Below are 70,789 nucleotides of genomic sequence, written 5' to 3' on the forward strand. Positions count from 1 at the left end.
TAACTCCGCCTCGGCCAATCAGAGCACGCGCCGCCTCTGGGCCAATCCCGAGCCGGGACGGAGAGGCGCGCGCCTGGGGGCGGGGCCTCGAGTCACGGCCGCCGCTGCTGCGCCTGCGCGCAGGGCGGACATGTTGGTCGGTTCGTCCGGGTTCGTGTGCGGCGTGTGCGGCGTTTCCTCGGTTGGTGGGGGCAAGGTGTGGCTCCTGCTACGTTCAGGCACCTGGCGGTGGGTCCGGAAAACGTGACTAAGGGTCATAAAAGCCGCCACTCATCGCGGGCTCGTGGGCGAGGCGGTTAGGCCGCAGCCCGCGCGGCGGGGCAGGTGGGAGTCCTCTCGCCCTTTTCAGCCGAGTCGGAGGCGCGGGAGGGCTCGGGGTGCGCAGTCGGCCCCGCTCCCTCCCCGGGTCTCCCGGCGCCGTGGAAGCCGCGGTAGCCAAAGTCCCCAGGGCCTGCGTGGCCCCGGGCTGTGTTGCCTTTCGCACGTTTTATCATGGACGTTTCCAAACAAGTTTACATTTTTTTAAAGATTTATTTATCTATTTATTTATTTTAGACACACAGAGAGAGAGGCAGGCTCCATGCAGGGAGCCCGATGCGGGACCCGATCCCGGGACTCCAGGATCGCGCCCTGGGCCAAAGGCAGGCGCCAAACCGCTGAGCCACCCAGGGATCCCCTGTTTTTGTTTTGTTTTGTTTTGTTGGTTTGTTTTTTTTTAATAGTTTCACGTTACACGCAGGGAAATTGAGGCTTACAGAGGTTAAGGAACTCCACCGCTATTGACTCGTATCTTCAATTACTCAATATTGTTTCTTTGAGTTGAAACCATCAATGTGCTTTTTGAGTCACCGTTAGCACCGGTAGTAGGGTCAGGAGGGGGATCAGAATCCTAGGAATTGTCCCCACATTGGGATCTGAAAAAAGCGCCTTGGGATATGTGTGTGTGTTGGGAGTGGGGAGGGCTAGTCCTGAGTAAGGGGCCTTGCTCTGATTTTCTTTTCCTTTCTTTTTTTTTTTTTTTGGTCTGGTTCTTAGCTTCAGAAAGTCCTAAACTGGAAGTATAGGAAAAATAATTTGCGTATTTTAGATTTGGTACCTCACCAAAGACTAATCGATGATGGCTCAAAGCAGAAGTGCATTTCACTTACAAATAAAGATGCAAGGTTCAAATGAAATACTAGCAATTTAGCAAGGTAAACCAAGCAGTGTTGACGAAGTAGGATTGAATTCTGGGATACAAGGATGTTTCAAAACAAAAAAAACAAAAACAAGGATGTTTCAGAGCAAAGAGGTCAGATTAAAGGGAGAGAAACACCCTGTCGGTTGAAATAAAGCCTGTGAAAATAAAACATTTAATGACAAGAAGTAGTCTTACTAAAATCAGTGATAAGTGGGGCACCTGGCTGGCTCAGTCAGTAAAGCCTGAGACTCTTGATCTCTGGGTAGTGAGTTCGAGCCCCACGTGTGGCCTAGAGTTTCTTTCCTTCTAAGTTTTTTAAGTTTTTTTTTTTAAGTTTTTTAATTGGTAAAAGAGCTAAGCTTTTCTTTTTTTTTTTTTATTTTTTTAAATTTATTTATGATAGTCACACAGAGAGACAGAGGCAGAGACACAAGCAGAGGGAGAAGCAGGCTCCATGCACCGGGAGCCCGACGTGGGATTCGATCCCGGGTCTCCAGGAGGACGCCCTGGGCCAAAGGCAGGCGCCAAACCACTGCGTCACCCAGGGATCCCGAGAGCTTGGCTTTTCAATGTCATTCCTAGGGAACAAAGGAATATCTGTAAATGAAATTAAGACATATTTGACCACCTTATGATTTTAAAGTTTTGGATGCAAACGTGTCTGCAAATATAAGGAAGGGGCACCTGGTGGCTCAGTTGTTTAAGCGTCTGCTTTCCACTCAGGTCATGATCCTGGGGTCCTGGGATCGATCCCCCCATTTGGGCTCTGTTCAGTGGTGGAGTCTGCTTCTCTCTCTTGCTCTCCCACTCTCCCTTCTTGTGCTCTCTGTCAAGTAAATATAAGGAATAAATTGGAAAGAAATATTTATAATATATGTAACAAAACCAGTGTCAGAATATGAAAGCTATAAATCAGTAAGAAAAAGACAAAGATGGGCAAAGAATATGAAAAGCCATTTTCTTTCTTTTTTTTTCTTTAAGATTTTAAAGACCCTGGGATCATGGCCTGAGCTGAAGGCAGACACCTAACTGACTGAGCCACCCGGGCACCCCTGAAAAGCAATTTTCAAAAGAAATTTAAGTAGCATATAAAGGTATAAAAAAATGCTCTACTATACAACCATTAGGGAAACATAACTTAAAATGGTAAGATACTGGGGTGCCTGGGTGGCTCAGTTGGTTAAGCATCTGACTCTTGATTTCAGCTCAGGTCATGATCTCAGGGTCAGGAGATAAGAGCCCCTGGGGCTTTGAGCCTGGTGGGGAGTCTGCTTGAGACTCTTTCCCTCTCCGTCTGCCCCTCCCCCCATCCTGCACATTCTCAATCTTTTTTTAAATATATAAAATAAGCCTCTCTCTCTGCCTCTTATGAATAAATAAAATCTTGTAAATAAATAAACAAATAAACTAATAAGATCCCATTTGTGTCCATCAGATTAACAGAAATTAAAACATCAAATAAGTGTTTTGGGGTTGTGGGAAGCTGCTACTGTAAGGGAGGAAATCTCTTTTTTTGCTCTACTCTTCTAAATTCTGGGCTGGGGCCCTGTAACAAAGAGATTAACAAGAGAAAAGCATATAAATTTTTTAAGATTTTATTTTATTTATTTGACAGCACAAGCAGGGGGAGTGGGAGAGAGAGACGGCTTCCTGCTGAGTAAGGACCCTGATGCAGGGCTCCATCCCAGGATCACAACTCAAGCCAAAGGCAGACATCCAATCCACTAAACCACCCAGGTGCCCTAAATTTCTTTACCATAAGTTTTATGGAACATGGAAGCCTTCAAAAGGAAATGCAGGGCAGCCCGGGTGCCGTGATCCAGGGCGTGATCCTGGAGACCCCGGATGGAGTCCCATGTCGGGCTCCCTGCATGGAGCCTGCTTCTCCCTCTGCCTGTGTCTCTGCCTCTCTCCCTCTCTCTCTCTGTGTCTCATGAATAAGTAAATAAAGTCTTAAAAAAAAAAAAAAAAGGGAAATGCAGACCTGAAGAAGCAGGTAAGCCTGAGTGGTGGTGGTGTTTAAAGATTATTCACAAGAGGCATAGAGAGGCAGAGACATAGAGGGAGAAGACTCCCCACAGGAAGCATGATGTGGGACTCGTTCTCCGGACTGGGATCACACCCTGAGCCAAAGACAGACGCCCAATCGCTGAGCCACCCAGGTGTCCCAGCCTGAGTTTTTATGCTATGGTTGGTGGAAGAGTAGAGACTTAATGGGAACGTGAAACAAGACAAAGGAATATGAGCTCAGTGTAGTAAACGGGGAAACAAGCAAGGCCTGTTGATCCAGATTCCTCCTAGTGTTTTGGAGAAAAAAATGCTCCTTTCCTCTGGGTATAGGGTGGGCACCTCTCACATGAGAAGCTGTGACCTGCCTCAGGGAAGATCAGAGTCCTTGCACCTGCTTTCTTTCAAATTCCATTACCTTAAAATAGTCAATATGCCACAGTGCCATATTTGGCGGTAGTTTAACCTGAATCCCCTTATTACAAACACCTGGAGAGAAATTTGGCAATTTCCAGTCAAGGTAAAAATTTTCATTCCAGGGACACCTGAGTGGCTAAGTGGTTGACCATCTGCCTTCGGCCCAGGGCGTAATCCTGGGGTCCTGGGATCGAGTCCTGTGTCAGGCTTCTCTCTCTGTGTCTCTGCCTCTCTGTGTCTTTCATGAATAAATAAAATATATTTTTTTTTAATTCTCATTCCAGGGATCCCTGGGTGGCGCAGCGGTTTGGCGCCTGCCTTTGGCCCAGGGCGCGATCCTGGAGACCCGGGATGGAATCCCACGTCGGGCTCCCGGTGCATGGAGCCTGCTTCTCCCTCTGCCTGTGTCTCTGCCTCTCTCTCTCTCTCTTTCTCTCTCTCTGACTATCATAAATAAATAAAAATTTAAAAAAAATCTCATTCCTTACATTTAGGAATTCCACTTACAAGTGTGTAACCTAGAGAAGCAGTCTCACATAGATGAATATGTAAATCTTTATTGCAGACTTAAAAATAATTTTGTTGTGGACATTTCCAAACATACATTAAGTAGAGAGAGTAAAAAAATGAGGGATCCCTGAGTGGCTCAGTATTTGAGTGTCTACCTTCAGCTCAGGACGTGATCCTGGGGTTCTGGGATCGTGTCCCGCATCAGGCTTCCCGCGGGCAGCCTGCTTCTCCCTCTGCCAATGCCTCTGCCTCTCTGTGTCTCTCATGAGTAAATAAAATCTTTTTTAAAAATCCACTTTTACCCATCACCCAGCTTCAAAACTTCAATATTTTTGCCAATATTTTAAAACTATTCCTTGCCTCAATTTCCCCCTCCTCTCCCTTTTTCTTTCTTGAGTATTTTAATGGGACTCCTATGCATCCTATCATTTCACCTATAAACACTTTATTATGTATAGTAACATGCTGTTGGCTTGATACCACCTAATAGCTAGTCTGTGTTCAATTTTCTGTCTCAAAATGTCTTACTGTTGATTTGCTTGAAGATTCAAAAATTTCCAAAAACATTTCAAAAATTTCCACACCTTACATTTGGTTGATATGTCTTTAAATCATTCTAAATCTATACTAGAGGGCAGCCAGGGTAGCTCAGCAGTTTAGCGCCACCTTGGGTCCAGGGCATGATCCTGGAGACCTGGGATCCCTGCATGGAGTCTGTTTCTCCCTCTGCCTGTGTCTCTGCCTCTTTCTCTCATGAGTAAGTAAATAAAATATCTAAATAAATAAGTCTATAATAGAGAATCTTGGGGCACCTGGCTGGCTCAGTCAGGAGAGCTTGCAACTCTTGATCTCAGGGCCATGAGTTCAAGCCCCATATTGGGTGTAGAGATTATAAATAAATTTAAATATATATATTTATTTTTAGGGGCACCTGGGTGGCTCAGTTGGTTTAGTGTCCAACTTTTGATTTAGGCTCAGGTCATGATCTCAGGGCTATGGGATGGAGCCCTGCATTGAGCCCCATGGCTGGCTCTACACAAGGCAGCGAGTCTGCTGCTCTCCTTCTCCCTCTCCCCCTCCCTCCATTCTCTCTCTCTCTCAAATAATATATATATTATATATATATATATAATAGAGACTATTTTACTTAATTTTTAAATTTAAATTCAATTAATTCACATACAGTGTATTATTAGTTTCAGAGGTAGAGTTCAGTGATTCATTAGTTGCATGTAACACCCAGTGGTCCTTATAGCATGTGCCCTCCTTAATGTCCATCCCCCAGTTACTATCTCCCCTCCCCCTCCTTTCCAGCAACCCTCAGTTTGTTTCCTGTGTTTAAGGTCTCTTACGGTTTGTCTCCCTCTCTGATTTTGTCTTGTTTTATTTTTCCCCTCCCTTTTCCTATATGGTCCTCTGTTTTGTTTCTTAAATTCCGCATATGAGTGAAATCATGGTATTTGTCTTTCTCTGATTGACTTATTTCACTTAGCATAATATCCTCTAGTTCCATTCACGTTGTTGCAAATATTAAGATTTCATTTCTTTTTTGATGACTAGCATTCCACTGCCTGTGTGTGTGTATGTGTGTGTATATACCCCACATCTTCCTTATCCATTCATCTGTTGATGGACTCTGGGCTCTTTCCATAGTTTGGCTATTGTAGACATGGCTGCTATGAACATTGGGGGTACAAGTGCCCCTTCAGATCACTATGTTTGTATCCTTTGGGTAAATACCTAGTAGGGCAACTGCTGGGTTGTAAGATAGCTCTCTACATTCAACTTTTTGAGGAACCTGCATACTGTTTTCCAGAGTAGCTGTACCAGCTTGCATTCCCACCGACAGTGTAAGAGAGTTCCTCTTTCTATACATGCTCATCAATATTTGTTGTTTTCTGACTTGTTAATTTTAGCCATTCTGACTTGTGTGAGGTGGTATCTCACTGTAGTTTTGATTTGTATTTCCCTGATGTCGAGTGATGTTGAGCATTTTTTCATGTGTCTGTTGGCCATCTTAGTTGGAGAAATATCTGTTCATGCCATCTGCCCATTTCTTGACTGGATTATTTGCTTTTTGAGTAGTTGAGTTTGATAAGTCCTTTTTAGATTTTGGATAGTGGCCCTCTATCTGATGTGTCATTGCAAATATCCTCTCCCATTCTGTGGGTTGTCTTTTGGTTTTGACTGTTTCCTTCGTTGTGCAAAAGCTTTTTACCTTGATGAAGTCCCAATAGTTCATTTTTGCTTTTGTTTCCCTTGCCTTTGGAGATTGTCTAGCAATAAGTTGCTGCAACTGAGGTCGAAGAAGAAAACCTCTTTTAAAAAAAAAATATTTTATTTATTTATTCATGAGAGACAGAGAGTCAGAGACACAGGCAGAGGGAGAAGCAGGCTCCATGCAAGGAGTCCGATGTGGGACTAGATCCCAGGACTCCAGGATCAGGCCCCGGGCCAAAGGCAGGCACTAAACTGCTGAGCCACCCAGGGATCCCCAAGAGAACCTCTTTTAAATGCTATCTATTTATTGAAGAAACCAAGTCATTTGTCCTATAGAATTTGTCCTTATTCTGCATTTGACTGAGACCTTTAAGGTATCTTGAACATATTCACCCAGTCTCTGTGTTCTTGTAAACTGGTAGTTAGATCTAGAGGCTTCATTATATTAAAGCCCAGGGGTTTTTGCAGGAAGACTTCATGGTTGGTGGCATGTACTTCTTTTGCCTCCCTCTAGGGGGCACCTAATGTCTGGTTGTCCCACTTGAGTGATGTTAAAATTGATGAGACAGTTTGGGTGTTCTCAACTTCATCATCCATTATAACCATTGATTTTTCTACCTGATGGTTCTGGGCAGTTTGTTTTGTAAAGCAAATGTTTAAAACAATCTATTATTCATTATGGGGGCAGGGGATAAGTGGGGGGAAATAATAGGAATCAAATTGCCAAAATCTTAACAGCGGTTAATTTAGGTCCTGAGAATAGATGTACTACTTTCAGGGCACCTGGCTGGCTCAGTTGGAAAGGCATGCAACTCTTGATGTCAGGTTTGTGAGTCTGAGTTGTCCTTCCCTACCCCGTGCACAAGCTTGAAAGAGGGTGAGGTTGGAATACTGCAATTAAGGAGGCCACACAAAGGGACATTTCCCTTAAAGAGTAACTACCTTTATCACACTAAACCATGTAGATTTAGGAACCTGGACACTTTGGAAGGACGCTGTTGTCAATGTTAGACTCTGAGGTCTCTGATTTGTGTGCAGGCGGATTACACATTCTTTGTTTAGAAATGTCAATACCTCTCAGTCCAGTCAGACTTTGGCCAAAGGCCATTCTGACTTTTAAGGGTAGTTAGTGGCTGAGCGCAGATTCCAACCCGAGCAGCCTAGTTCCAGAGTCCTTGCTCACCACCTCTACACCCTACTGCTTTGTCAGTAGAAGCACACTCAAGTTCTTTTCTTGTGCTGAAGAGGTTTATTAGAAAAATGTAAATGTAAATGTTTCTAGGATCAAATTCCTTAAACCTGTCTTCATCTTCCTTGTCTTAAAAAAAAAAAAAAAAAAAAAAAGATAGGAGTGCCTGCGTAGCTCAGTCAGTTAAGTGTCTGACTCTTGGTTTTGGATCAGGTCATGATTTCAGGGTCATGAGCTCAAGCCCCACATCCAGCTTGCGTTCAGTGAGGAATCGGCTTGAGATTCTCTCTCCCTCTCCTTCTGCCCCTCCCCGCTCATACTCTCTCTTAAATAAATAAATCTTTTTTTTTAAGATTTTATTTATTTATTCATGAGAGACACAGAGAGGGGCAGAGACCTAGGCAGAGGGAGAAGCAGGCTTCCTGCAGGGAGTCCAATGCGGGACTTGATCCAGGATCCTGGGATCACGCCCTGAGCCAAAGGCAGACACTCAAACGCTGAGCCACCCAGGCATCCCTCAAATAAATAAATCTTTAAAAATAAATAAATTTTGAAAAACCAAAGATAGTTTTAAAACAGTAAGATAGAATGACAATGATTATGAAGTATTACAGACTGTAGTTTGGGATTTTAACAAATCAATATATGCTTATCTTAGATAATATATGCTTATCTTAGAAATGTGTAAAGATAACCACTAGTAAAACAAACAATGCATAACCTTCAAACCAATAAACAGATGAATCTGTTAAGGTTCTTAGTTGCAAACAACAGCAAACAACTCTGGCCAACTCTAGCAGAAAAGGAGTTTATTGAAAAGCTCTTGGCAGCTCAGAACATCAACAGGAAGGCCGGAAAACCTGGCAGAGAAACTGGGCAGAAACCAGGGGAGGCTGGTGGCAGAAGGCCCAGGAACAGTCCTGATGGGACACTGCTGTGAGCACTGTGGTCCTGGACACGTCTGCCCCTGCTGTCATGGGTCTTAGTATCACTGCTCTGGACAGGAGTCTCATGTCGGATCATCCAGCTGCCTGAGTACAAGTCATGGGCCACACGGTGACGTAAGTGGTGGAAAGTGACTGGAAGCCTTTCAGCTTCTGTAGTGGGGGGCTGGGCTTGGTCTCCAATGAGAGTCACACACTGAGGGATTTCTCCCCGCCACACACACACACACACACACACACACACACCCTGCGAATGGAGTGCAAATGCCAGAGGGCCCCCCCGGAAAGGCAACTCCTCTCTACATGGAAAACCTGGGAAAGAAAACTTGGTAGATCCATTAGAAGGGAGCATGGGGAAGAGAGGAAGACTCTAAGCGTACAAGATGAGGTTGAAATAGGTGGCAAGTGCTGTGTCCTTTATGTTTTCTGAGTAGATACTTAACAGAAGGAAGGGTGGACAAATGCAGCTTTGTTGTCGAGACTAATCTTGGGACTCAAATTCGCAGAGAAAATAAACCTTTTTTCTGAGAAGGATGATTCCAGTATGTTCACCATGGCTCTCAGAAGAGATACTAGCCAAGAAGGTTGCGTGTGATGGACCGCGGGACGTAGGACCCATCAGGAAGGAGGCGAGGATGGCTTGGGGGAAAGCAGAGCAGTCAGGAATAAGGAAGGCTGGATGAAGTCGAAAAATGTATCATCGGGGTAGCAGAGCAGGAAGGAGGCAGTCATGGTCAAGAGTTCACACTTCCTGAAATGGAAAAATTCTTGGAACTCCTGGGAGTGAGGATGTAACCAAGGGGCCCAGCACTGGGGTGGAGGAGAGGTCTCCAGGACTGCAGGAAGGATCAGGAGCTGAAACCAGGGAGGCAGAGGCACATCCTTGTGGCCTTCGATGCCACCCTAGAGAATGCCAAGACTAGAACAGATGGGAAGCGCAGAGAGCCCCCCATTCTTGAACCCAGGAGAAAGAAGGATGCAGGTGACTGCAGCTGGGAGTAGAAGTGACTCGAGCCCCAGATGCACCAGACACTTAGGAAGAGTGGGGGACTCCTGGCTTGGGAGTAGCACTGGGCGCTCATGGGAATGCCGCCCCCACCCTGACCGGTGCTGCAGGGGACTCTGCTTCCCCATCCAAAAGAGGGGGATCCTGCTGGCTGGCCTTTCTGCCTCCATCCCTTTTTCTCCAGGGCTGAGCCCAGAGCTACCAGTTTCCATCTTCCATGGCAACTGGTGACCCATGACAAATGGGACCTACCCACCAACATGCTGCGGAGGCACTTGAGAGACAGGCATCCACTCCACACTGAGGGGAGCCACACCTTCTGACAGCTCCTGTCCCCACTTTCCCAGTCAGCCCGGTGCTCCTGGGCACCCAGCGGGCCTCTCCTAGATGCACACTGACCCGAGCTCCTCAGGCCCCTAAGTCATCTCTGACAGTCTCTGGGAACAACTGCAGCCTGGAGTCGGGGATCTAGGTGTCCCCCCCCCCCACCGCCTCACCACCCCTGGGCTCCGGGGACCCACTGCAGGGGCCTGCTTGCTGCACTGCTTCTTTTCACAAGTCCCCATCTGAATTATGGTAAAATACATAGCATGAGACATCCTTGTAACCACATAAGTGTATTATAGTTCAGCATGAAGTACATTCACACTCTTGTGCAACCAGTCTCCAGAATTTTTTCATCTGGCAAAACAAACTCTATACCCATTGAACAACTCCCCATGTCTCTCTCCCACCAGCCCCAGCAAGGGTGGATTTTAACTATTTTAAATTGTTTTCATTTTTGCTTATTTGCACTTTCCAAGTTTTCTTCAAAGAGCATTTGCTATTTTTACAATTGAATTTGAACACTCCAGAACATTATGTGCAACCTTGTACAATCTCTGCACTTCACGGGCAGGGGACCCGGGTCCTGAGCTAGGAAGGGTCTGCAGGCAAGGGGGACCCAGACGACAGACCCGCTGCCTCCTCCACCCGGGGCACCCTCAGCACCCCACCAAGGGGACCAGCGGTCCTTTCACAGGAGTCTCCTCTCGGAAGGGGGACAGGGTTCGCGGACTTGCAGCAGGTCAAGTTCCAGCCACTGAGTGGATCCTGACCACTGCCCCTCAGCCCCCCATTTGGGATGGGACTCTGTTTTCAGGACACAAGGGACTGGTCGCTGTCTCTTCTCACCTCACTGAGCCCCAAACAAAACTGTCCTCACAGGGTCACTCCTTGCCCTTGGTTGGCTCGTGTCTCTTGTCTCTGGAACCCTCTGGTCAGCCAGGCCCTGGGTTCTGCTCACCTCAGGGCCCCAAACCAGCTCACAGGGAGGCAAGGACAGAGCCGAGCAGGGGTCTCCGCTCACTCGCCAGACCTCAGTCGGTGTCAAGCAAAGAACATGCCCGGAGTGGCTTTCAGTGCAGGGGCTGGGGGAGACACAGAGGTCAGGGACAGAGCAGGAGTCACGGGGTGGTGAGGAAGTAGAGAGTAATTTCTGCCTTTGTTGATCTAAGGTTTTCTGACAGTTTTGCTACAAGCACTGACTGATGCATATGCTCAGAAGACCACAGGTAAGGTGCCAAAGTGTGACACCGTAGAATGTCAGGGCCTCTTATTTTTCAGACCAGGGACCAAGGCTTGCGAAGGTGATGCCACGCTGCAAGGTGGTAGCAGCAGGGCTGAGACTGGAACCAGGTCCCCCGGATCCCTGGCACCCCTGTGGCCCAGCCACTCCACCAGGTGGAGATCCAGAGCAGAATGTGCTGACTGCGTGAGGGCCACGGAGGGTCAGGTTGACAGGGGTCCCCAAGTACAGGCCAAGAGCTGGAGAGTGCCAGAATGGGCCAGAACCTGCAGGATCTCAACGAGAAATGGGAAGGAACGGTGGGGCCCCACAAAAACATTTCAGAAACTAGGGGTGGGGTGGGGGAGACCCCAGATGGAGGCTTGCTCTGCCACTTAACTAGCTGCCTTGGTTCTGGAGAAGAAGGACTTTACCTGCAGGCCCACGGCTCTGGGGGGCAGAGAGCAGGCTTGTATCCCTTCCAAAAACTTGGATGGGGGCAGGAGTCACTGAGGTGCTGGTCAGAGTTTATAGGCCGAAGTGGGGATGGGACACAAAGGGGGACAGTTTGAGAAGACATCCCAGCGGAGGAGGGTGAGTACCCCTTCCAGAACCGCATGTGGCACTCTGGTCTCTCTTGCTGAAGCTGCTTCCAGGCTCCACTCAGAAGGGGTCAGTCTCCTGCAGCCCCTCTCGGCCACCATTCTCCAACAGAGGCTGGGCCCTGGTGCCCGGGGAGCCCAGGTCACACAGGGTGCTGCCCATGGTCACCCTGCTGAGGCTTGAGCTGTGGCGGGGCCTGTGGTAGCGGCACTGAGTCCCCAAGCACAGGGTTTCCTGGAAAGTCTCCCTGAAGCGGCTTGACATGACGTTGTAGAGCACGGGGTTAATGGCCGAGCTGAGGTAGAAGAAGACTGCCGGAGATAACGTGCACGTACTGGAAGGCCAGGTGCAGGCCTTCGGTCCAGTGGGACACAAAGCTCCACATGAGGCGGTCAATGTGGAAGGGGGCCCAGCAGATTCCAAACACCACGACCAGCACAACTGTGGGGGCACAGAAGGGAGACTTGTGTGCCTGCCAGACTGCCTTCCCTGGGCTTCACGGTAGTCTGGTCATTCTCACCTTGCCACCCACGCCCACTGTCCATCTGGAAGGTTCTGGAAGTTTGCCCACCCTAGCCTCAGCACACCCTTCAGGAAGGCTGGTCTCACCACTGTCACTGCCTGGGCAGTGGGCCCCTGCCCTACTCCCAGCCACAGTCAACTGGACCAGGTGTGGGCACGTGAGCCAAGCTGGCCCAGTCTGGCTCTCCCATCACAAGAGTCTGGAACTAGGTGACTCTTAGCTAAGACGTCACCCAGCTTCCCAGAGCTTCCCTTCAGCTGTAGTGTCAACCAGTCATGCCTGTCATCGGGCTTGCCTTGATTTTTGTTTCTTATCTCTTGTGTTTGCTTCTCCAACTGCCTATCTTCCCCTGCCAGTGCCTTCCCCACCACACCCCAGCACGGTTTTCCCTCATCATCTGGGATTTCCATCAGGATGTTGCTTACAACATCCCTAGCCCACATCCCCAGCCCATGGCCCTCTGAAAGTGAAGCTGGGGGGAAGGAGGGAGGGAGGGAGAGAAGGCCAGAGCCCCAGGCCAGCAAGCCAGGCACCATCCCTGAAGGAACCACCCCAGCTTCCCAGGGTGAGGGCCATCCCAGCTGAGCAGACTTGGTACCTGCAGGGCAAAGGAGTAGGAGGCAGAGGCAGAGGGGGCAGGGGGTCTGTAGGGCAGGCTTCACAGGGCAGAGCTGAAAGGCAAGCTTGGAACTCTGGGGTCAGTCCACTTTAGGGAGCTGCACAAGTGGCCTTGGCTTTGGGACACTTACTGGGGCACAAGAAGAATGGGTCTCTTTCTGGGAATAGGGCAGTCCCCAGTGAGCTGGCTATAATCCCATGGCTTTGACCAAGGTCTCACTACCTCTGTCTTGCCCTGGCTCAGTCCATCTACCTGATTCAGGCCTTGCGAGGGTGGGTCAGGTTGAGGAGGAAATCGTGAATTGGCTTTGTGTCATTTAGTCTGGCTTCCTCAGAGCCTCTGATTTTGAAAAAGGGCCGGATCTAGAGAAGAGTAAGACCCAGAGCCTCCACCCAGCTGGCCTGCCCCCATCCACACCTCTGCCCTGACTCTCCTGTGCTCTGCACACTGACCCTCACAAACACACCTCCTGATGAGCCTCTTTTAGACAACAGTCATCCCCGCGGTCCTCGAGGACCCACAGGTACTACATGGAGGAAACCTATCATCTTGCCCTTCCAACACCTTGCTCGCCTTCTCTGGGGAACTCTGCTCCCCCCAGATCCCAGCATGTGATTCTACGTGTGGGGGCTACAGACCTCGGCATCCTGCCACTCTGGCCTGGGAGCAGGCCATGACCTAAGCCTGTCAATCAGAATTCTTACCTGGGACGTTTCAACAGCCATTAAGAGAAGAGGGCCATTCCTCAAGAAAGAGGAACTCTGTGCCCATGGCTATGCTTCCCAGGCTGCCCTTGGCCTCGGAGCAAAGAGATGTTTAGGAGCAAAGATGAGAGACCTGTAGGGTCCAGCTCCCACGAACAGCTCTGCCCTCCCAGAAGCCAGCCACATGCCCTTGCCCAGTCTGTGAGTTTGATTCCACGAGCCAATGCCAGCTGCATGGGTGAGCCACCCTCTGCCACCATCTGCACAGGCCTCCAAGCTTAGAAGGACCCTGGGCTTAGTTTAATGACTATTGCTCTCTGGACAGTCATAATGATCTTTGAACAGGGGACCCCAAATTTGCATTTTGCCTCAGCCCCCACAAATTATGTGGCCCATACTGCCATTTATCTTTGATACCAGTCTCTCAGAGAGTAATCACACACGTGCGTGCACACACACAGGGCAGGGGGGGGGGGGTAACTCCAGACCTCACACTCAGCCTCCATCGGAAACCCAGACCCTCAGCCCCCAGGTCCCGGAAGCTCTAGCCTCACCCCCCAGGGTCTGGCCCCGCCTCTCTTCCCGGTAGCAGCACTTACACAGCATCTTGGTCACCTGTGTCCGCCCCCGATCCTGCGAGCCCGGAAATCTGCAGCTGTCGCGCGACCCGGCCCTGCCCCTGGCCTCAGGCCTGAGCACCAGTAATCGCTCCCGCCGCAGCCGCAGCCCGATGAGCAGGTATAGCACGCTGATGGTGGCCATGGGCAGGCAGAAGAAGAACAGGGTGGTGATCTGCACGACCAGGTTGTAGAGGGCCCGGGGGTGGACCAGGGTGCACACAGCCGAGTGGGGCACCGGGCCCCGGCAGGGCACTTCCAGCTGCTGGAGGCCGTGCAGGCTGGTGTTAGGCAGAGAACAAAGCACAGCGAGGCCCCAGATGGCTCCGAGGACACGGCGCACGTGCACCCGAGTCATCATGGACCTGGCCTGCAGCGGGTGCACCACAGCCACATAGCGCTCCACGCTCAGGGCCGTGACGTTGAGCACCGAGGCCAGGCACACCGTCTCGAAGAGCAGCGTGCGGAAGTAGCAGCCCCCCGCGCCCAGCAGGAAGGGGTAGTTGCGCCACATCTCATAGAGCTCCAGGGGCAGGCCCACGAGCAGCACCAGCAGGTCCGACACCGCCAGGCTGAAGAGGTAGTAGTTGGTGGGGGTGCGCATGGCCTTGTGGCGCAGGATGACCGCGCAGGTCAGCCCGTTGCCCACGGCGCCCACCACGAAGATCAGCAGGTACGTGATGCAGATGGGCACGAACAGCTCTGTCTGCTGGGGCCCCAGGTACTTGATTCTCAGTTCCTCGTCGGTGAGGTTTAAGTCCTCGGGGTCAGAAAGCCCCAACGCCCGACTGCCATTGCAGGGCACCAGGCTCCCCGCGTCCCGTGGGGACGTGTCTCCGGGGAGGATGGAGCAATTGAAGCAGAGAGGAGCCTGTGGAACAGAACAGAGATGCCCAGAAAAGTCACTCGGAAATCCCTGGGGATCCAGGAGACCGAAGGGGCCAGCGACACTAACATGATTTTTTTTTTTAAGATTTTATTTATTCATGAAAGAGAGGGAGAGGCAGAGACACAGGCAGAGGGAGAGACAGGCTCCATGCAGGGAGCCCGACGTGGGACTGATCCCGGGGCCTCCAGGATCATGTCCTGGGCCAAAGGCAGGTGCTAAACCGCTGAGCCACCCAGGGATCCCGAGAAACATGATTTCATGTCCTGCTAAGAAATAAAAGAAACCACGACACCTGGGTGGCTCAGTGGTTGAGCATCTGCCTTCGGCTCAGGGAGTGATCCGGGGTCTAGGGATCGAGTCCCTCATCCGGCTCCCAGCAAGAAGCCTGCTTCTCCATGTCTCTGCCTCTGTATGTCTTTCATGAATAAATAAATAAAATCTTTAAAAAATGGGCAGCCCAGGTGGCTCAGCTGTTTAGCGCTGCTTTCGGTCTAGGATGTGATCCTAGGGACCCGGAATCGGGTCCCATGTCAGGGTCCCTGCATGGAGCCTGCTTCTCCCTCTGCCTGTGTCTCTACCTCTCTCTCTTTCTGTGTCTCTCATGAATAAATAAATAAAATCTTTAAAAAAAAATCTTTAAAAATTTAAAAACCTCTCATCTCTTATAAGGTAGATAATAATTTTGGAGATATGAAAATGTACATCTTAAAAATGATACAAAGCAGGGCTTCCACGATCCACTGAAGCCTTTGAATAAAGGATGGATCCTCTGGATCATGGGCTTTGCAGTCAGCAGTCTCCCCTTGGGTCTGTCCCCTTTCAAGCCCTGGACTTCAGGAGAGGGACTCAGTTTGGGCATCTGTAAAATGGGCACAACATGCAGTAACTCATCAGTATGGTTATTCAGACCAAGGGGTCTGGGGACACCTGGGTGGCTCAGTCGGTTAAGCATCTGCCTTCAGCTCAGGTCAGGATCCCAGGGTCCTAGGACAGAGTCCCACAACAGGCTCCCTGCTCAGCGGGGAGTCTTCTTTTCTCTTTTTATCTCTCCCCCTCCCCCTGCTTGTGTGTGTGCTCTCTCTCTCTCCCTCTCCTGTCTCAAATAAATAATAAAACCTTAAAAAAAAAAAAAAAAAGGGATGCCTGGGTGGCTCAGTAGTTGAGCATCTGCCTTTGGCTCAGATCATGATGCTGGGGTTCTAGGATCAAGTCCCACATCTGGCTCCCTGAGGGGAGCCTGCTTCTCCCTCTGCCTGTGTCTCTGCCTCTCTCTGTGCATCTCTCATGAGTAAATAAAATCTTAAAAAAAAAAAAAAAAAAAGAACAAGAACAAGAACAAGAACAAGAACAAGGGCTCTGGAAGCAACTGCCTGGATTCCAATCCAGCCTCCTCAGTTCTGGGCTGTGTGACCATTTGCATGGGAACCTCTCTGTTTCCTTATTGTAAGGATCCAGCAATTTAATCTACAAAAGGTACTAACGTGGGACCAGAGAAAGGCTGGTCATCAGTCACCTCACAGTGAGGACTGAGTCACTGTGGGGCTCAAGTGAAGGGGTAAAAGGGCTAAAAACCAGAATGCTAACCCAAAAGTCATTCTTGTTTCTGTTTCCTATCACCTGCACTGTTAAAGGTTGAAATATTTGACAACCTTGTCACTGCAACCTTGTTGCAGCTCTGCTACACTCTAGCTATCACATCTCTTCACTCTACCTCAGCCTACACATCTGTAAAATGGGGGAGTCCACAAAGCTTACCTCATGATTTCTGTGAAGATTAAATGAGAGAACACATATAAAGTTCTCAGGGTGTGCCTGCCACAATTCAGGTGTGCAATATCAATGCATAGTAACATTATCCTTACTTCCCACATGGCAGGGAAGAGCAGTCCAAGGGAAGGGTGCTTAGCTGGCTCAGTCAGTAGAGCACCCAACTAACTCTTGGTCTTGGGGTTATGAGTTCAAGACCCATATTGGGTGTGAAGATTACTTAAAAATAAAATCTCAGCGGTTTAGCACCTGCCTTCCGCCCAGGGCGTGATCCTGGAGTTCTGGGATTGAGTCCCATATCGGGCTCCCTGCATGGAGCCTGCTTCTCCCTCAGCCTGTGTCTTTGCCCCCCCCCCCCTTTCTCTCATGAATAAATAAATAAAATCTTTAAAAAAAATAAAAGTAAAATATTAAGGGAGCATGGGTGGCTCAGTCTTTAATCTACCTACTGTTGATTTTGGCTTTGGTCATAATCTCAGAGTCTTGAGATCAAGCCTTATTTCAGGCTCCTCTATCAGTGGGGAGTCTACTTAGTATTCTCTCTCTCCCTCTCAAATAAATAAATAAATTTTTTTAAAAAAATAAAATAACAGGGCACCTGGGTGGCTCAGTGGTGGAGCATCTGCCTTTGGCTTAGGTCCTGATCCCGGGGTCCTGGGATCGAGTCCTGCATCAGGCTCCCCAGAGGAAGCTTGCTTCTCCCTCTGCCTGTGTCTCTGCCTCTCTCTCTGTATCTCTCATGAATAAATAAATAAAATCTTTTTTAAAAAAATAAAAAGAAAATAACATAAAATCTTTAAAAACAAACAACAGTCCGAGGGAGATGGGGCAGGGACTGAAACAAGATTTGGCAGGGCAGGTGGTTTGGTGGGACAGGCCAGGATCTGGGGACCGTCCTCCTTAGCCCTCTGGCCAAGCCCCCCCACCCCACCCCACCCCCACCCCAACCCCTGTCCTCGGAGCAACTGTGGGTTTTCAGGCTCGGTTCCTGGACCCGCTCACTGTTCCTTCAGCTCCACTGCCTCTTCTCAGTAGGGGCTTGGCGCCCGTTGCCTGTGCAGCCACCCTTCAGCTTTCTTTCTGGGTCCTTTTCTCTCCCAGACCCCAAGAATTCTGAATCCTGAATATCTTTCTCCTCCCCAGCACCTCCACCCCGAGGTCTCCCCCAGCCTCCTTGCCGGTCCCACACCTGATCCCCGCATTCTGGGCCTGGAGGGGCATTTTCACCCCCGACTCCCAGGCTGCGGGGCCGCGGGGATGAGGCGGGGATGAGCCGGGGATGCTCCAGGGACTCCTGCGCCCCGGGAAGGGTGGCAGCGCCCGCGTCCCGCAAAAAGCCAGAAGTAACCCGGCGGCTGCGAGGCCCCCGAGAGGTGGGGCGCCTGGACGGGACCCCCGGCCCCCCCCGCCCCGCGCCCCCCGCCCGCGCCCCGCCGGCCGCGGCGCCCGTGGCCCTACCATGCGCTCCGCCGAGACCGACGACCAGACGCGGCGCCGGGAGCCGGCCGACTGGCGGACAGACGGTGCCGGCCCCCAAGTAGCCCGCGCCGACGCCCCGCCCGCCGGTGGCCCCGCTGCCCCGAAAGGGACCGCCACCAGGGGGCGGGGCTCGCGCCGCAGCCGGGCCCCAGACGCCGCCGCCGGCCGCACGCGCGCTCCGAGAGAGCGCCCCTCTCCAAGCCGCCCTCCGGGACGGGACGCTCCGGGAGCACCACTAGGGGATCCTCACCACAACCCATTTACACAGGAGAAGACTGAGCCCCCGAAAGATGGAGTGCGCGCGACAGGTGTGGCTCCCGCGCCCAGCTCCCACCCGGGGCTCGGGGGGCTGCCTTTCAGCCTACCTCCTTATTATGGAGCCTCTCCAGCCCCCGCCTCCTCCTGTCCCGTATTTCAGACGCACCTCAAAGTTCACGTGTCCCAAAGGGTCTCATCCCCCTCCTAGGCTTGGGAGGTCTCCTCTCCCTCCCTCGGCCCCAAGTCCCAGGCCAGCAGTTCCCGCCCCCTCCCATCGTCCTTCCCAGGACTGCCAGGGAAGCTCCACTCTCCCCCCAGTCTGTCCCCCAGGGCCCAGTCTTCCTCCTGAACCCCCAGAGACATCGTTCCTCTGCTGGAAAACCCTCCCAGGGACACCCACACACACACACTTCCTTCTGAAAAAGAACACACCAAAGTCTAGCCTGGCTGGACCCCCATGCACCACTTGCCTTCCTGGCTCCCCCTCACTATATTCTTCACCCCCAAATGCCCTCCCTCTCATCCATTCAAGTGTTCTTCCATCTGGTGCACCCCAGGGTAGGATGCTCTCCAGGGAAGGAGGGACTGTAGGGAAGAGTCTTGATTGCAGGGATCCCAGCCTCCTCCTGCTCCCTGAAACTCTACACAGTAAAGCCAAGCAGGAAGCCCCTTCCCTGCCCCGCCCCCTCCTCCAAACAGCTCCTTAGCTGGAAGTTACTTAACAGGAACTTTCTAGGGAGCCTAGACACATGGATCTTACAGGCCAAAATGTTGGCTCCTGGGCCTCTTCCCAAAGTCCAATTCGATAAGTCTGGGCCAGGCCCAGCAACCCCCATTTTTGACAAATACCCTCCAGGGAGCCCCAAGCCCCAGAAGCATACTTTGACGAGCACTGGGAGGGGTTAGGTACAAAGCCTTAGCACCCAGGAAGGTGGCTGGTCAGCAGTGTGGATAGGAGGAGATCAGCCCCACCGTGCCTCAGTTCTGCTTCCTGTAGCATGTGTAACCATGAGTGCCTTGAGGTTGCCCAGCGAAGATTTAGCACCGGGTTGGCGTGCAGCCAGCACTCAATAAAGGCTACGTAATGACAACTGGAAGTGTGACTTTGTTCCCCCCAAATTTCCCTACAGCCTCCACCCCCACCCATGAGTCACTGTCTGGCCTTGGGGACTGGGAGTCGTACCCTCTCAGAGCCTCCACCGGGCCTGCCTTCCCAGGAACTCCACATGTAAACACAAGCCCAGGCACAGGGAGAGGTTGTGAGCAGTGCAGGGGCAGATGGTCCACATGTCCTTGGGGAAAAGGATTCTGGGACTTCCCTGAGAATTAAGTCCTCAACTCCAGATGACTGAACCTTCAAGGTCTGGGCTGCTATCATAGCATACAGCAGAGGAACAATGAGGGGTAGGTGGCCCCCCTGAGAAAGAGTTCACCATGGGGTCACAGGCAGCATTTAGCAGAAGCATTGCTGACACCTGCCCCCATCCGTGGGTCACACTCACATATACACGCACCACTATGCACACACTCGGAGCATCCTGAGACCCACTGGGGAACCCTTGGAGGTGCTCGGGGGCCCAAGAAAGAAGGGGGAAGAGGAGACCCATTTCTTTTTTTTTTTTTAATTTTTATTTTTATTTATGATAGTCACACAGAGAGAGAGAGAGAGAGGCAAAGACATAGGCAGAGGGAGAAGCAGGCTCCATGCACCGGGAGCCCGATGTGGGATTCGATCCCAGGTCTTCAGGATCGCGCCCTGGGCCAAAGGCAGGCGCTAAACCGCTGCGCCACCCAGGGATCCCAGAAGACCCATTTCTGCCTTAAAGAGGCAGAATGGCTCCACCAATCAGGAACTCTTACAGCTGGGTGCACCATTCACAGCATTAACAACAATCAGAGACCGTGGCAAGCTAAATAAAGGATAGTCCCCCAAAAAGAGAGGTGCTGTGGCTATCAAGGCTGGGCTGTCCCTGCACTATTCAGAGGGCCCTGGGTGCCCCAGGTTGAGCTCAAGACCACCATGGTGGCATGTCCCATCAGAACCCGAGGACATCCTGCTGCCTCTCTGCTCTATCCCGAGCAAGTATCTCCAGGACATAGTTACTGGGGATGCCTGCAGGGTGAAGCCTGTAACAAACGCCTCCTAGGTTTCCTGGGTATATAATTCAGTCTCCTGAACCTGGCTGCTGCCCAGACCCGGGTGTTAAGGCCCCAACTCTCCACAACAGCACATCTGCCAAGGGAGGGCCTCTGGGGCCCACAGAGCCACTTGGGAGACCTCTCAGGTCCTGGGGTCTGTGCAGGGCTCATGAGCCTGAAGTATGTGATTGGCCCCATAGCCCTTCCTCACCTGCTGATTCCTGAGAGCCCCAGAAGGACAGCTGCCCTGAGCCAGGTCTTCACCAGCACCACCCGAGCAGCTCCTGGAACATTCACTGTTCACCTAGAAGCCCCCACCCCACCCTGTCACCCTGCTCAACTGCCTATAGAGACCAGACAAGGAGGATGAGATGAGTCTGGGGACACAGAGGCATTGGATGGGAGGGAGGAACTGCTCTGTAGCTTAGGCAATGGGGACAGCCCAAGACCCACCAGTAATCAGGCTCAGCAAACATGGAGAGCTGGGTACAGCAAACATCTGGAGGAGAGAGAGTTGCCATGCTGACCTAGGAACCTCCCCAAGTCAGCACTGCTCACCTGGCTCTGCTTGGCTGGACCCGGGCCAGGGCATGGCCAGGAGAGAGAAGAGAAAAGGCCTGAGCCCCTCCAGAGTACGGATTGCACTCCACCCAGTAAACTATGCAGCTTGTGTGTGCCCATCCACACTCCCCCAGCCCCCAAGCCTGGATCTGTTCATAGAGACTAGCACACTCCCAAGGAGAAGGCAAAGGAAGGCAAGGGAAAGTGAGGCCTGGACGAGAATTCTTGCTCATACTACCACAAGCTGGCTGTGTGGCCGTAGATGAGTCACTTTGCACTCCAAACCCCGGGTCTGTAAAACAGCAAGAACAGACCTGTCACTCAGGATGCTGTGAGGATTAAGTGAGATAATGTGGGTTTAAAACACCTAGGGGGATCGCTGTGGCGCAGCGGTTTGGTGCCTGCCTTTGGTCCAGGGCGCGATCCTGGATAGCCGGGATCGAATCCCACGTCGGGCTCCCGGTGCATGGAACCTGCTTCTCCCTCTGCCTGTGTCTCTGCCTCTCTCTCTCTCTCACTGTGTGCCTATCATAAATAAATAAAAGTTTAAAAAAATAAAATAAAATAAATAAAACACCTAGGTTGACACACTCAAGAAATGGTACCTGTAACTATGCTCGGAATTCTCTGGAAGATACTAGAAAGCTGGCAGGAGTCAAGGCTGGGGTGGAAGCTGAAGGACAGAAGAGCTTTCTCAGCAGGGCTTGGAAGGGCAAGGTCCCCCAACAACCTGGGGCAGGAGAGCTGCGCTCCAGTGAGAAGAAGGAACACACAAACTTGTGGGGAGACTGGCCACAGTGCAGGAGGCCCAGGCCTTATAGCTGGACCTTGGGGACCAGCGGCCAAGGAGTCCTCGGCCCCTCCAGCCCATGGAGAGGGCCACGTGGGACTAATAGTTGGCCCCTTGCTGAGGGCCATGCAGCCTGGTTCCAAACCACCCAGTCTCTCGGGCAGGGCTGGGTGCAGAGTCAGCCACCTCCTCCCCCACCCCCCCCCATGGCTTGCTGGTACCCCAGGCCCCAAACTCCACTTGTGGCCAAAGGGAGGACAGGCTGAGGTCACACATCGAGAGGGTCAGAAAATGCTTGCGTCTCTCTTGCCCTGAGTCTGTGTCCCTCGGGGTGGGGCTCGATGTTACTGGTGCTCCTGGTATCTGTGGGTCCACGCGGCCTTCCCAGTTAACAAACACAGTCAGAGGCATCAGAGAGGTCCCTCTTGGGATCTTGCCTTTTATGAATGCTCCCAGTTAGCTCAGAACCAAACCCCCCGTCCTCCTGCCAGTGACGGGTGTCAGAGGGCTTGGGGACTCGTTGGTCCACAGCACTTTGCTGTGTTTGCCTTAGCGTTTTTGTCTTTCCTCTGAGTTTTTAATATCAGCATAATTTGAGAATCAGTTGCAGACCTAATGCCCCTTTACCACTAAATACTTCAGTTGTGGCTTAGGTGCAGTATTTCATTAAATATCGTTAATTCCACTTGCCATCCGCAATGGTGTCAAGGGATGGGTGTAAAGGGAGCAGCCAACCTGGAAGGAGTAATGTCTTTTCACTTAACACATCTGATCACAGAAAGCAGACAACAACAACAACAACAACAAAGAAAGAAAGAAAGAAAGAAAGAAAGAAAGAAAGAAAGAAAGAAAGAAAAGAAAAGAAAAAAGAAAAGAAAAGAGAAAGAAAAGAAAGAAAAGAAAAGAAAAGAAAAGAAAAGAAAAGAAAAGAAAAGAAAAGAAAAGAAAAGAAAAGAAAGCAGACAATGTTTAGTTGGTCTGATTGCTGTTTTACATCTTGTTGAGGTTATTGCTGTTCCCAAGGCAGACTGTTTCCACAGCCAACACATGCAAAAGCAGTAAGCATTCGAAGTGCTAGTAAACAGAGGCTCAGAGTTCCAAAGGAAGTAACACCAAATGGCAGAAAATAAATGACGAAACGTGCAGGTAGTGCCCGAGCAGATGGAATGAATGTCTTTTCATCAGGAGGTAAGTGGAAAATATTGGGCCTATCAACCAGCGACCATTAGACGTGCAGAAAGGGACAGAACATGGGGACGCTGAGAGTGTGTGCTGGAGGGTGGGCATCGGTGTGGGCACAACTGGCCCAAAGTAAGGAGAAGGCAGGAGTTTGAGCGCTTGAAGGCAGAGAGGCGGGAGATGCCACTGCTGAAACTGGTTGTCAGCAGAGGATCTCGGTTTGCAAATGTCAAAACCGGCTCTGGCTAATATCGGCAGAATTTCCTGAAGACTGTCAGGTAGCTGGAGGGCCAGGGAGGCTGTGTGGCTGGCCCCACTACCCAGACATGTAGCCCAAAGGCCGGGTGGTGTGGGTCTGCACCTGCTGGATGCAGGGTCCCTGGCTGGGACCACATCCCAACTTCTGTAGCGCACTTGCCTGGACTCCCTGCCCTGGGTGAGCAAGACTCGACAGGCCATGCAGTTGGATCCTACCGTGGCGTTCTCACTGCTCGGGACAGGTGAGCCTTCAGGACTTCTGGAGAGGAGGAAGGCAGATTCCCACTCGCTGGCTCATCCACAGCCCCTGGCAGACAGCCCGAGTGCTAAGCCGCCAAAACAAAGCACACCTATCCCTGTCACTCAGGGTTCAAGGCCTCTTCAAATGCACCAGCATCAGAGAAAGGGCACACTGAGGCCTGGCTTGGGGGTGGGGGTGGGGGTCCCAACAGGCTCACTACACTGACAAAACATTTTTGGGAAAAGATGCCCAGGAGATAACATATCTGCAGGGAAGATGAGAGATTCCAGATTTTTAAATTTGGAGAGACCAGCTCGCACTTGTACTCAGAGGCACCACATCCAGGAACTGGAAGTTTAAAACTTCCCTGATCTATTTGGACTCAAAAAAGAGCAGACTTGGGCATCCCTGGGTGGCTCAGCGGTTGAGCGCCTGCCTTTGGCCCAGGGCAAGATCCTGGAGACCCAGGATCAAGTCCCACGTCGGGGTCCCTGCATGAAGCCTGCTTCTCTCTCTGCCTGTGTCTCTGCCTCTCTCTCTCTCTCTCATGAATAAATAAATAAAACCTTTACAAAAAAACAAAAAACAAAAAAAACAGCAACTTGTGTAAACAGCCTGTTCTTAGGTAGAAAATGTCGATTTACTCCTGCAAGCTGCCTCGAGATGGAGGTTATGACAAACTGGCCTTACGCACAGGGAGGCAGCAAGTCCAAGACATTAAGTGACTTGTCCAAGATCTCACAGCTAATGAGGGCTGGAGCTGGGATTTGAAACGAAGGCTATCTGAATAAAACACTTCATACCTTTGACCCTACAGTTCTGACCCCAGAGGTCCCCCATTTCCCAAGACAATCACATTTTGTTTATTTTTTAAAAAGATTTTATTTATTCATGAGAGAGGCAGAGACACAGGCAGAGGGAGAAGCAGGCTCCTCCATGGGGAGCCTGATGCGGAACTCGATCCCAGGACCCCGGGATCACAACCTGAGCCAAAGGCAGATGCTCAACCGCTGAGCCACCCAGGCGCCCCAACAATCAAATTTTAAGAGTACTAGACTTAAAAAAAAAATGTTTATTTCTCCTTCAAAGACTGCATTTTTGTAAACACGCCTAGGCTGGATCCCGTTCTCAAGCCCACACTGCCTTTCCATCATTGGATTATGAGGTTTTCTTCAAGAACTGCCCTACCTGGCTGCTGTTCTTAATGACCTTGACTTGCTTGTGGGCGGCACCTTCCATGGGCTCTTCAGCTCCCTCCCCGCTCCCAGCCCTTGGGCAGCTCCTGAGTGCCTTTTCCTGGAAGCTGTGTTGGTACCCAGTTGGCTCTGGAACTTCTGGAAAAAAAAATTCAAGAGTTTCCTATTTAGGGCTTGGTGCATTCCAAGGGGTCAGAATCTGTGGTTGCAGCTCAGAGGCTGTGAGTTTCCAAAAATGGAATTTTATTATCTCTTTTTAAGCTCTTGGAGGGGAAGAGGCATATCGCTTAGACTTTCCATGCCTCAGTTTCCTCATCTGCAAAATGGAGGTGACAACAGACCTATTTATAAAGTCATGAGAGAATTAAAAGAAATAAAGGATACAGAATGCCCAGAAAGCACTTAGCTGGCACTTGATAACTATTTTTCTTTTCCTTTTTTTTAAGTAAAGAGTATCTTTTTCTTTACTCTTTAATATTTTATTTGTGGGGATCCCTGGGTGGCTCAGCAGTTTAGTGCTTGCCTTCGGCCTGGGGCGTGATCCTGGAGTCCCTGGATGAGTCCTACATCAGGCTCCCAGCATGGAGCCTGCTTCTCCCTCCTCCTGTGTCTCTGCCTCTCTCTCTCTCTCTCTCTCTCTCTCTCATAAATAAATAAATAAATAAATAAATAAATAAATAAATAAATAAATTTAAAATTTATTTTGTTTGTTTGTTTATTCATGAGAGACACAGAAAGAGAGGCAGAGACATAGGCAGAGGGAGAAGCAAGCACCCTGTGGGAGGCCTGATGCGGGACTCGATCACAGGACCCCGGGATCATGACCTGAGCCAAAGGCAGACGCTCAACCACTGAGCCGCCCAGGTACCCCTGATAACTATTTTTCAAATAAAAGAAAGTAGGTAGCGTGTCTCAGAAGCTTGGTACATTTTCTGGACAAAAATGAAATGATTTTTTTAAAGATTATTTATTTGAGAGAGAGAGAAAGTTCACACATGTGAGCAAGGGAGAGGCAGAGGGAGAGGGGGAATCTCAAGCAGACTCCCCACTGAGCGTGGAGCCCAGTGCGGGGCTCGATCCCATGACCCTGAGAGCATGACTGGAGCCGAAACTAAGAGGCAGATTCTCAACCGACTGAGCTGCCCAGGCGCCCCCAAAATGAACTGATTTTTGCTATTTTTCTTCCAAGGCAGCAAGAGACAATAATAGGTTCCTCTTTGCCCCGTGAAAAGGGGTTTGGGGAAACTGAAGGCCAGAGGCGTAGGGAAGGGAGACAGGCCCCATCCCATGTAGGTGGAGGGGCAGGCCCTGTCCGCCCTCCAGCTAGCATCCTGCCTTCCGGCCCCTCATGTTCCCACGAAGTTCTCAAGTGTGTTTGTGTGGAGGCACTGTAAACAAAGACGGAATGAGCAGGCTGCGACAAGCAGACCTTTATTAGGGCAGAACCAGTTCAGTCAGGCAGCTCCCCTACCCCTGGAAAGGGCCCCAGGAGGACCCCAGCCCCCACCTGGCTCCAGACTGGCTCTTTCCCTGAGCAGAGGTCACTCTGCGGTGAAAGAAGGCGGCTGCAGCAGGAGCAAGGACTCGGATGTGTGACCTTGGACAAGTCCCTTCCTTCCTCTGACCTCAGCTTCCTAGTATGCAGGTTGGGGACACGTATCTCCCTGATGGAGTTGGTGGCAGGAGAACAGGCCGAGGCTATCCTGTGGGGTTGTCCACCTGCAGCCTGTGTGGGACCCACAGGCTGGGGAGCGAAGCAGGGTTGACGGGAGGGGCGGCTGTGTCTCTTCCTGCGTCTGATTCAGAACTTAACACTGGTTATCTCGGGGGAGTAGGTTAAGGCCGGAGCAGGAGAGGTAGTTCTGTTTATTTTCAGTTTAAAATGTTTTTCAACAATCGTTTGTTCCTCCTATTCTAATACACACGTCGATTTATTTTTTCGCGTTAAAACCCAGTTCCTTGTTTCTCCCTGGCGTCTTGTCTCTGGCCAAGCCCTCTCTTCAGACCATCGTTAGGACCAGGCCCAGTCTGGTCAGAGCCTCCTTCCAGTTAGACTCAGGAGAACCTGGACACACAAGCGTTCACTGTCACCTCCAGCCAGTCACACACCCCAGCCAGTACCTGAGGCCCCTTTCACCACTCACAAAACGACCGCCATTTTGTCCATCTGTCCCCTCTGCCAGGCCCGGTGTGAGGAGCGAGGGGCCACACGCGTTCTGCTCTCCTCCGGACTCCTCACTGCCAGGCCCTGGGCCTTCAGCCCCACAGTGCCTCCTGCGGGTGCTGGTGGTGGGCCTGGGCCCAGCCTGGGCACCTCCGGGCCACCCCGGGGCACACAGGGGCCTCTGGCCAGGAGCCTGGGCCCCATCACATCCCCTACGTGGGCCCTCTGTGAAAGTAGGACCGTCCTCCCTGACATTGTAGGTCAGTGGGCTCTTCCGGCTTCAGGATTGTTTACCTTCGGAGGAAGGAGTTCAGCTGGTACCCTGCTCCCCCTGCAAAGCCCTGCTCTTGAATGACCTCAAAGGAGGGCACAACCCTGGCTGAAGCCCCTCTGCCCCAGCTGCTTGGTTGAGCTGCGGCCATCATTTCTGTCGTCCCTCAAGTTCGGGGGGAGGGGAGGGGGGAACTTAAGCCATTTGCTCTGAGGATCAAATGAATGAGATCATTTTTATAGACTCCTGGGCACACGTGACATTTGTAACGACAAAACACATTCCAGAAAAAGTTTTGCAAGAAGACTACAAAGAACTTTTTGTCCTGAACCATTTGACAGTGACTTGCTGACCTGAGGCTCAGGTTTCCCTAAATCTGTCAGTGTGCATTTCCTAGGAAGGGGAGACCCCTCCTACATCACCACAGCTGAGCCAGCCCCATTGGGAACTGCACCTTGAGGCATTACTCCCTGCTAATCCTCAGTCCAGAACAGTTCTGCAATCTCCACTTGACTTTTATGAACGTGACTTTTTTTTTTTTTTTTTTTTTTTAAGATTATAAGCCAGAGACGCCTGGGTAGCTCAGCGGTTGAGCATCTGCCTTTGGCTCAGGGTGTGATCCCGGAGTCCCAGCATCAAGTCCCACATGGGGCTTCCTGCAGGGAGCCTGCTTCTCCCTCTGCCTGTGTCTCTGCCTCTCTCTCTCTCTCTTTCTCTCTTTCTGTGTGTGTGTCTCTCATGAATAAACAAATAAAATCTTTTAAAAAATTATAAGCCAGTTATTTTGTAGTATTCTTTCAATTAAGATTTATCTAATGTTTTTTTTCTTTTTTTTAAAGATTTTATTCATTTGAGAGAGAGAGCATGTGCATGCAGGGGAAGGGGTAGACAGGGAGGGAGAGGGACAAGCAGACCCACTGAGCACAGAGCTTGCCACATGGGGCTCATCTCATGACCCTGAGATCATGACCTGAGCCAAAATCAAGAGTCAGATACTTAACCCACTGCACCACCCAGACTCGTGTTACACATTTTTGCAGGAATACCATGGAGAGGGGCGGGTGTGTTCTCTTCATTGCTTCTTCAGGGGCAGCACACAGTTTCCATTTGCCCCATTCCTGAAGATGACAACTTTATTCCCTTGATTAGGGTGGTACCTGGCAGGTTCCTCCTCTGAAAAGTTACTATTTTTCCTTCCCCCTCTCCAAGTTTTTATTTAAATGTATAGTGTAATAGTTTCAGGAGTAGAATTTAGTGATTACTATTTTTCTTTTGGGGATCACTGTGTATTTTATGAGGAGGCATTTTGAGGTTATGTGAATATCCCATTTCTTATCAAACTCTTACTAATTTTAGCATCCATTTATGATTCTCCAATGAATTAATTATTGCTATAACGATTGCCAAACAGTGGTTTTAATTCTATCATTCTTCATTGATTAGCTGACATTATACTGTAAAGAAACATTTTCTTCTCTCATGATATATTTATATCTGTGTGGACTTGAGATTTCTTATCTTATTCCATGGACAATACTCCATTATCGTTATGTATGATGTCGAAATTTGTCTGACACTTGGCCAGTGGAAACTCCTTTAAGCTGCCTCCTATATCCTCCCCACATGTCCTCAGCCTAAATATTTCTGTCATTTTCTGGCACAATAAGATATTCCAGGCTTATCATGTGTTTCCCTGGGCCAGCCTGAAATCAGCCATTTGCCGAGGAGCTCTGGTTCCTTTCAGTGGAGGATGGATTTAGAAACCAAGATCTGGGTGCCAGCTGTGCTCATTACTGCCGCAGTGTTGCTGCCCCCAGGCTGTCTCAGTGAGCAGAACCAGGGAATATGCGTATAAACATAAATATATATGTATGTGAACGTATACCTAAACACACACATTGATATTCATTTTATATCTATCTAATTTATAAATATTTAAAAATGTAAACTGACATCAGTACCTCCAGTTCCAACCTAACTACCACAGCATTTATCCCTTTCCATTCATTACTCCCTGTGAGTAAGAAAGGTGCCTTTTGCTATTTGCATATTTATTTGCATATTTATTTGTAGGGTCAACCACCCCTGAGTGTGTAACCAGTCTTCTAAGTTGCTACCACCCTGCCTTGTAGACCCCTCTTCACCCTCTCTAAGCCTTACTGTAAGTGGGCTTCTCCCCACCTTTATCTGAGAGGCATGCAGGACACCGTCCTCACTGCACCCAACCTCTCAGATGGAGGGGAACAGCTCCCTCACCACGATGAGAATTACAGCATTATTGGAGACAAATTTGGCAATAGGTTCCAAAATATAGAAATTTATCCTTTTGGCCCTGCCACTCTGCCTCTAAAAATTTGTGGAAAAGAATAGTAGTCAGCGTCTGCCCACAGGCCTGGTGGCTTCCTGCCCAGCTTCTGCCTAGTCTCCCCTTCGCCCATCGCTGCCTTGGGCTCCCCACCCCACTACCAAGATAGTGATGGGCTCCCAAAAGGAGAAGACTCAGAAGCTGAAAGAGAAGCAGCAGCTCGTCCTGTCCCAGCTCCTGAGGGAGGAGGACAGATATGGCTCAAACTGTAAGGCCAAACATCGATAGTTGGCTTCCTGGAAAATTGGTGTGTTTATTTGCATGAGATGTGCTGGAACCCATAGAAATCTTGGGGTTCATACATGCAGGGTTAAGTCAGTCAACCTAAACCAGTGGACACCAGGACAGATGCAGCGCATGCAAAATATGGAAAATACGAAAGCAAGACCACTCAGAAGCCAATCTTCCAGAGAACTTTTTTGAAGACCACAGATAGGTCAAGCAGTGGAATTTTTTATCAAAGATAAATATCAGGGGCACCTATCTGGCTCAGTGGGTGGAGTGTGTGACTCTTGATCTTGGGGTTGTGAGTTTGAGCCCCACACTGGGTGTAGAGATTACTTAAAAATAAAGTCTGAAGCGCATGTGGGTGGCTCAGTTGGTTAAGCATCTGACTCTTAGTTTCAGCTCAGATCATGATCTCAGGGTCAGGAGATGGAGCCCCACAGCAGGCTCTGTGCTCAGAGTGAAGTCTGCTTGAGATTTCTCTCTCTCCTTCTACCCCTCCCCTGGTTGCTCTCTCTCTCTCTCTCTCTCTCTCTCTCAAATACTTTTTTTAAAGATTTTATTTATTTATTCATGAGAGACAGAGAGAGAGAGGCAGAGACACAGGCAGAGGGAGAAACAGGCTCCATGCAGGAAGCCTGACATGGGACTCAATCGTGGGACCCCAGGATTACACCCTGGACTGAAGGCGGCGCTAAACCACTGAGCCACCCGGGCTGCCCTCTCAAATAAGTTTTAAAAATCTTTAAAAATTAAAAAAATTTAAAAAATTTAAAAAATCTTTAAAAATAAAATATTTTACAAAAGAGATAAATATGAAAAGAAGAAATACTATGATAAAAATTCAATAGCTATTACAAATGAAGAAAAGGGGAAAGGGAGGAAGAGAAAAAGAAATGGAACCAGAAAAGCCTGCAAAACCTCTTACAGTTGAAAAGGCTGTGGAAGGAAGACAATCAGCAGTTGGAATTTAGAAAAAGTATCAGCTGTAAAAATGCTGCAGAGCCCACTGTTGATCTTTTAGGATTCAACGGCCCTACTGAGGCACCAGTGACCAATGGGAACATAACCACGGTGTCAGCCCTAAATGATATCTGGACATCTTTGAACCAGTGATTTTTTTAAAGATTTATTTATTTATTTTAGTGGTGGGGAGGGGCAGAGGGAGAGGGAGAGAATCTCAAGTAGACTCCCTGTTGAGGACAGAGTCTGACTCGAGGCTCTATCTCACAACGCTGAGATCACAATCTAGGCCAAAATCACTAGTCAGACACTTAACTGACTAAGCCACTCAGGTGCCCCTGGACCAAGGATTTCTAATCCCTTACCTGCAACTCTCTTGCCCCCAGTTCCAGGGATGTTCTCTATACCTGGAGCTGCCAATTTGTCCACAGTAATATCCGGGGATCTGCATCTGTTCACTGAGCAAGCTACAAAATCAGAAGAGGTGGCAAGAAACAAACTCTCCAAAGACTCCATCTTATCTCTGTATAGTACAGGAACCATTCAGAGGCAGAGGACTCCTGGTGTGTTTAAGGGACCCACAAATAAAGAAAAAAAATAAGGGACCCACAAATAGACCATTTACCTCAGAAGCACCAAATGGATCTCAAGATTATCCATCAATGGATGTGCCTGTGGCTAAACCTGTAGCTCCTGGCCTTCTGGGGAACATAATGGGACAGAGTGGGAAGCGTGACGGTGGGCAGGCCCATGCCCAGTGGGTTTATGTATGATACCACTTCTTCCAAATGTGGCTGGCCTCAAGGAAGAATGGTGGGACAGATGGGGGTACCCCAGAGTAAGCCTGGCCTGCCTCGAGCTCAGCAGCCCCAGTGGAACCTTTCACAGATGAATCAGCCAATGGCTGGCATGAGGATCAGTAGTACAAACCCTACAGTGGATTTTGACCAGCCCCCCAGTGCAGCAGCAGGATGGTCTGGAGGCTCATGCAGTCACACTCTCAGCACACAGCTGTGGAAATGAAAAACACAATACAAGTTTCATCCAGAACTACTGCCCAACATGCCTTGTTAAACAGCCTCTAGTTCCCCTGTTCATCCACATACATACACTTTTTCCCCCCATGTTCATATTAAGAGTTATCTGATTGACCCTGTTGACCAGTACTGATTAAATTTGATATGAAAAGAAAAAAAGATTTAAAAAGGATAGTAGCTCAATTACAGAGATGAGTGTAAGAAGATACTAGTTATAGCCCTTTTGTACTAATGAAAAATTAGAGGCAAGTTCAATTTTCTTTATCTTAGCTCCTGAAAGCAGCGTCTTGTATGCCTCCCAGACCCATGTGCCTGAAGGACCAGATAATTGGTTGCTAATTGTCTTCCTCCAGGGCTCTTAGCATCCCTGTGTATTCTGGCCCTGTTTGTACAAGGATTCAGAGGCTCTTGCATATCAGAGAAGGTCCTGAGGCAGAAAGCAGAGGGTGCAAGCCATGCACATGAGTTGGGACCCGTCCTCCGAGCCACAGCTGAGATCCGAGTTAGGCCAAAGGGAGGATTGTCTTCAGCATGGTGTGATAGTGTGTTCTGGTTTAGGCCAAAAGTTCCAGGGACTTAACACCCCAGGAGCAACCCTCCTACTGAGGGATGGGAGTGGGTGGATAAAATGCCTCATGTAGTAGGCCTCTCCCAAGATGGCCTCCGATGACCCATTTCTTGGTACTCACAACCTGTGTGGTTCCTTCCCCACTGAAAATGGCTGAAGGGGTGCCTGGGTGGCTCAGTCTGTTAAACTCTTGTTGAACTCTTCGTTCAATTCTTGATTTCGGCTCAGGTCATGATCTCAGGGTGGTGAAATCAAGCCCCACGTGGGGCTCTGCACTGGCATGGGGAGACTGCTTAGGATTCTCTCTCTTCCTCTCTCTCTGCTCCTCCCCCATTCTGCTCACAGTCTCACGCACGCTCTCTCAAAGAAGGAAAGAAAGAAACCGGCTGAACTATGCAATAGGATGTTTAAAGAAATGACAGCACATGATATCTTCGGCTAGATCATAAAAGAAGTGCAGCTCCTGCCTTATTCCCTTTTGGATCTCTTGTTCTTGGTGGAAGCCAGTTGCCAAGCTATGAGGATGCTCAAGCAGCTCAGGGGAAGGTACATGTGGCAAAAAACGAAGGACTCTTACCAACAACCAACACTCCCTTGTCAGGCAAGTAATCCAGCCATGTTGGAGGTCAACCCTTCAGCCCAGTCAAACCTTCAGATGATTCCAGCTTCATGGGAGACCCTGAGCAGAACCCTGAGCCACTACCACCCACTTGAGCTGCTCCTGGATTCCTGATCCTCAGAAACAGTGTAATATAACAAATGTTCATTGTTTTAAGCTGCTAAGTTTTGTAGTGATTGGTTATGCAACAATAGCTAATATTCTCATATATTTCTGATAGGAATGGAAAATTGTGTAGCCACTTTGGAAAACAGTTTGGGGTTCCTCAAATGATTAAATATAGTGTTATTGGTGACTCAGTCGGTTGAGCGTCTGACTCTAGATTTCTGCTCAGGCCATGATCTCAGGGTCCTGGGTTGGAGTCCTATGTCGGGCTCCATGCTTGGCATGGAGTCTCCTTGAAATTCTCTGCCCCTCCCCACATACATACGTTCATTCTCTCTCTCCCTCTCTCAAATAAATTAATAAAATCTGGGACACCTGGGTGGCTCATCAGTTTAGCGTCTGCCTTTGGCTCAGGGCCTTATCCCAGAGTCCCGGGATCTAGTCGCACATCGGGCTCCTTGCATGGAGACTGCTTCTCCTCCCTCTGCGTGTGTCTCTACTTCTCTCTCTCTGTCTGTCATGAATAAACAAATAAAATCTTTTTAAAAATAAATTAATAAAATCTCCAAATAAATAAATAAATATGGAATTACTGTATAACCCAGAAATTCCACCCCTAGGTATATTCCCAAGAAAAATGAAAACATATGTCCACAGAAAACTTGTATGTGAATGTTTACAGCAGCAATATTCACAAGAGTCAAAAGGCAGAAACAACCCACTTGTCCATCAATGGACAAATGGAAAAACAAAATGTGATATATTCATACAATGGAATATCATTTGGCCATAAAAGAGAATGAAGTAGAGGTACATGCTGTAGCTTGAACGGGCCTTGGAAAGTGAAAGAAGACAGTCACAAAAATCCACATATTCTGATTCCATTCATATGAAATGTCCAGAATATGCCTATGCCAGTCTATAGGGACAGGAAGTAGGTTAGTGGTTGCCTAGGCTGAGGTGGGGGTAGGGGTGGTAGCTAAAGGGTATGGGATTTCTTTTTAAGATTATGAAAATTTTCTAAAATTGACTATGATGACAGCTACAGATATTTGTGACTAAGCCCCAGAATGCTGATTGTCTACTTTTAACAGGCATACCATATGTATGTGAATTACGTTTTCATAAAACTGTTTAAAAAGGGATCCCTGGGTGGCGCAGCGGTTTGGCGCCTGCCTTTGGTCCAGGGCGTGATCCGGGAGACCCTGGATCGAATCCCACGTCGGGCTCCCGGTGCATGGAGCCTGTTTCTCCCTCTGCCTGTGTCTCTGCCTCTCTCTCTCTCTCTGTGACTATCATAAAATAAATTTAAAAAAATTAAAAAAAAAACTGTTTAAAAAGCTGATGATGAATGGGTGCCTGGTTGACTCAGTCAGTAGAGTGTACAACTCTTGATCTCAGGGTCATGAGTTCAAAACCCATGTTGGGCGGGAAGCCTTCTTTTGAAAAAAAAATCTGATAACAAATACACCACAGCTTCCTTCCCGTGGGTGGGACAACTGAAGCATGTTCCCACATAGTCTCTCAGAACATCCCCTGTAGGGCTGTGGTCTCATTTCTCTACCCTATGCTTTCTGGGATCACATGTCAAATAAACTACTTCACCCAGGTCTTGTCTCAAGGTTTGCTTTTGAAGGAACCCAAACTAAAGCAATCGTGTTCTTTGGGTTGCAGGTCTGGGTGTCCTGGCTCCTGGCCTGGGGCCAATTCTGCACCCGTCCATGGAGAACCCAGATGGGAGGACTATGCCTACTGGCAGACTGCCCAGGGTGAAGGCTTGAGCCAAAGTCCAGAACAGTCATGGAGCTGGCCTCCATCCCCCTAGCATGCCCAGTATTAGCCTGGTATGATTTGCACATACGCTAACACACACACACACACACACACACACACACACACATTCTTTTAGGCCTGGGACTGTTAACCCAGCCTGTCACTGCCCTTTACCCCAGAGTCAGGCTCTGTGGGACATGTTCATTTCCCCTTTGGCTTATTTTGCCTGTCTCTGTGCCTGGGCGTCATCTGACCACACAAACCACCAAAACAGAAGCAGGAGGCTATGAAGGGCTGTGTGGGACCTTTCTGTAGGAAGGATCAGACCCTTCAATGGTGAACCAGAGCGATGGGGGTGTAGGGAGAAAAAAGATTACACAGCTAAGACTTGAAATTAAAGGACCAAGAACACTCCTGGAGGCCTCCCAGGCAAAGGCACCAGCGAGAGAAGGTACCTTCTGCACGATGAGGCTCAGGTCACTCTGGCTGTGAACCTCCTCAACTATCACTGATCACAAGCTGACTGTCAAGCAAAAGAGGGAAGATTCTGGGGCTTGACCCAGCTTCTCACACCAGCCTCTAGGCCAAAGTTGGGAAACGGGGGCCTGGAATTTGCTTTCCCCAATTTCGGCCAGCTCAGCCTCAGTCCAATGCCATCATCTTTAAGCAAAAGATAGTTGCAGATGTGAATGTTTCTGGCACTCACACAAAGCATTGCCCAAAGCAACAGAACAAAAGAGCTCCAATTGGCTTAAAAATTTCATGAGTTGGTCTTAGAATAAAAACTTTGATTTCATTTTTTGTATATTCTACGGTGATGTTTAGTTTAATGTGTCAAGTTGGCTAGGCTATAGTACCCAGTTATTTATTCAAACACTAATCTAAATGTTACTGTAAAGGTATTTTGTACATATGGTTAATATCTGCAAGGGGCTGACTTTATTATCCTCCTTAATGAGGGTGGGCCTCACCCAATAAGTTGAAGGCAGTAACAGCAAAACTTGAGGCTTCCCTGAGAAGTTTCACAGCATCAACTCCTACCTGAGTTTTCAGCCCATCAGCCTGCCCCATAGAGTTCAGACTTGTCAGCCCCCACAGTCACAGTCACATAAACCAATTTCTTTTAAAAAGAAAGAAAGAAGAAAAGAAAAAAGAAAAGAAAAGAAAAGAAAAGAAAAGAAAAGAAAAGAAAAGAAAAGAAAAGAAAAGAAAAGAAAAGAAAAGAAAAGATGGGGCGCCTGGGTGGTTCAGTCAGTTAAGGGTCTGACTCTTGGTTTTGGCTCAGGTCATGATGTCAGAGTCGTGAGATTGAGCCCCATGTCAGGCTCCATGCTCAGTGCAGAGTCTGCTTGAGATTCTCTGGCTCAAAAAAAAAAAAAAAAAAAAGAGATTCTCTGGCTCTCCTTCTCCCTCTGCCCCTCCCCCTGCTTTCTCTCTCAAATAAATAAAATCCTGAAAAAAGAAAAAAATGTGTATTACCTGTTGGTTTTGTTTTTCTGCAGAGCAATGACTGATACATTTACCCTAAAAGGAAGGTAGGCCTGAGAGGGGCTGACAAAGAGTCCACCTTTCAGGGAGGATGAGTGTCTCTCCTCGGGGAGACAATACCAAGGTCATAGGGAAACAGATGGGGGGTTTGCTGAAACTTGCCCTGCTGCTCTGCACCCATAAAATGCATCCTGCTGTTGGTTTAACCAGATTGGCTAGAGAGCCCAAAGTAACTCCCATAAAGCTATCCCAAGACAGTGCTGTGAATGGAAAATTATAGAAACCACCCAAAGTACTCACAAAATCCAGGTCCCACGGCCAGCTTCCACATAAATCAGAACAGGTCACACCACTGCCCTGATGAAAATTCTCCCAAGGAAATTACAATAAAGTAAACCCAAGCTTAGTTCAACCTGTAGCCCAGCCTGCCCTACTTCAGCTCACCTTCTCCCTCCTTTTCTCTGCCAGACCACTCTCTGCCACCTCAGGACCTTTGCACATGCTATTTGCTTTCCTGGAACTTGTTTTTCCCAGCTCTTTGCATGGCACCTTCTCATCCTTCAGGATTCTGAGATGGCTTCCCTGACCACACATTCTGACATGCCCCCTCCGTTCCCCAAATCATCTGCTACATTCCTTATTTATGCCCTTCGTAGAACTTAATCACAGTCTAGAATGATTTTATTTGTTTGTTTTCATGCTTATTGACTGTGTCCTCACTCTGGCCCGGAAGGTCAGGAGAACGTGCCCATCTCATTCTCTTGTGTCTTCCTGAGAGCAGGTCATAGGAGGCAGCGCCTCATACTTATTGAGTGAATGAGTGATTCCTCAGCTCCTAAGTTCATCCACATTCAGATCAGGGCCCTCCCTGCCATCCCACAGTGCCCTGGACTGACCCATCATGTCCCTGGGTGATCCACAATAGACCCTAGCATCTAGCTGTCCAGGAGTTCAGGCCCACGCCTGGAGGGTAGAGGGCTTGGATACTTGCACAGGGTCACAGCTTGAGCCTAAAGAGAAAGTCTTGTCGCTGAACAAGGTAGAACTGGATCGAGACCTGAAGAGTGTTCCAGGCCAAGAGAACAGCGAGGGAAAAGGCCTCAGGGTAGCATCTCCAAGGACTGACCCGAAGCCAGAGAACCAACCACCAGGAGACAGGAGGACAGTGACACTAACTGAGGGAGGGCAGGGCCTGGGAGCACACTGAGAGCCACGGAGAGGGGTGGGGAGGTGTTCAGTAGGGAAATGATACGGTCTAGTCCACATACTGAGAATCCAGGGCATTTCTGGGTTGGGGGAGTGGGGAGTAGGGGTGAGAAAGAGGCTTTTTTAACACTATGGTATTAGCTAGACTGCTAGATATTTTTTTCACTATGTACATAGATTGCCTTAAAATTTAAGCAGAAAATCACTCTGGCTGCTAGGTGGAGCCTGGAATATAAGAGGTAGAGGGGGTTTGGGTGGGGACCCATGATAAGAGACCACAAGCTGCCCCCCTCCCCCATACCCAATCTCTTCTCCCCCTCTTTCCTCACTGATGGATCCTACTGTGCTCTCCTAAGTGACCATTTACGTAAACAGCTTGCGTCTGGCTAAAAGACTGTTTCCCAAAGAGAGGATGTCATTGCGTAGAAGCTGTAGAGTGGGACTTTTGAGGAAATTCTTTATTTTTTTTTTAAGATTTTATTTATTTATTCGTGGGAGACACACAGAGAGAGAGAGAGAGGGACAACATAGGAAGAGGGAGAAGCAGGCTCCTTGCAGGGAGCCCGATGTAGGACTCGATCCCAGGACCTCAGGATCATGACCTGAGCCAAAGGCAGAGGTTCACCTGACTGAGCCACCCAGGCGCCCCTGAGGAAATTCTTTTTTTTTTTTTTTTTTGAGGAAATTCTTTAAAAGAGGACGGGTATCCCTGGGTGACTCCGCGGTTTAGTGCCTGCCTTTGGCCCAGGGCCTGATCCTGGAGTCTCGGGATGGAGTCCCAGGGTCAGGCTCCCTGCATGGAGCTTGCTTCTCCCTCTGCCTGTGTCTCTGCCTCTCTCTCTGTGTCTCTCATGAACAAATAAATAAAAATCTTAATAAAAAATTAAAAAAAAAAAGGAACAAGCAGGGCACCAGGGGTGGCTCAGTAGGTTAAACATCTGCCTTCAGCTTAGGTCATGATCCCAGGGTCCTGGGATGGAGCCCCATGTAGGGCTCTCTGTTCAGCAAGGAGCCTGCTTCTCCCTCTCCTCCCTCTCCTCTCTCTGTCTCTGTCTCTGTCAAATAAATAAATAAAATCTTTCTTAAAAAATAAAAGAGGTACAGGCATCCAACAAGGGCTGTTCTTTTTTTTAAGATTTTATTTATTTATTTTTTGATGGAGAGAATGAAAGAGAGCACAAGTAGGGGGAGCAGCAGGCAGAGGAAGAGGGAGAAGTAGGCTCCCCACAGAGCCTGATGGGGGAGGGGACTCAATCCCACGACCTTGAGATCATGACCTTCCCAGGACCCTGAGATTATGACCTGAGCTGAAGGCAGATGCTTAACCAACTGAGGCACCCAGGCGCTCCTGACAAGGGCCATTTTTACACTCCTCTGCTTTCCTTGGTTTTGACTCTTTGTGACCTCAACTCCAGTGGGGTTACTTTTGATGGGAGTCCCTCATTCCTAAATCAAGGAAGCAAACCAACGGCTCTGTGCGTTTGCCTCCCAAGGCCCTGAGCTGCATGGGTTATGATAATTTGCCCTGCCTGTGGCTTTGAAGGCCACCATCTGTCTCCAAAGCCCCATGAGCTGTTTCCACTTCTAACTTCACTCGTTCACTGCATTCCCAGCACCTGGGAGTTTCCCTTTCTTAGTTTAATCCTGGTTAAGCAGATGCCTGGGTGGCTCAGTGTTGAGCACCTGCCTTTGGCTCAGGTCCTGGGATCAAGTCCTGCATCAGGTGCCCTGCGGGGAACCTGCTTCTCCCTCCGCCTGTGTCTCTGCCTCTTGTGAATAAATAAATAAAATATTTTTTTAAAAGATTTTATTTATTCATGAGAGACACAGAGAGAGAGAGAGAGAGGCAGAGACACAGGTAGAGGGAGAAGCAGGCTCCGTGCTGGGAGCCTGACATGGGACTTGATCCCGGGACTCCAGGATCACACCCTGGCCTAAGGCAGGTGCCAAACTGCTGAGCCACCCAGGGGTCCCCAATAAAATATTTTTAAATAAATAAATAAACCTGGTTAAGTATCCACAAAGTTATTTTGTTCTATTTTATTCAGCGCCCCCGGGTAAAGTCAGTTCTTACATTCTGTCTCATTCTCTTGTTCATCTACGGCACACAAGTTAGCAATTAATTGTGCACCAGCTTGTCCACTTCTTCAGTGTACATATTTTGTCTCCCCAACTATATGTCGATGCTCCCACTTACGGGCTGAACTATCCCTTAAAAATTTTTAAGTTGAAGGCCTGACCCCCGGTTAGTGTGACTGTATTTGGAGATAGGGTCCTTAAAGAGATAATTAAGGTAAATGAGGTCACTGGGATAGGCCCTAATCTGATATGGCTGATGTCGTCATAGGAAGAGGAGATTAGGACAGAAGCTGAGAGGAAGACCCTGTGAAGCCACAGTGGGAAGGTGACCCTCTGCAAGCCAAAGAGAAAGTCCTCAGAAGACACCAGCCTTGATGACACTCAATCTGGTACTTCCAGCCTCCAGAACGGGGAGAGACTTCATTTCTGTTGCTTAGGCCCCCTCAGTCTGTGGACGTGGTTATGGCAGGAACCCGGTACACCCCCCCCTTCCATCTGAGCGCCTCTTGTATGCAGGGCTCGGTGGCTACACCCTGTTGTCGCCTTCCCAGGCCTACTTTCCTTTCCCAACGTGGAAGTGTGAGCCAGCTGGTCCCCGTCAGCTATTTATAAACCTTCCCAGCCCCCTTGCCTGCTCCCCTTCTGCCTCAGGCCCCTGTCTCCAAGCGGTGGCCTGACCCTCTGCCCTCCCTGTGCACAGTCACGCTCTCCCTCCCCGCGAGTGTCCTCAGCGAGGCTTCCCCGACGCCAGGCCCAGCTCTTCTCACCCATCGGGCCTTCTCCCCGGCCCTGCACTTCCGAACAGCCTTCTGGATGCGTCCACAGGCAGGTCCTCCCCTTGCTTTACCAACGGCTTCTTCACATCTGCTCCGGGGATCAGGCCTGTTCTCCAGGCTGAGCTTTGGCTTCTCCCTCTTTTCACCATCAGCCACCGGTCCTGTTGATTCAACCTTCAAAGAGTCTCTCACCTCGGCCCTCCCACTCCCCGCTGGGACCCCGCTTGGGGAGCATCTTCTTTTCCCCTGAAAGTCCTTTTTAGGGGAACTCAGAGGGTTTGGTGAGGAAGTAAAAGGAAAGCAGGCCACAATAATAGCTACAAAGGGTGCAAGGCTCCCCCACCTGTTAGAGGGTAGGAGGGAGAAGCAAGCAGAAGGAGGAGAGGAGGGGGAGGTCATGAGTCCAAGGGCAGGGGGTCCATCTCCTGTGTCCTGGCAGTGCCCCTGGGGAGCAGGGGGACCAAGAGAGGAATGCCATTAGCCTGGTGCCCCCAGGCCAATGAGCCTATGACAGCACTGCAAAGGAGTCTGAGCCCAGGAGCAGCCCCACTCGGGGAGGAGCCCACCCTCAAGGATTCAGCAGACAGACACCGGTCTCGCAGCCACAGGTGGCTTACTGCCTGAGGATGCTCTGCTCGCCCAGCCTGGCCCCGGCTCTGTGGAATGATGTGGCAGGTGGCATGGAGTGGAAGAGAGCTCTGAGGAAGGGCTGGGGAAACCCATCAGAGTGTGGTTTGGAGGCAGAAACGAAGCAAGTAGACTGAGCTCTATATGCTGCAAAGCTCAGCGATGAACGTGATTTGGAAATTTCTGACATGCCCAGGCTTGATACTTTTCCCATTTATTTCCTAGATGGAAAGTGGCAAAGACCCCATTAACCAGTTCCAGACCAGACACCAGACAATGCTGGATCCACCTTAGGGCTGGAGTGACCTCCCAGAGCAACCAGGCCTGTCCTCAAGCCACCCATGCACGCGCCCACCCCTGCAGAGGAGAGAGAGGAGCAGCCTCCTCACCTGGATCTGTGGCAATCAGGGCGGTCTGGCTGGAGGTAGCAGTGGGAGGAGTGCCAGGTGAGGAGCATCACAGAAGGCCAGGGGCTCATAAGTCTGGCTCCAAAGGAATGTTTTGTTTGTTTGTTTTAAGATTGTATTTACTCATATGAGACATCGAGAGAGAGAGAGAGAGAGAGAGAGACATAGGCAGAGGGAGAAGCAGACTCCCTGTAGGGAACACGATGCGGGACTCAATCCCAGTACCCCCCCGGATCACTACCTGAGCCGAAGGCAGATGCTCAACCTCTGAGCACCCAGGAGCCCTATTTGACTTCAAAAAAAATTTTTTTTTATCTCTGCACCCAACCCGGGACTCAAACTCATGACCCTGAGATCAAGAATCCATGCTCTACCAACCGAACCAGCCCCGCATCACTTGAATTAGTTGACTTTTTAAAACTTATGCCTGGGATCCCTGGGTGGCACAGCGGTTTAGCGCCTGCCTTTGGCTCAGGGCATGATCCTGGAGACCCGGGATTGAGTCCCACGTCAGGCTCCCGGTGCATGGAGCCTGCTTCTCCCTCTGCCTGTGTCTCTGCCCCTCTCTCTGTGTGTGACTATCATAAATAAATAAAAATTTAAAATAAATAAATAAAACTTGTGCCTGTGCAACTTTGGTTACAATTAAAATTTAGTTTAAGAAATAAGATTTAATATAATTTAAAAAGAGAAATCAGGGGCACCTGAGGGGCTCAGTGGTTGAGCATCTGCCTTCAGCTCAGGTCATGATCCCAGGGTCCCAGAATAGAGTCCCACATCGGGCTCCCTGCATGGAGCCTGCTTCTCCTTCTGCCTGTATCTCTGCCTCTCTCTTTCTCTGTGTCTCTCATGAATAAATAAATAAAATCTTTAAAAAAATCTTTATTTAAATAAAGATTTAAATTTTTTAATTTTATTATTATGATAGTCACAGAGAGAGAGAGAGAGAGAGAGAGGCAGAGACATAGGCAGAGGGAGAAGCAGGCTCCATGCACCGGGAGCCCGACATGGGACTCGATCCCGGGTCTCCAGGATCGCCCCCTGGGCCAAAGGCAGGCGCTAAACCACTGCGCCACCCAGGGATCCCTTAAATTTTTTATTAATAAAAATAAATCTAAATAAATAAATAAAACATGAAAACATCTGTAGCTGATTGTATTATTGTCCCCAGCTATCCACGCTCCCTTCTTGAAAGGGGATTATACAACCCTGCCCACTGCCAGGAGACCTAGGATGCCTCCCTGGGGGGGACTACTCACCCCGCCCCACTGACTTTGGCCTTGAATCCCTGATTGTTTTTGCCAGTGGTTGTGTGTGCCTGCAACATGGTCATGGTCAGGGCACGTGGGAGCAGAGACTTTAAGAGCCATCGCCTATTTCCATCTGATTGCTTGCTCTTGTCCTCTGACAAAAGACTGACTGACATGTCCCTGGTGGGGCCTGTTCCTTTAGCTTTATTCTAGAATGAGGAAGAATCAAGCCATAACCAACCCACAGTCAAAAGGAGCCACGTCACAACCAAACTGTGAAGGAAATGGACGGCAGGCATGGCTGTGAGCTTCAGAGGTGTTAGGACACTTGTTACTGCAGCAAAACCTATAATGAAAGCTGAGTGAGGGATCCCTGGGTGGCGCAGTGGTTTGGCGCCTGCCTTTGGCCCAGGGCGCGATCCTGGAGACCCAGGATCGAATCCCACGTCAGGCTCCCGGTGCATGGAGCCTGCTTCTCCCTCTGCCTGTGTCTCTGCCTCTCTCTCTCTCTCACTGTGTGCCTATCTTAAAAAAAAAAAAAAAAAAAAAAGAAAAGAAAGCTGAGTGAAACTGTCCTAGAGACACAACTGGCTGAATAGAAAACGGTGCATCCATACTCCCATGTGTTCATGGGAACACAGCTAGCAAATTTAAAGTTACATTTTAAATTATATTAATTAAAAAAATAATAAATTATATAAATTATAATTATATTAATTTTAAATTTATACTTAGATGTATAAAGCAACTGGGGTGTTTGGGTGGTTCAGTCAGTTAAGCATCTGACTTTGGCTCAGGCCATGATCTCCAAGTCCTGAGACTGAGACCCACATCAGGCTCCATGCTCAGCAGGGAGTCTGCTTCTCCCTCTCTGTCTTCCTCTGCCTCTTACTCTCCCCCTGCTCAAGTGCCTCTCTCTCAAATAAATAAGTAAACAAACAAATAAATAGAATCTTTTTAAAAATATAGGCAGCTATTGAAATCATATGTAAGGATATAAGTAATTGCTCAAAATATCATTTTTTAGTAAATAAAGACAAAATTTAAAACTAAAAGTACAGTGGGATCCCCATTTTGAAACTAAAAATTTTTTTAAAGATTTTACTTATGTATTCATGACAGACACAGAGAGAGAAAGGCATAGACACAGGCAGAGGGAGAAGCAGGCTCCATGCAGGGAGTCCGATGTGGGACTCGATCCCAAGTCTCCAGGATCAGGCCCTGGGCTAAAGGTGGCGCTAAACCGCTGAGCCACCCGGGCTGCCAAAAAAATATTTTTAGAAAGTATATAACTCGTATATATTGATTAAGGTAAGCTGGCTGATAACATCCCCTAAGAAACAAAAGAATTTGGGGGAGAAAAAGACACCTAAATATTTTCACAGTGTTTATCCCAAAGCGGTGAAGTTAGAGTGATTTTTCTCCTTACTTTTCTGAACTTTTCAACTTGTGTATAATAACCATGGCATTGTTTTATAATTTAGAAAAATAATTATACTGCACAAGTATGTTTAAAAGAATCAGGGATCCCTGGGTGGCTCAGCAGTTTAGCGCCTGCCTTCGGCCCAGGGCGTGATCCTGGGGTCCCGGGGCTCCCTACATGGAGTCTACTTCTCCCTCTGCCTGTGTCCCTGCCTCTCTCTCCTCTCTCTCTGTCTCTCATGAACAAATAAATAAATAATCTTTTAAAAATAATCAAAGAATCAATAGCTGAGGGGCACATGAATGGCTTTAGTCAGTAGAGCGCAGGACTCTTGATGTCAGGGCTGTAAATTCGACCCCATGTTGGGTACAGAAATTACTTAAAAATAAAATATTAAAAAAGAAAATAATTGGGACACCTGGGTGGCTCAGTGGCTGAGCATCTGCCGTTGGCTCAGATCATGACACCAGGATCCCCCGAGCAAGTCCCATTGGGCTCACTGTGGGGAGCCTGCCTCTCCCTCTGTCTATGTCCCTGCTCCTCTTTCTGTGTCTTTCATGAATAAATAGAATCTTTAAAAAAATCAATAGCCAATAGCAGTGCAGAGGGCAGGGAGCCCTGGGAGGGAGCAGGACCAGGGTCCTGGGGGTCTTGGTGGGGCGTGGAGGGAGAAATGGAGAAGCACCAGTCACACTGTCTGTACCCCCAGGCACACATCTAAACTAGCAGCTTCTGAGTCCTGTGAGACTTATGCATGACTTTAAAAAGAGATGAATCGACTACAATACGAAAATAGAAGTGTGTATTCTTGAATTAATAAATATTTAATAATAAAAGCCAAATGTTTAAGTGTTTACAAATTATAACCTAATGTCCAGAAGTCAAATGCAGTGACTGCTTGACGGTACAGGTTGCCATTTGGGGGGATGAACAGGGTCTGAAACTAGATATGGTGATGGTCGCACTACACTGTGAATGTACTTGATGCTGCTGAATTGCACACTATAAAATGATTAAAATGGTCAATTTTATGTGTATGTATTTCACCACCAAAAACAAGCCTCCAGACTCAACTGCAATGCAAGTCATTTTTTTTAAACTTTATTTATTCATTCATGAGAGACACACAGAGAGAGAGGCAAAGACACAGGCAGAGGGAAAAGCAGGCTTCTCAAGAGGAGCGGATGTGGGACTCGATCCCAGGACCCCAGGATCACCACCTGAGCCAAAGGCAGACAGATCAACCGCTGAGCCACCCAGGCGCCCTGCAAGTCAACTCTTATATAATTTAGATGGAACTCTCATTTAGTGGGGACCTTCAGTGCATCTAATATGATGTGAATGAGACCCCAAAACAAAATTTCCCCAGAGGAGGCGGTGGTTGCTAATGATTCATGTTCTCCTGCCGCTGGATGCTTTGTGGAGTGACAGTGAGTGTGTAGCTTTTGGGCGTGAGGTATGGAGCACAACATTGCTCCCTTCACGCTCCGCAGTGGGGTCTGGGGTTCAGATCCAGACCCTGAAAGGGATCAGCCGCCTATTGCGGGGAGACTGGATCAAGAGGGGGCCCCCTCCTGCGATGCCACAGAACCAGCACTAGGGGGCAGCAGAGAGCCAGGTCAGCTGGAAGGGCGCCTGGAGCGTCCCCGCCACCCGCTCTCCCCAGGGGTCTCCCGCCGGGACCATCCCTACCACCACGACAGTCGCCACAGCTTGATCTTCAGAAGATGGTGCCATTTTTCAAAGGGAAGTTGCTTTGCAAGTAAAACCTGTTTCAGGGCACCTGGGTGGCTCAGCGGTTGAGCGTCTGCCTCCAGCTCAGGTCGTGGTCCCAGGGTCCCGGAATCGAGTCCCAGGTTAGTCCCCGAGGGGAGCCTGCTTCTCCCTCTGCCTGTCTCTGCCTTCCTCTGTGTTTCTCATGAGTAAATAAATAAAATCTTAAAAAAAAAAAATCCTAAGTATGTCACCGGCTCCTGCCAGTGGGATATTCAAGAATATTCAAGAGATCAATTTTTATGTGTGGCACCTAGCTATCTATCATGTAGAACATTTACTCAATTCCACTACAGCCAGTTTGTGGCTACTTTGGGGGACTCCCCTAATAAAGCTCACATCCCATTTTTGTGGGCTAGCAGTTTAAGATCTTTTTCACCTAGAAAAAAAGGCTAGAAAGCTTTTCACAGCAGGACTGGCAGCAAGAAGGATTTTGCGGTAAAACTGTGAAGGGTACAGACAGCAGCATCCTGAAAAGGTTACTCTGTAGAAAGCAGGGACAGTCCTCAGTCTCATCTAATGTGACTTTTTTACTATGTAACAAACCACCTCAAAACTGAGCGGTAAGAGCAGCCCGAGTGGCTCAGTGGTTTAGTGCCACCTTCAGCCCAGGGCATGATCCTGGAGAGCCAGGATCAAGTCCCATGTCAGGCTCCCTGCATGGAGCCTGCTTCTCCCTCTGCCTGTGTCTGTGCTTCTGTGTGTGTGTGTGTGTGTGTGTGTGTGTGTGTCTCATCAATAAATAAAATCTTAAAAAAAAAAAAACTGAGTGGTCAATTATTACCACTATCACTACTATACCTGAGGGGCTGGGCTAAGCAGAGTGGTTCTTCCGCTGGGCTTCTGAGCATTCACTATGTGGCTGCAGTCAGCAGGCAGGTGGGCTGGGAGCTGGTAGGTCTGGGTCCCACATGACCCCACTCCTGGACCTGGTGTTTGGCTGGGGTGATGGGGGGCAACTGGGCCACGTTAATCTCATCATCAAACAGACCAGACTTCTTCACTTAGCAGCTAGGCTCCAAAAGGAGCAAGAGAAGCCAAGCCCTGGTGCAGGAACACTTTTTAAGCCTCTGCTTTATCTTGTTTCCTACTGTCGCCTTGACCAAAGCAAGTCACATGGCCAAGCCCTGATCAGGGGGTAGAGAATAGAGGCTCCATGTTTTGACAGGAGGAGCTGCAAAATACCGTGATCTCCAAAATAATATCTACCACACGCTCTTTCTTCTCTCTGCCACTACCAAGCACATCCTTATACAAGCAGAGGTGGACGGCAGCCCCAGCCTCTCTCCCATCACCCCTCTGATCAAATTTAAGTCAGATAAATGTGCCTTTCCCCAGTTGTGTCTGTGGAACACCAGTCCCATGGAGTTAGATATTATGGGCTGAATTATATCCCCCCCAAATTGGTCTACTGAAGCTCTAACCCGCCCCCCCAGTGTGATGTCATTCAGAGATAGAGCCTTTAAGAAAGTAAGACACATTAAAAAAAAAAAAGAAAGTAAGTAAGTAAGACACACGTGCACGCACACACACAGAGTCCTATATGCGCAGCTGGATGAATGTGTGGATGGGGGTTTTGTTTGCTGGACAGAGGATTTTTTTTTTTTTAGATTTTATTTATTTATTTATTTGAGAGAGAGACAGAGAGCACCAGCAGGGGGAGTGGCAGAGGGAGACAAAGAAGCCGACTCCCGGCTGAACAGGGACCCCAATTCAGGGCTGGATCCCAGGACCCCAAGATCATGACCTGAGCCAAAGGCAAATGCTCAACCGACTGAGCCACGCCCAGGCCCCTGGACTGGGGATTTTTAAGATCTTTTCCTTTTTGTTAAATCAGAACACAGATGTCAGCAGATTGTATTTTCTGAAAAATGGCCACAGCAACATTTCCAGTCCTGCATGCTGTTCCAGAAATTGTCACTCTCTCATGAAATGAGGCCTAACAGAACCAAAATACAGAATCTGGGGGTGCCTGGCTGGCTCAGGAGATGGAGCATGTGACTCTTGACCTCGGGTTGTAAGTTCAAACTCCATGTTGGGCATGGAACCTACCTAAAAAAAAAAAAAAAAAGAATACGGGCTCTGGAGCCAGACTGCCCACATACAGATCCAGCACCACCGTGTTCCAGCTGTATGATCTCGAGCACGTTGCTCATCCTTTACGTGTCCCTGGATTCTTCATCTGCAAATGGGATGATAATAAGACCATCCTCAGGGGGTTATTTTGAGGATTAAAAAATACATAAAATTAGGATGCCTGGGTGGTTCAGTCTTGCATCTGCCCTCGGCTCAGGTCATAATCCCAGGGTCCTGGAATCGAGCCCCTCACTGGGCTCCCTGCTCAGCGGGGAGCCTGCTTCTCTCTCTCCCTGCTGCTCCCCCTGCCTGTGCTCTCTCCCTCTCCCTCTCTCTCTCCCCCTCCCTCTCTCTCTGTCAAATAAATAAATAAAATCTTTTTAAAAAAATACATAAAACTCATTTTTTTAAAAAGGGACTAATTAAGGTTAAATGAGGTCATAAGCATAAGACCCTAATCCAAGAGGACTTGTGTCCTTACAAGAAGAGGAGGAGACACCAGAGTTCTGGCTGGCTGTGTGTACGCACAGGGAAGAGTCCATCTGAGGACACGGCAGGAAGGCTGCCAGCAAACTTACCAGAAACCAACCTAACACCTCGATCTTGGACTGGTGGCCTCCAGAACTGTTGTCCAAACAGCTAGCCTGGGTGTTCTGTTATGGCAGCCCACCTGAGACATCAGGGTTCCTTGATTAATTATGTTTGGGAAATGGGTGTTCATACTGATCCGCGCCCTCCTTGGAAATCCATAAGTCTCCGAGGCCTCCTTGCACAGGCTCCGAGCGGTTCCTCAGCCCAGAAGCCTATAGTTTATCACAGTGTTGCCCAAAATCACTCAAACAGGAGATCCTTTTCCTACACCTCCGATCACCGTATGAAGCCACGTTAGTTTCTAGGGGCTGTTGTCATAAACTACCACCAGCTGGGTGGCTTTATTCTCTTCACTGTTTCTAGAGACGAGATGTCAAAAACCAAGATGTCAGCAAGATTGGTTCTTTGTGCTTTGAGGGAAAATTCGCTCCATGCCTCTCTCCAAACTTCTGGTGGCTGCTGGCCACCCTGGTGACCCTTAGCCTGTAAGATGTGTCATTCACTTCACTTCCACCTCTCCATCTTCATTTGCCAACACCCCCCCACACACACACACACCCATGTCTCATTCTCAATTACAATTCTTACAATTACATCTACACATTTATTCCCAATAAAGTCATATTCTGAGGTTATGAGTGGACATGTCTTGGGTTGGGGGGGGGGCACAGTTCAACCTACTACAGAAGCCGAAAGTAGTAGGTGGCTGAGTGAGTGTGGGCTCAGAGCAGGAGTGAGTGGGATGCCTCTAGGAGTCCACCCTCCAGGAGATACACCAGGGAGAGCGCTGTCTCCTCTTGACAGTGCTGGCTTCCCAAATCCCCATTTCCTAAACCCCTTACTGACCGTCCCCCATGAACACTTTCCTGTCTTGGGCACCTCAGACTTACTGATCTAGTCACCCAAAACCTGATAGGACTTCCTGCTCCTGCTCTTCCTGCTGTGTCCTGAAAGACAGGGCCAGTCTTTTGGGGGAACATTTGCAAAAATGATGTTTGTGTATGGTGACAATATGGCAGGCAGGCTCTTACAGCGCTATGCTTCTAGGGGCCTTCTCCCAAAGCCTTCCCTAATCCCTGCTTCCTCCATGCCTCTTTCTTGTCCAGAACCTTCCACCACTGGCTTGGCTTCTAGGAGGAAATGAGAGCTCTTCCTTCCTCTAGGGAGAGCCTTCCAGAATCATCCAGGGGCCACCCCTTCCTGCCTTGGCATCTTTCTCCCGGATTGCATCCCTGTCCCACCTCCCTCCACCTGTCCACTCCTCTGTTTGCCTACAAGCCACAGGGCAGGTGAGTTTCTGGCATCTGCAGGTCCCTGGAATGCAAATAACCAGAAACAGCTCAAATCTCAGAGGGAAGGCTCCGGGAGTCTGTGCATGTGCATTTTTCTAGGGAGGGACCCAAAGCTTTTCACTGCTACACCAAATCGTTCTTTCCTGACCTAAGGAGGCTCTAACTGAACGTTTAGAGCAATAGAGCAGTGAGTAGCTCTCCCTTAGAGCAGTACCGCTGGGGACACCCGCTCAGAGGTGGAAAAACCCCTCACCCAACTCACTTTGTGTTACAGGGCCCAGTAGGAACAGACAGCAGGCACAGCGTGTCCCGACAGGTCAATCATCCCCTGGGTCAGATGTGATACCACAGCCTGCAGGGTGCCCCACGGACAGGGCAAAGCTGGCTCCATGCAGAGTGACAGCTGCAAGCCAGAGGGGTGGCTCAAGGCCGTGTCCCCTCCACATGCACCCCCACTCCCCAGCCCTGTACCCCATAGATGACTAGCAGATGGCTGGGACCGGCAGAGAGCTGGGAAGCCTGAGGGCAAAGCCCTGTGACCCACCACCCCCCCAACCATATCCCATGGTTTGGCCTCTGACTGGCCCTGTTGGTGAGTTTTGCCAACATCCTAGATTCTGGGAACCTGCACACTCCTGGGAAGGTGCGTTTGGCACATGGGGCTGTGTTGCGACGACATGTAGGTAATTTGTCTCTCAAATGGGGTAATACAGATTTTGCAAGCAGACATCTATCTTTAACCTCTTTGAGAATCTATTTGAGAGCCTAACCCTATGCTCAAGGATTCTCTATTCATCAGCGGGGGCTGCCATAGCAAAGTACCACGGACTGGGAGAGGTCTTGAACAACAGAAATATATTTTCTCACAGTTCTGGAGGCAGAGTCAGAAATCAAGGTGTCGGCAGAGTTGGTTCCCCCTGAGGGCCAGAAAGGGAGGGCTGTCCCCCATCTCTCCTTGGTTTTCAGATGCCCTTCATGTTCACATTCCCTCCCCTCAATGTGTGTCTATGTCCAAATTTTCTCTTCTTATGAGGACACCAGTCACATTGGATTAAAGCCCACCCTAAGGGGCGCCTCTGTGGCTCAGTGGTTGAGCACCTGCCTTTGGCTCCAGTCGTGATCTGGGTTCCTAGAATCAAGTCCCTGCTTCTCCCTCTGCCTATATCTCTGCCTCTCTCTGTGTCCCTCAAGTATAAATAAATAAATTCTTTAAAACAAAATAAACCGGGATCCCTGGGTGGCGCAGCGGTTTAGCGCCTGCCTTTGGCCCAGGGCGCGATCCTGGAGACACAGGATCGAATCCCACGTCGGGCTCCAGGTGCATGGAGCCTGCTTCTCCCTCTGCCTATGTCTCTGCCTCTCTCTCTCTCTGTGTGTGACTATCATAAATAAATAAAAATTCAAAAAAATCTAAAATCTTTAAAAAAATAAAATAAAATAAAATAAACCCCACCCTAATGACATCATTCTAACTTAATTACCTCTTTAAAGGCCACTGTCCAAATACAGTCTTGTTCTAAGCTACTGGGGGTTAGGACTTCAACATGTGAATTTTGAGGGGATATAATTCAGTCCAGAACAGACACCCAGGAGTAACATGAGGATGGATGGTGGGACTTGTAGGCAGAGGGATCATAGTTTGATTCTGACCTCTCAAAGCTAGTCTACACCAGAGCCCCTCAGGACACTGCATGGCCACCAGGCCAGCATCTGAGGGTCATGGGTAGCCCACTCCCTCCTCCCTGGTCCCTCAGGCACTTGCCCAGAGTCCTCTTACAGCAGCTGGCAGGCCAAACCTGAGGGTGGAGAGGCCTCAGGGTAGACCCTGGGGTGGCCTGAGGGGGTGTACGTGTGGTTTGAGGAGGGCTAAAGTACCCTTTGTTTTGGAGATGGAGGTGGGAGGCAAAGGCTCTCAGTTCAGTTGGCCTTCCAGCTCGGGAGTGGGTGTTTGGGTGGCCCCGGAATCCTATTTGCATACAGGGCCCAGACTTCCTGGGAGGTTAGGAAGAAGGAATTTATTTTAACTTGCAAATTTGTTCTAATACTTAAAGTGATATTTACTTGTTGCTGAAAGGATGAATGAATCATATAAGTTAAAAATGCACAAAAGCTTGAACGAAAAAAATTTGCCCATGATCCACCAAAACTAGAAGTCTCCGACGCTGGCTAGTCATATGTCATTTGACAGTATCATGTGCTTTCAGGATCTTAATGCAAGTAATAAATGTTACTATAGAAAATTTAGAAAATGCAGTTCACCAAAAGAAAGCAATTTTATTAAGTCATTTATAATCCCACTACCTAAAAAGACCTTAGGGTTTTTTTTACCATATTTCTTAGACTACTAATACAGTCCAATATTTTCCCATGTTTATTGGTTATTTAGATTTCGTTGGCAAATGGTCATTTCTTGTCTTTTGCATATAGTGCTATTGGGTATTAATAGTATCTTATCAATCTGTTTGGAAGCTCTATATAATAAAAAGGTTCTGAACAATTCTCCCACAAATGTGCTACTTTTGCACATGGACTATTTTGAGCTGAAGGCAATTGAGACACTGTGAGTTCAAGAGAAACTTTTGCCCCTTCCTTAATTATCTAGAAGATCTAAATTGGGGGTCTTTCCCAGAATAAGAGTCATTGCCAGGGATAAATCTATCTGAGTGACCCACCTGTATGACAGACAAACATCTAATTACCAAACATCTGCTCTTCTTAGTGTCCTGTGAATTGCCCTCTTCCCCTCTGAAGTCCCAGACCCCTATCCCATTCCTTAGCTCAGGATGGCATGCATACCTCATTTTATCTTTCTGTTTTTGAATCTGTCCTGTACGTGGGCTTCCCGCAATTAAATTAGATTTTTCTCCTGCTAATCTGTCTCGTGTCAATTTAATTCCTAGAACAGCCAGAAGAACCTTAGGAAAGTAGAGGAAATTTTTCCTCCCCAACAGTAGTATAGGCATTAACCCTTTGTGTATTATAGCAAATACTTTTACCCAGATTGTGATTTGCTCTTAATCTTTTTTTTAAAGATTTTGTTTATTCTGAAAAACAGAGAAGCAGAGACATAGACAGAGGGACAAGCAGGCTTCTCGCAGGGAGCCTGATATGGGACTCCATCCCCAGACCAGGATCATGCCCTGAGCCAAAGGTGGACATTGTTCAACCGCTGAGCCACCCAGGGGTCCCAAGCTCTTAAGTTTCTTAGTGTTTTTAGACCTGTGTCTATTTTTTCCCTTCAGAAATTCTTTACTGGCTTTTACATTTAGAGAATACTTCTTCCCCAAATGAGCCATTTTCTTTTAGTTTATTTATAAACTGTCTCTTTGATTTCTTTCTTTGCATTTGCCTCTTTAAAATCTGGAAGCAGGGGATCCCTGGGTGGCGCAGCGGTTTGGCGCCTGCCTTTGGCCCAGGGCGCGATCCTGGAGACCCGGGATCGAATCCCACATCAGGCTCCCGGTGCATGGAGCCTGCTTCTCCCTCTGCCTGTGTCTCTGCCTCTCTCTCTCTGTGACTATCATAAATAAATAAAAAAAATTAAAAAAAAATATTAAAAAAAATAAATAAATAAATAAAAAAAATAAAATCTGGAAGCAGGGCACCTAGGTGGCTCAGTGGTTGAGCATCTCTGCCTTTAGCTCAGGTCATGATTCCACAGGCCTGGGATTGAGTCCCACATCAGGCTCTTCACAGGGAGCCTGCTTCTCCCTCTGCCTATGCCTTTGCCTCTCTCTGTGTGTCTCTCATGAATAAATAAATAAAATCTTTAAAAAAATAATAAAAACGAAATAAAATCTGGAAGCAAAAGTGAGAAATTTACCCAAGGTTTTCCAAAAACCTAACCAGTTGTCCCAGCACCACTTTGTACCCCGGCCCTCCACTGCCCCTGCTCTCTGTGCCCTCAAGGGCAGTCTCAGCTACAAGTCAATCAGCCTAAAGGACCCCACATTCCCTGAGGGCCTGCAGTCCCCTGGCTGCCAGCACTCACACAAAAGCCCTAAAAAACAAACGTGAGTTTTGATGTTGTGGAGAAGACGAGTTTGCCTTGGAGACTTCCATGCAAATAACTTAAAATTTCCCTATAGAGATTTCCTTCTCCTGAGCCTCCCTGGCTCCACCCCTGGGGCCTGACCTTGCCTCCCTTCTCATGGCAGCTCCCCTGCTGCCCACCTGTAACTGGGCATTCATTCCTGAGGAAGTTCAAAACCCTCATTCCCTCTCTCCTGCACAATTGGCTGGTATGGCTTCTGGCCCAAACCCAGCTTTTTCCAAACAAAGACCTTCAGCTATCAGCATCCACCTCCTTAGAAAGCAGAGTAGCAACTGTTTTATTATTATTATTTTTTTTTGTCATTTGAGAAGTCCTTTGGGGTCCCGTCCCCACCCCATGGGGCTTATTAACCTATTTCTTCCAAACAAATCCAGTGTCTAAGTGGAATTCCCCATACCATCTGCTAATGGAGCTCTAGGGTGCTCCATCTCCTCTGTGTCTTCAACATGTAGGAAGTGGGAGTTCTGGAAGATGCAGAATGTGAAGCCCCCCTCCCCCCCACCTCCCGCTTGGAGTGCCGATATTCAGAGAGGCTGTCCTGGGAGCCAAGAGCTAGAACTGAGCACCTAGGGAACAGCCACCCAAAGAGGCAGACCCCCAGGGCCCTTCCCAGGTCCCCAAGGTGGTCTCAGGGTCCATGTGCACCACCCTCCTCAAGGTGGACACCGTCCTCAAGGTGGACACCGTCACGGGGGACGTATGGGCAGGGCAGCAGAGCTCCAGAAGTCTCCAGACCCACACTCCCAGGAGCAGCCGTAGAGCCAGGGGTGGTAACAGCCAGAGCAGTGACCATGGTGAACAGTGCACATCACAGCAGGTGTAGAGAGTGGGTGGCAGCCATAGAGACCCTGAGATAGGGGAGAGGACTTGTGTTTCCCCATGTGATTGCACAGGTTTATGGAAGCGAATTCTGACCTGCTTTAAAGGGGTGCTGGTTCCATAAGGTTAGCTCACAGGATCGTGTGGTGGTTAAGAGCCCTGGTTATGGGCGTGGCCAGATGGCCGGTTCACATCCCAGCTCTTGCCCTGACTGAGCCACACTTCTCATTTCTGAAATGGGATAATGGTATTTACCACAGGCCTTGTTGGGAGGATTAAGTAGTGCAGTGTCTGTGTGTGTGTGTGTGTGTGTGTGTGTGTGTGTGTGTGTGTGTTGAGAGTGAAGACCCAATAACCAGTCATCATTGTTCACTGCTCTGTTAGCTTCCTGGGGCTGCCACAAATTACCACAACTGGGGGCCTTACAACCACAGAAAACTATTCTCTTACAGTTGCAGAGGTCAGCCCGAAATCACAGTGTCTGCAGGGTTATCCCCGCCGCCACCACCACCCCCCAAAGCCTTAGGTTAGAATCCTTCCTGCCTCTTGCAGCTTCTGGAGGTTCCTGGCATGAGATCACTCCCTTCTCCTTCTCTCATATTGTGTCATCTGTACCCCAGGGATTTTAATGTATGGAGGTGACTAGAAGATAACACTGGAGAGGTCACTGCCAATGAAAGAATGTATTACTTACACTTGCTGAGAGAAGGGGCATCCCCGCCACACAGGGCCACATGGGAAACCTCAAGCTGGTCAGGAGCAGAAGACAGAAGTGAGAGGAAGGCACAGACCAGAGCCTTAACAGCAGTTTCTTTGGGAAGGTCAAGGCAAGGCAGGGTAAAGAATTTAGGAATGGCTAGTTTGGGATGCCTGGGTGGTTCAGCGGTTTGGCACCTGCCTTCGGCCCAGGGCATGATACTGGGGTACTGGGAACGAGTCTCACATCGATCTCCCTCTGCCAGTGTCTCTGCCTCTGTGTGTGTGTGTTTCTCATGAATAAATAAATAAAATCTTAAAAAAGAAAAAAAGGAATGACTAGTTCGAATAATTCCAACAAGCTTTGGGCTATAGGAGTGGTCTCTAGTTGCTGGTACCTGGTCCTGGAATGACTTGGGGCAGGGGCAATATTGGCTTGGTGAGTAAAGAGATAAGAAATGGGTGGTGCCTGGGTGAGTAAGATATAAGAAGATTGGTGGGATGGGGGGTGCCTGGGTGGCTCAGTGGGTTAAGCCTCTGTCTTCGGCTCAGGTCCTGGGATCCAGCTCCACATCAGGCTCCCTGCTCAGCGGGAAACTGCTTCTCCTTCTGCCTTTCCCCCTGCTTGTGCTCTTTCTCTCTATCAAATAAATAAATAAAATCTTTAACCAAAAAAAAAGGAGGGCAGGGTGGGGGTTTAGCCTTAGGTAACCCATCTGCTCCAGAACAGAGGGTTCCTGGCAAGCTGACTTGCAGGAGACAGAGGTAAATACTCTGGCCAATAATTTGACCCTGTGATTGAAAGATGCTAAACAGACTTACAAAATCTAAGAAAATACAGAATGCTTCTGTCTTATAAAGATACTAGTCATTGGATTTAGGACCTATCTTAATTCTGGATGACCTCAAGACCCTTAACTAGTTACTTAATTTAAAATTTTTTAAAGATTTTATTTAGTTATTCATGAAAGACACAGAGAGAGAGGCAGAGACCGGCAGAGGGAGAAGCAGGCTCTATGCAGGGAGCCTGATGTGGGACTCGATCCCAGGACCCCAGGATCACGACCTGAGCCAAAAGCAGACGCTCAACCACTGAGCCCCCCAGGCGTCCCTCAAGACCCTTAATTTAATTATATCTGCAAAGACCCTTTTTCCAAAGAAGGTTACATTCACAGGTTCCAGGGGTTAGGGTAAGGACATATCTTGGGGGAGGGGCACAATTCAACCCACTATAGATGCCAGTTGACTAGATTGATTTATAGTTCTGTTCCTTAGACTCTGGGGAGAAATGACAGCTTTTGCTTTTTTTGATGAGCCCTGCAGTGTCCCCTCCACAGTGGTGGCTTTTGCTGAGTGCCAGTGCAGGGAAGAATTCAAGGCAGGCTGTGGGAGGGACCCTGTGGGGTGATTTCCGGACCAGTGTGGGCAGAAGTCTCGGGATAGAGAACTCTGAACCCCAGACAGAAGGGAAATGAATGACTTAAGAGCAGTGGCCGTGGTAGCCTGAGGTCCCACGGCATTCTGGAGAGAGGATGGTGGGGCCTCCACAGCTCAGGTTCCTTGGATGACTTTCAGGCTAGGGATGCTGGTCCTTAAGGTGCCTTTGGTTGCTAGTAATGGAAAGTCCTGGCTCAACTTGCTGAAACAACTTGAAAACAAATCATCTCTCATCATAGGAAATCTAGTGGTTGGGTGTTTGATCAAGGCTTTACCCTACTTTTCTACAATCCCCATGGTTCCACTACTCTCTGTGTGGGGACTTTTTTCTTATGCCAGGTGCCCTCATGGTTATAAGAGGCCCAACTAAATGTGATCATGTACAAGATCAGAGGAGGACTACCTCTTCCTGGGTCTTCTAATGAGTAAAGAAACCTCCCAGAATCTCTAGCAGAACTCACCTCGCTCTCATGACTCCATGGCTAGCATTGCATGAAGGCCTGTGCCTTCAGTGAACCCCTCAGGGAAATAGCTTAGATCATCAGGCCCACCCCTAGAGCTGGACTGGGCCAGACTTTCTCCCTTACTATGTTCCCTCCTCACTATGGGTGCTCCAAATAGATGATTCCCATCACCCACATGCTAGTGCAGCAGAGGGTCTCGGGCAAGCCTACCTCAAAGGGGAAAGGTCCTGGGGAGGGGTGGGGGTGGTTGCTACCAGAATCCCCAGGGAGCCTGCAAAAGCACATTGCCCTGGAGCACACCCCACCCTTCATCATGCAAGCAAAGCTAATTATTCATTCACTACAGCAACTATAGGAATATTATTCATGGGGCAGGGGATGCATTTCCAATGAATGAGGTCTGGGGAGGCCCTGGGAGTCACCACAGACCCTCCAATGGACTCCAGGGCTCACTTGAAGAGACTCCTTGAAAAAGCAACTCATCCATGAGCCCTGTTGGCAGGCAGCCTGTCCAAAATGGAAGAAGATGGCTCATTGTCATCGTGGACACGCTGTCCAACCCTCCCCAAGGCTCTGTGCTTCCTAAGAGCTTTATCTCCATCACCTCCTTGCATTCCTGCATCAGGGCTGCTGGGCCAACCCAGCTGGAACTAAGGAGTCAGCACAGACCGCCCAGGTGAGGGGGTCCCCTTCAAATGGGTCCCCAGGTCACCTGCAGTTCTGCTCGGCCCCTTCATGATCACTAGAACGAGTCACAGAACTCAGGAAAACACTGGACTCAGGACTACAGTTTAGCACAAAGGAGCCAAATGAACAGCCAGATGAAGAGGTACATGGGTTGAAGGGGGGGAAGGTCCCCTAGAGCAGGAGCCTCAGTCCCCCTGGAGTCAGGGTGGCCACCCTCCCCACATGTGGATGTGTTCAGCAGCCCAGAAGCTCCCTTAGCCTCCTGGTTTCAGGGTTTTTATGAAAGCTTCATTGTGTAGGCATGACTGATTAAATCCTTGGCCTTTGGTGATTAACTCAATCTCCGGCGCCTTTCCATCCAGGTCAGGGCATGGGGCTGGGAGGTCCAAAGGACTGGTTCCTCGAGATGCAAATCCCCACCCCGAGGCTCTCTAGCCCCCTTATTAGCATAAACCCAGGTAGGATCCAAAGGGGCTCATTATTAGTAACACAAGCCACTCCTACCATGAAATTCCACGGGTTTTAGGAGCACTGTGCCAGGAAACCAGGATGAAGAGCAAATACGTATTTTTCATCATTCCACAGGTAGACTATCATTATCCCATGTTACAGATGGAGGGACTGAAGCACAGCGATTCTAAGTGACTTGCCTTAGGGCACACACATCATTAGAGCAACAGCAGGACTTGAAGGCAGGTGGCCTGCTCCAATTTAACCTTGGCTGCAACACCAATTGCCTTGCTGTGTGGCACTCTGGGGAGTCACAGAGAGTGGCCCTCCTCAGAAGGGAACCCTGATGGTCATCTGCTTCCAAGGGCAGGGCCAACAGCCTCCCTGTTGGGAAAAGATTGTAATCAGATTCAGTAGTGTGCCAGTAAACCACCAATTCACTGGGGGAAAAAAAAAAACACCCTGATTGGTAGCTGCTTTCCACAGTGTCAATAATCCCACCAAGGCTGGTTTCCAGCTGGCAGCCTGGCATGACGGAACGCAGAGCTGGGAAGAAAAGCGGCCAGCAGGCGGGTGCAAGCCGACTGCACACCACCGCAGACCGCTGTATGGGTTTGGGGGGCTTACTGGGCACGCCCAGTAGGTCTGCGGTTATGAAGAAGCAGGTGCTCCTGTGTCCGATTCCAACAGCAACACTCCAAGACAGGCTGAAGCTCCTGCTATCCTGTGGCTTTACCCCCACCCAAGGACACCTCTTCAGGTTTGATGGGCGGAGCCTTGCTGGAGCCCTCCTCACTGACAGTTGAGCATCAGCCTTTGGCCCAGGGTGTGATCCCAGGTCCGGGGATCAAGTCCCACACCAGGCTCCCTGCAAGGAGCCTGTTTCTCCCTCTGCCTATGTCTCTGCCTCTCTCTCTCTCTCATGAATAAATAAAATATTTTTTAAAAATTTCATTCACTTATTTATTTAGAGAGAGAGAGTGCATGCTCATGTGAGGGGGGTTGGGAAGGGTAGAGGAAGAGGGAAAGAATCCCAAGCAGGCTCCCCACTGAGCACAGAGCCCAACCCAGGGCTGACCCCAGGAGCCTGAGGCCATGACCTGAGCCAAAATCAAGAGTTGGAAGTTCAACAGACTGAGCCCTTTTATTATTTCTTATATGTATTTTCTGATTTTGTTACAATAATCGGAATAGCGTTTGGGCAATTTGCTTTATTTCCTGTCAGCTTTTCCCCAGTGGAGTCTCTTCTTTGTGTCTGCGCTCACCGTAGAGTGGATCTTGTCTGTGTTCCCCACCCAGCATCCATCTGTCTTCTTTGGGGTACAGCACCCCAAAGAATCCTTCAGGGACCTACTCCGATACCACTTGCAGGCCTTCTGTGTCAGTGGGGCTGACCCCATGCCCCCACTGCAGGCCTGACCAACTAGGATGTGGTTGGCAGGCTGTGGAGATCCCTTCGGAGAAGGACCCAGGAGCCCACAGGGCCCAGGCCTGAGGTTCACCACAACTACGTAACTAGCGGCGTCTCTGCGCTGGCCCACAGCCGCTGGCAGCCTGCACACCAAGGACATCCTCCTACAAATCCAGCATCAGGGGCAGCCCCGGTGGCTCAGCGGTTTAGTGCCACCTTCAACCCAGGGCCTGATCCTGGAGACCTGGATCGAGTCCCACATCGGGCTCCCTGCATGGAGCCTGCTTCTCCCTCTGCCTGTGTCTCTGTCTCTCTCTCTCTCTCCCTCTGTCTGTCATGAATAAATAAATAAAATCTTTTAAAAAAAGAGTGAAAAATTTTTTAAAAATCTAGCATCAGTGAGAAAGGGGAGATAGGAGAGGGAGCGAGAGAAGATGGAGCCTTGACATTACACTGAGCCCCTGCTGTAGGGAAGTTTTCCCTTAGACTTCATAGGTTTCTGTGAATCAACAAATTCCTTTTTTACTATTATATTGAGCTTAAGCCAGTCGGAGTTGGGTTTCCATTGCTTCCAGCTGAGAGTATTGGCAAATACACGTAGTGTGCGTGAAATAATGTATCCTGCTTTTTATTTTTTTAAGATTTTATTTATTTACTTATTTATGAGAGACGGGGGGGGGGGGGGCAGAGGCAGAGGGAGAAGCAGGCTCGCCACGAGGAGCCCGATGGGAGACTCAATCCCAGGACCCCAGGATCACAATCTGAGCTGAAGGCAGATGCTCAACCACTTTGCCACCCAGGTGCCCCAAAGCAAGAAACTTTCAAACTAAATTAAGGGGGAAAAAAATTCTTAGATATATTTTCTCTTATATACGAGTGCATACATATATTTCATATAACGAGATAGATATACATTATGTTCTACACCAATGCTGTCTAATATTTATGTGTAAAAAAATAATATTTTGTCCCTAAATTTTAATAATCATCTCTGCTCTTTGACATTAATCTCTCTTTATTCTACTTTCTCTTTCCTTGGCACAGATTCTTAAGGCTTGTGAGATTTTTTTTTAAGATTTTATTTATTTGACAGAGAGAGAACACAAGCAGGGAGAGCAGCAGGCAGAGGCAGAGGGAGAAGCAGGCTCTCCACTGAGCAGGGAGCCCAATGTGGGGCTCGATCCCAGGACCCGGGGACCATGACCTAACCAAAGGCAGGTGCTCAACCAACAGGGCAGCCAGTGCCCCAAGGCATGTGAGATTTAAGCAGGGTAAGTATAAAGTCCAAAGTGTAGAATCAAAAGTCGAATTCCAATAGAAGAGAAGGACTAGGATCTTGGCTTCAAGGCCTATGAAGAGTGCCTGACAGTGTTAATGGGCCACAGGCTATCCATGAGATGATATCAAGGTGGGGGTGGGTGGGGTGGGAGATAGTTTGTGCTCTAGAGTCACGCAGATGCCATTGAGCTTGCTTGCTGTGTACTTAGTCTTTCTAAGTCTTCCAAACTCCACTCAGTACTTTCCGTTACATCTCCCTGATGGAAGCTCTTACCTAGCTGCAAGGAAGGCTGGGAATATATATATATATATAAATTTTATTTATTTATTCATGAGAGAGAGGCAGGGACACAGGCAGAGGTGAGAAACAGGCTCCATGCAGGGAGCCTGACATGGGACTCGATCCCAGGTCTCCAGGATCATGCCCTGGGCTGAAGGCAGCGCTATACCACTGAGCCACCGGGGCTGCCCTGGGAATGTATTCTTTTGGCTGAGCACGTAGCCACCTGAATAAAATTGTGATTCTGACACCAAAGAAGAAAGGCTACTAGGATGAGCAACCAGCGGTCTTCTCCACAATTCTTTGACAAGGTACAAGGGTGAACCAACTGGCTCCTCCCACCCCAACCAACTTGGGTTTGCCCAGTGGCCTCTGACATGGCAGCAGAGGTCTCATGAGAAGAAATACTTAACGAGCATTGAGCCTGGTGCTCAGGAGAAGTGATACCAGCTGTTACCTACTGATGTGATGATTAGGGTCGGCCCCTGTCTGTATTATCCAGTGGCCTTGCCATGCCAGTGATTTGATATTTTTAATATCCCACCCTGGATATAAGGTGGGGGAGAGCTTGTGTTCCAAAGTCAGAATTCAAAACCCAGATTCAGTGCTTATGAATAGTGTGACTTTGAATGAGCCACTTACTCCCTCTGAGGCTCAGCTTCCCCACATGTAAAATGGGTGTAATGCTAGATGCACACCTATCCAGAGACAGTAGAGTAGCTGGAAGGATTAGGTGCCTGGCTGCTTCTCCCACCTGTGGCGAGTGCTCCTTAGCCGATAACCCGAGGGGAAGCACCCAGGTCTAACGGAATACAACCTGCTGCCCCAGCCCCCTTCCTAACAAAGAGCACAAGTGCAAGGAGGCTTGTCTGGGTCTGCACTTTTCCAAGGAATACTCAGGGGTTTATGGATCTCTTGTTATTCCCTGCCCCTCCAGCCCCCTTGAACAGGGAGAAGATGGAGATTATTCATCCCGTGTCACAAGGAGTGCAGGTGGCGAGCCTGCAATGTGCAGCTGTGCCCACTGTCACACTCAGGCCCCACGCTGGCAGCCGCTCAGATGCCGGACACGGACCTGCATTCCCCCCTCAGCAGCCCTCGCACCCTGTGCCTGTGAAGGAGCAACAGCCCTGATGATGTCAAACATTTGCTTGGCCACACCCTCAGTGTTCTCTTCCCAGCACACTTGCTGAAAATGGAAAGATACTCCAAAAAGGAGGGGGGAGCCTGGGTGGCTCAGTCGGTTAAGTGTCTGACTCTTGGTTTGGGCTCAGGTCCTGATCTGAGTCATGGGATCGAGCCCTGCACTCAGCATTGAGTCTGCTTGTCCCTCTTCCTCCCTCTTTGCTCCTTCTCAAATAAATAAAAGCTTAAAAAGAAAAAAAAAAAAAAAAAGGAAAGATATTCCATGTTCATGGTTGCAAGAATTAATATTGTTAACATGGGGGCACCTGGCTGGCTCAGTTGGTAGAGCATTTGAGTCTTTTTTTTTTTATTATTTTTTAAAATTTATTTATTCATTAGACAGATAGAGAGAGAGAGGCAGAGGGAGAAGCAGGCTCCATGCAGGGAGCCTGATGCAGGACTCAATCCCGGGGCTCCAGGATCATGCCCTGCGCTAAAGGCAGGCCCTAAACTGCTGAGCCACCCAGGGATCCCTGAGCGTTCAAGTCTTAATCACGAGGTCCTGAGTTCAAGCCCCATGTTGGGCTGAGAGCTTACTAAAAAATTAGCAAAATAATTATTTTTAAAAAGATTGTATTTATTTATTCATGAGAGAGAGGCAGAGACACAGGCAGAGGGAGAAGCAGGCTCCCTGCAGAGAGCCCGATGTGGGACTATGATCCCAGGACTACGGGATCATGACCTGAGCCAAAGGCAAAAGCTCAACCACTGAGCCACCCAGACATCCCTAACAAAATAATTATTGTTAAAATGTCCATAGTGTCCAAAGCAATCTACAAATTCAATGAAATCCTTATCAAAATACCAACAGAGGGGATCCCTGGGTGGCGCAGCGGTTTGGCGCCTGCCTTTGGCCCAGGGCGCGATCCTGGAGACCCGAGATCAAGTCCCACGTCAGGCTCCTGGTGCATGGAGTCTGCTTCTCCCTCTGCCTGTGTCTCTGCCTCTCTCTCTCTCTCTCTCTCTGTATGACTATCATAAATTTAAAAAAAAAAAAAAAAACCAACAGAGGGGCACCTGGGTGGCTCAGTTGGTTAATCGTCTGCCTTTGGCTCAAGTCATGATCCCACGGTCCTGGGACCAAGTCCCACACTGGGCTCCCTGCTCAGCAGGAGTCTACTTCTCCCTCTCCTTCCACTCCTCCCCACTGCTCATGCTCTCTCTCTCTCTCTTTCAAATAAATAAAATAAAATCTTAAAAGAAAATACCAACAGCATTTTCCCACAGAACTAGAACCAATAATAGCAAAATTTGTATGGAACCACAGAGGACCCCAAATAGCCAAAGCAATCTTGAAAAAGAAGAACAAAGCTGGGCATCACAATCCCAGGTTTTAAGATATACAACAAAGCTTTGGTAATCAAAACAGAAAATAGAGCACTTGGGTTGCTCAGTGGTTGAACATTTGCCTTAGGCTCAGGTTGGATCCCGGGGTCCTGGGATCAAGTCCCACATCAGAATCCCCATGGGGAGCCTGCTTCTCCCTCTGCCTATGTCTCTGCCTCTCTCTGTGTGTCTCTCATGAATAAATAAATAAAATCTTTTAAAAAATAAATAAATGGTGCTGGGAAAACTGGATAGCTACATGCAAAAGAATGAAATTGGACCACTTTTTAACATGATACACATACAAAAAAACCTCGCAAGATGTAAAGAGCTAAGTGTGAGACCTGAAACCATAAAAAATCCACACTTTCTCATTCTTTGCAGTATGGATAGACTGAGAATTTTCCAGATCTTTAAGTTCTAATTCCCTTTAGCTTAATAATTCCATCTTTAAGTTAGTTCCCTCCTTTCAAAGTCTACTATAAACCATCAAAGCAACCAAGCCACACCTTCAATATTTTGCTTAGAAATTGCTTCAAGGGATCCCTGGGTGGCGCAGCGGTTTGGCGCCTGCCTTTGGCCCGGGGCGTGATCCTGGAGACCCGGGATCGAATCCCACATCGGGCTCCCGGTGCATGGAGCCTGCTTCTCCCTCTGCCTGTGTCTCTGCCTCTCTGTCTCTCTCTGTGTGACTATCATGAATAAATAAATAAAATCTTTAAAAAAAAAAAAAAGAAGAAATTGCTTCAGTTTCTGCTGTTTTCGTGCCACCATAATGGTGCGCGTGAGTGTCCTGGTAGATGCTTTCAAGAGCATTAATGATGCAGAAAAGAGAGGCAAATACCAGGTTTTTATTAGGCCATGCTCCAAAGTCATCATCCGGTTCCTAACTGTGATGATGAAGCATAGTTACATTGGAAAATTTGAAATCATTGATTCTCAAGGGGTGGGAAAATTGTTGTGAACCCCACAGGGCAGGTTAAATAAGTGTGGAATGATCAGCCTCAGACTTGATGTACCACCCCAAAGATCTAGAAAAATAGCAGAATAATCTGCTCCTGTCCCACCAGTTTGGTTTCATGGTACTGACAACCCCAGTTGGCATCGTGGACCATGAAGAAGCAAGATGAAAACACACCGGAGGGGGATGCCTGGGTGGCTCAGTGGTTGAGCGTCTGCCTTTGGCTTAGTAGTTGAGTGTCTGCCTTTGGCACAGGGTGTGATCCCGGAGTTCCAGGATCGAGTCCCACATCGGGCTCCTACAAGGAGTCTGCTTCTCCCTCTGCCTGTGTCTCTGCCTTGTCTCTCGTGAATAAATAAGTAAAATCTTTTAAACACACACACACATGCAGGAGGGAAACTTCTGGGATTCTTTTTCTAAGGATGTAATACATACATGTAAATATAATACTTCAATGGGAAAAAAAAAACGAAGAAATTGCTTCAAATCCTTCCGATTCCATTGCTCACAAACTCTACCTTCCAGAAAACATTAGAACACTATCGCAATTCAGCCCAGTTTTTTTGCCACTTTATAACAAGGTTCACCTTCCCTCCAGTTTCCAATAACACGGTCCTTGTTTCCACCTGAGATCGTATCAAAATGCTTTTACTATCAATAGTAAATTCAGAAAAGAAAAAAAAAAAAAGTAAATTCAGGATTATTGGAGGTTCTCTGAGAAAACTGAGGATTTCACTCCAGAGGTCTCCCTTCCTTTCTAGCTTTCTCCAGAATCATCCTTAAACATCTTCACAGCACTGAGCTTCTCTGAGCCCACAGCTCAGACTCTCCCTGCCTCTGCCCATAACCTAGTTCTAGGGCTGCGTCCACATGTTTAAGTGTTTGCTACAACAGCCCCCTGCTTCTCAGCACAAATTTCTGTCTCAGTCTATTCGGACCACTATTACAGAACACCATAGACCAGAGCAGGTGGGGGGGCTGCTTATGAACATTGGAAAAAGATTTAAGTAAACTCTATGCCCAACGTGGGGCTCACACTTACCACCCCCAGGATCAAGAGTCACGTGTTCCACTGACTGAGTCACCCAGGCACTCCCAACAGAAACTTATTTCTCACGGTTCTAGAGGCTGGGAAGTCCAAGATCAAGGCCCACGTGGGTTCAGTGTCTGGTGAGGACCTGCCTCCTGGTTTGTAGATTGCTGCCTTCTGGCTGCATTTCACATGAAGGAGGGCACCAGGCAGCTCTTTTATAAGGGCACCGATGCTGTTTGTGAGGGTCCCATCCTCACGACCTAACCACCTCCAAATACCATTACATTGGAGATTAGCTTTCAACCTCTGAATTTTGGGGTGGAACACAAACATTCAGTCTATGGCACCCCACACCAAAGACAGTCATTGGGATGCCTGGGTGGCTCAGCAGTTGAGCATCCTGCAGGGAGCCTGCTTCTCCCTCTGCCTATGTCTCTCCCTCTCTCTGCGCCTCTCATGAATAAATAAATAAATAAATAAATAAATAAATAAATAAATAAATAAATCTTAAAAAAAAAAAAAAACAAAGACAGTCATTGCCAGGGGCTGTGCAGACTCTCAGCCTTCACTCATTTCAACTCACCACTGCTGGGAAACTGACTCTCTGCAGAAAGACTGGCCAAATCAGAGTCCTCAGTCATCAGCATGGACAGACAGGTACTGGGGCTGGCTCCTTAGAATATTTATGATAAATCGACATCTGTGTCCCATGGTTCCTGTGGGCACCAGCACCTGTACCTATATATATCCACTTTTCTCCCAAAACATTTGCCTCTCTTGGGATGCCTAGGTGGCTGAGCGGTTGAGCGTCTGCCTTTGGTTCAGGTCCAGATCCCGGGATCCCGGGATTGAGTCCCACATCGGGTTCCCCATAGGGAGCCTACTTCTCCCTCTGCCCGTGTCTCTGCCTCTCTCTGTCTCTCATGAATAAATAAATAATCTTAAAAAAAAAAAAAAAACTTGCCTCTCTTTCATGATGTACCTGCAAACTCAGCTATAGATTGTCCTGCGGACTCAGCCCACTAGGACAGCCACTCCAGAGGCTCAGGACCCTTGCTGTGCAAGTAGCTATGACATCGCCAGCTGCCTACAGCCCCCTGTGATGTCACCACCTGAACAACTTGGCCCGGCAGGGCTGTGGCCACTCTGCAGCCAGAGCAAGTGACAGAGGACCTAGATGACCACCACGCCCTCGAGAGAGTCCAGAACTGCCAGCATCCCCACAGACGGCAACAGCAGATCCCCGGATGGTCCAGGAGCGGGGTCCCAAAATCAGGTGGGACCAGCGGCTAATGGTGCCATAGCATCACCTGAACAGCAGGATGTAGATCAGGCCTCTGTCGATTCGGTGACCTCCAAACCCACATCAGCATCTGGGGACCAGGACAGCTATGCAGTGGCTGAAGGGCACAGCCAGGAGCCCAGAGAGGCCTCAAACACTCTACAAATGTCCACAAGCCCCCAGGACCCAGCATGGGATAGACAAGGGCAAGATTCCAGGATGATTCAGGGCCTTCAGACCTCCCAACGTGACTCCCTGGCAAGAGAAGAGACCCCACAATCGGCAGGCATCCCGGACAGAGAACAGGAATCAGCCCCAACCACCCCAAGCGCTGAGGTGCAGCCCTCCAGAGCCGTGGATGCCCAGCCCGTGGGGAGCGGGGCAGACACGGCTAGGCAGCCGCGCGGTCAGGACACCAGCGCCACCGAGTCTATGGAGGCAGATCCTGAGCGTCCGGAGCCCGTGAGCCTTGACACCGAAGCTTTGCCAGGAGCTGAGTCCCAGGGAGTGACCGAAGGGGATTTGGGGGAGCGCTCCAGAGACCTGAGGAGGCCTTCAGTGGCCCCAGGAGGCAGTGGCCCACCCTCGCCCGGCCCCCAAGAGGTGGCCCTGGGGGGGAGGTCCCTCGACTCCAGCCTTTGCATGGCCAACGAGGAGGACAGCTATATGCGCTCCATGACCAGCCTGCTGGGCGGAGGCGAGGGGTCCATCAGCTCCCTGGCAGACGTCCTCGTGTGGTCTGAGACCACCGTGGGCATGGCCTCGGCCCTGCTGGCCTCCGGCCACAGCTCGGTGACAGACCTGCTGCACAGCCCGGGGCCCAGCCTGCGCTCCGTCTCCAGTATCCTGGGGAGCACCTTCTCCTCTGGGCTGATGGCGGGGACCAGCCTGGCCCTGCGCTCTGTCACCCACCTGCTGGAGAGGGTGGAGCAGAGGACCCTAGAGGGCGTCCGCTCGGCCGTGCGCTACCTGACCAGCCACCTCGTTCCCCACCAGGCCCATGCCAGCCCAAACTCCGGCTAGACCCCAATAAGGGAGCCCTCCAGGGGCCGGCTTGGCAGCCTCTGAGAGCCCAGGGCCCCGCATGCCTGCTCCCCTGCCCGCCCCTGCACTGGCCAGCTCTCCCCGGATCAGGCAATAAAGCACTGGAGAGCGTTTATTTTCTAATCACAGAAAGGTGTCCCCCAAGGGCTTCTCGGGTTGTCCCACTGGGGGGCTGGAGGTTAAAGTCCAGAAACAGAATAGCCTAGCAGGACTGGAGGGCCAGGTGTAGGGGTCTCAGTCTTGCAGACATTGACTCTGGCTAGACCTCCAACCACGTAAATATGTTCCTGAGGAAGTAAGGCCTGACCCTTCCCCAGGGCCTGCTGGCCTAGCAGGCTGGGGGGTGCCCTACCGGCATCGGGGGCTGTTGGGGGGGACCTGCTGGAGCTCTCTAAGTGGGATTGAGAGGTCAGAGCCAGACCAGTGTGGGTTCACACCCTCATGCTGTTACTGGTCCTGGGCAAGTCACTTCACCCTCTGAATCTCCGGTTCTCCCCAGTAGGATAGATAAGGAATCCATACCATGAGGGTGTTTACGAGATGTAAGGAAAACATTGCAGGGCCTAACACATGGTGTCTGGCACTTAATAAGCTCACACATTACACGTGCTGTTACTATCCTCAGTAGACTGGGGACACGGCAGGAAAAGGGGTCTAGGTAGAGGGACCAACCATCCCTGTTTGCCTGGGATGTGAAGGGTTCCTGGGACATGGGACTTTCAGATTTTAAAACCAGGAAAATCCCAGGCAAACTAGGACAAGCCGGTCACCATAGACCCAGGCTTCTTTATAAATGTCTCTGTTGGAAAGGGAGCACCTGTTGTTGGAAAGCCACCAGCCCACCCTCTGTCTGCATACCGTGCCACACGAGGCAGGTGACTTGGTGAGCAGAGCTCCGGTGGCACATCAACCCCACTCTCGCCCCTGGTGCCTGTGCCAGTCGCACCCTGCACCCCTCCCTGCCTCAGCCCTGGCCGTGGTATCATTCATTCCACCGTCTCCAAGTGGGAGCCCTGGGCTGAAACCGGCTCATCGATGTATTTGCCTGTCCTATACGGTGTTTCTCAAATCTTGTGTTAATTGCTAACACTTAAAAGGCAGGAGATTTTAACATAAAGTGACAGATTAAAAAAATAGATTCCTGCTTCTCTTAAAAAAACCTAGAGGCCTTATTTTTTCAAAGCAACCAGCAGCCCAGCTGCCCTCTTTAGAGAGACCTACCTGGCCTGCAGGGTGATTGATGTCACCTGGCCAGCGCCCAGAGGTGTGCCTTTGCCACCCCTACCCCGCTGATGGCTCCCTCGAGGAAGTGCGATACCAGGCCCCAAGGGGATGCAAAGACAGACCAGGTGTGTCTACCCCCTCTTCTCCAGAAGCTGCTATTTCCAGTAGGTGAGACATGAACTGTCTTCATAGTGAAAGCGAAAACTTCAGGGGAGGAAGATCACCAATTTAGATCCTAGTAATCAGGGTCTTCCAGAGGAGCAACTGAGTCAGATCTGAAAAGAGAGGAGCGGTGGTGTTCCCCGACAGAGGGGACGGGAACACAAGCTGAAGCAGGTGTGGGAGGGCGGTGGGCAGCTCAACCTGAGCTGAACCCAGAGCCGAGAACAGGTGACCAGGCTGCCAGGGTAGACCCCAAATGCTTTCCACAATTTCTGAACCAGGTAAGTGCCACTGTCTGGCAGAGAGAGACTGGCAAGGTGAAGGAAAGATTGGAAGGGACAGAAACCGAACTCAAGCCAGATCAGCTGCTGGGAATAGCCGAAAAGCACCCAGGTGGGAGCTGCTGGACCCAGGCTGGGCCCTGTCCTCAGGGCTCCATCTCTGCAACTTTGCCCCCTGCCCCCGCCCTGCCCCGCCCCAGCAGGCTACTTTCCTGGCGGCTGAGCCACCTTCCTGGAAAGACAGAAGCCTTGTTCTTACCAGCTGTGATGGGTTTGGGCCCCGTGCTCCCTCCGGCACCAATCACTGAGGCTCACGCCCACCTAGGGGAATGGGGGGGGCACCAGGGTCAGCCCGGCAGTGAGGGCTCCCCCTCCACAAGGGCTGCTAGACCAACACCATTTTGCATGTTGAAGAGTTGTAAGAGTGTGCCCTTGGGGGCCCTGCTGCCTCCAATCCTGCTCTACCTCCTATGAACTGTGTTACCTTAATCTCCCTGTGCCTCAGTTTCCTTATCCCTAAAATGTCAATAATAACAGTACCTATGGCATCGGGCAGCCCTGAGGGCCACGTGAGTTTAATGCGTCAAGTTCACAGCACAGTGCCTGGCACGCAGTTGAGTGCTGTGTGTGTTTGCAATCACTGTGATTCTAACTACAGAGGCTTCTATGGAACCATTCATTGCCAAGGACTGACTTTCCCTGCTTGCTCTGGCCTTCCTCTTTACTGCCCAATAAACAGTCATGTTGCAAATCCTCCTGGCAGCACATCTTCTCTGAAGGTGGAACCCCCCACCA

At 49.3% G+C, this 70,789-nt stretch overlaps 2 protein-coding genes, 1 long non-coding RNA gene and 1 pseudogene across 3 annotated transcripts; 3 read left to right on the forward strand and 1 right to left on the reverse strand.

Annotated features, from left to right (window-relative positions):
• The first annotated feature begins 60 nt into the window (after positions 1-60).
• LOC125753667 (uncharacterized) lies at positions 61-4,422 on the forward strand. The gene is made up of 2 exons (XR_007406019.1): positions 61-324; positions 3,889-4,422. It is a non-coding gene; the product is annotated as an uncharacterized LOC125753667 (long non-coding RNA).
• A 5,101-nt stretch (positions 4,423-9,523) lies between these two features.
• Positions 9,524-18,273, reverse strand: NMUR1 (neuromedin U receptor 1). The gene is given in 4 exon segments (XM_025463418.3): positions 9,524-11,934; positions 11,936-12,063; positions 14,068-14,956; positions 18,200-18,273. Coding segments are annotated over 4 exon segments (1,272 nt in total). The 5' UTR covers positions 18,203-18,273; the 3' UTR covers positions 9,524-11,682.
• An 11,480-nt stretch (positions 18,274-29,753) lies between these two features.
• On the forward strand, positions 29,754-31,853 carry LOC112670062 (stromal membrane-associated protein 1-like; annotated as a pseudogene).
• A 35,268-nt stretch (positions 31,854-67,121) lies between these two features.
• TEX44 (testis expressed 44) lies at positions 67,122-68,440 on the forward strand. The gene has a single exon (XM_025463419.3). It carries the CDS (start codon positions 67,179-67,181, stop codon positions 68,304-68,306), a length of 1,128 nt encoding a protein of 375 aa, XP_025319204.3. The 5' UTR covers positions 67,122-67,178; the 3' UTR covers positions 68,307-68,440.
• The last annotated feature ends 2,349 nt before the right edge of the window (positions 68,441-70,789 follow it).

The sequence above is a fragment of the Canis lupus genome, chromosome 25 (assembly GCF_003254725.2).
Source record: "Canis lupus dingo isolate Sandy chromosome 25, ASM325472v2, whole genome shotgun sequence".
NCBI lineage: Eukaryota > Metazoa > Chordata > Mammalia > Carnivora > Canidae > Canis > Canis lupus.

Coding starts and splice junctions, on each gene's coding strand:
- TEX44 (XM_025463419.3), top strand. CDS start 67,179: ATGACCACCACGCCCTCGAGAGAGTCCAGAACTGCCAGCATCCCCACA.